This window comes from Diadema antillarum, unplaced genomic scaffold (genome assembly GCF_040938485.1).
Source record: "Diadema antillarum isolate AM-2024a unplaced genomic scaffold, OU_Dant_1.0 seq00000081_RagTag, whole genome shotgun sequence".
NCBI lineage: Eukaryota > Metazoa > Echinodermata > Echinoidea > Diadematoida > Diadematidae > Diadema > Diadema antillarum.
The window spans coordinates 205-72,293 of record NW_027271174.1 but is presented as its reverse complement, the minus strand read 5'-3'; the positions used below and the strand labels follow the sequence as shown (position 1 = coordinate 72,293).

Below are 72,089 nucleotides of genomic sequence, written 5' to 3'. Positions count from 1 at the left end.
GTCGGACCAGGTTTTGGAGCAGAATTGTCATTCTCTGAGAATGAAAGAGGAAATCACTGATTATCTCTCACTGTGGTAAATTGAAACGGTGTAACACTACATAACTGTGTGCTTAACTATGTGAAATCAAGTCCTCGTCATAATAAGAAAAAAATGTGATCCATATTTCTGTAAAATCGCAAACATTCCATTATCAACATAGAATTTAATTTAAATCACAAAGCCAAAATGAAAGTTGTGTGCATTAACATTAACAATGAATAGTTTCTCTCGTAGGACTCGGTCGGTCTGTATCTTAATGTGCTATGTCATAAATGTGTTTGTGTGTGTGTGTGTGTGTGTGTGTGTGTGCGTGTATGCGACTTTACTTCTGAAAAAAGGGCGTGTCCAATGAGTCTCGTTGATACATTCAATTCATTTTCTCACTTTAGAACTACTGCTTTTTAGAATGAATGTAAAAAGAAGATGTAGCAATCACATATAACTGTTTTGGAGTAGTAAGGAGTAGTCCGTTGTGGTTGAATATGTTGCTTTTATCGTTGGGTGAAAGTCACTCAGTTAGATTAACTGGTCCATCCATATACACTTTTAAAGACTTTCAAAATGACGGGAGGTTGCATTTCTCCATAATAACAGCAACTATCGTCTTCAATATGTACCAGTGCTGTGCAGTGCTGTGGTTACAATAAGAGTCAATGGTACTATTCGGGAGCATATATAGGCGATGATAAAAGCAAATGATAGTCCTATTCTCAAATTCTACCAGCTAAGAATATTATATACTTCCCAATTCCGCGTACTTGTGACAGTAAGATGTAATTGTAGAGGTGTTACTTCCAATTACAAGCATATACGAAGAGAATTTCACAAAATTCAAAATTTGACTTCTTATTGACAAAAGAAAACAGTCTTCATGTCTTACGTTCCCCCGATAATGGCAACCATCTGCGATACATGTATCGCTGCCTCTGCATGGATCGACGTCGCACCAAAGCCCCTGTCACAATTTGCTGGTCAGGCCCACCGTACAAGAAACGAACAATTTTGCTCATCCGTTGATCAAATTGTCAATTCGATTGACATAGTCAAAAGTTGCCGTTTCAGAGGAGCGCACATGCACGGTTTGGGGCCGAACAAAACGAAAAAACAACGCACCTGGGGCGATTTGCTACAAGACAGTGGAACGTGCGCAAACGCATGAGAAACGAATAGCAACCGCATGCACACGGGACAAAAATGCACGAGGAACAAATGGGTGACACATGAGACGTACATCGAACGTCACAGAACACTTACCGTGACGAGTCAAATGTGAAGGCCGGAACATAATAATTCAATTCAATTCAATTCAATTCAATTCAATTCAATTCAAATGATTTTATTTCTATATATGTAATACAAAGCAATATACATAACGCTTAAATAAATACATGATATTGCAAGGAACTTTGAATCACACAAGTTTCATCAAAACATGGATACTATATTATAATAATATCAAATTTGGTTTTTAGATAAACAAGTAAGCAATACAATCCCATTATGTAACTCTGTACGGAAAAGAGAAATTAACAACAAAAGCAGGGCTTGTAAATTTTTGTGTATTACTCTCTTTATAGGAGATGAGGGCATCTCAAGATCTGTCAAGGACTTGATCATCAGCTTCATGTCCTGGTCATATACTGTGGATGCGCTGTGAATAGATATCGTGTAAATACTGTATGCTGTAATCATCACTTATGGCCGTCGTATCAGTTGTCATCAGTAACTTCATGCGTTTCGCCCGGTAGTCATCATATGTGGCTATGCCGTGCGTATGCTTTTGATGTGCTGTACAGATATCGTTCCATCCGTTCCATCCCTTGCAGCAATGGCGGACTCTACAGGAGGCCCGACGGATGGAAAAGCGTTGGAAACATCAAAGTAAAATTCAGATACAAGAAAACACGTCTAATTCTCGGACAAGGATCAAATCGGCCTATACATTTTTGGCGAGAAAAAAAAAATGTGCGTGTACAAAGTTTTTCGGCTCCTCTGACGGAAATAACCAGGACACAAAGATTCATCCTAAGGGTAAAAATGAAATGAAACGCGTTATTCAAACTGACATCAACGGATGCCAAAAAGCGACATTCGTTTTTCATGCGTTTGCTTATCCGGCAGAGTAGACAGAGGCATTTTAAGCTGCGCTATTATACCTCATCAAAAAGCGCATGGTGTAAGAGGATCATAGAAGGTATTGTTTACTATTGTTCGAGTGTTCGAGTAATCACATTTAATACATAATATGCGTAAGTCAGTATCTTGTATCTCAAAACATCCTACCATATAACAATTTTGCAATAAAGCCTAAAATGTTAGAAAATGTCACGATTTTTCTTATCAAAACATACCTGTAGACGGCATATTCTATAAGCAATTTTATCATTACTATTGTTCACATTTAGTGTACACTCTTAAAATATTGGGTAAATTTAGTTGGGTAATTGTTGGTTGGTAAACAAAAAAAAAAAATCATCATTCTGGGCAATTATCGCGCAATTGAGCTGTTAGGTGATTTAACCAACATCGGGCAATTATTCTTTCTTAAATATTGGGCGAATATCTAATTAACCAACAGAATTGGTAATGGAGAGTTGGGTACTTTTTGCCCTGCTGTTGTGTAAGTGACACATTCCCTTTGTGTGTTGGGTAATTTTTGTTTGGCAACTGATACTTGGGTAGAAATTCGCCTTATATAATTTACCAACATCATTTTGCGCATTAAACCTGGGTATTTCTCATCAGTACTTGGGTGATTTTGTCACGTTCCTTTCTAAGTTGGTAAATTTTCATGGACAAGTAAAAAAGTCTGTGCGTGTATGCGTGTATGTATGTATGTATGTGACGGTGTGTGTGTGTGTGTGTGTGTGTGTGTGTGTGTGTGTGTGTGTGGTATAGGCCTACACGACGTATGGAAGGATGGCCGAACCTTACGATTTTGTATAGGGGGTACCAAGAATTACTATAGGGTGTTCTCCGTTTTAGGAATGGGAGGGGTGGGGGGGGGGGACAACACACACACACACACGGAGACGGTATTGTCTATATATATATATATATATATATATACAGTATATATCATATATAAGCACGAGCTACATTGTGGACGTACTTTGACATAATTTTCTTACGTTTCCCTTTATTCCATCAACACCGGACGAGTTAAAAAAAAAATCAACATTGTGGGAGTATCTGTCTGTGGGAGCAAACTAAAGGATACTCCTACAATATTGCTAGTTTGTGTTTTGTGTGTGTGTGTGTGTGTACGTGCATGTGTGTGTCGCGTTGTGTGCAAATAGATGACACAATTTGAAACCCATATACCTGACTGGACTTGCTTACCACTTCATTCCAGATTAAAACCCAGTAACTAAAACATTGAAATTTTGATACCAGTTGATACCAGTTGGTTTCTATTGGTTTCTACTGTTTGTTTGTTGTTGTTTTTTCTCATGAATATTCATAAGCTACTTAAATTCTCTTCGTGAAAAAGATAAAATATTGTTAGATTTAATGTTTTATATGATTTCAATAAACTCTTAAATGTCTAAAATGTAATAGAAATCTATTTGATATTATTGCCGTGATATTCACAATTTCAACTTGCACCTGTGATGAGATATTTTCATGTTTTTATGATGAAAGTGTAATCTATATGGTAACCATGTCTTAAAACATTACAACTAAATGGCCTTATTAAATGAATGAAATATCCCTGGTACTAAGTAGGTCTAGGATGTAAGCTAAGCCTAGATGTACTTGTAGGTATAGGCTTTTACGACTAGCTGTAGGATTTTGATAGGTTAGATATGAACAATGTCTTGACATACACATATGTTCTGGTAAACACTCATATATCATATAATTCAACACAAAATTTGTGATTCAAAATCCAAAATTCAACTTACTTAACAGTTGGACAAATGGAAGTTGGGCAATATCTAATTGGGTAAAATTGGTTGGGCAAATGATTACCCAACTTAAAATATGATCAACGGTTGGAAAATTGCAAAGTTGGGTAAAGTCTGATTGGTCAACAGCTGATGGGCAATTTAATTTGCCCAACCACATAGCAAACTCATTACCCAACATCAGTTGGGCAGATTTTAACCAATAGTTGTGTGGACAGTATGTTGCTCAGTGTTGGTTAAAACTTGGGCATTTATTTGCGCAACTATTTTAAGAGTGAATTCTTAACGTAGGTTATACTGATCAACATTTTCACGTATAGGCTCTTTCTGTCCCAACTCACATTTTATAACTACTTTTAACTAAAGCTGGGTTATTGTATTGTCTGCAAAATTGTAACTAATTCCTTTAAGGATAAGGAGACATTACCGAATTCGAGAAATACGTCACAGAAATCAGTGAATAAAACATGATTTTATCAAGATCTCTCATCTACCTGTATACGAACCGTATTATATGTACCGCGGAAGATATTATCAAGGAATAAGATATAATGACGGCAAAAATTAATCTTTTCCCTGAGGACAAAGGAACGACACATCAATAAATTGCACTCTCTTGAAACAATTAAAAAATGCAGAACAAAGAGTTAAATTAGTCAAGAATCAGCGATTGGTAATGAACTTGTCCTCAAAGGAATTGACATACTTAGCAGATGCGGGTTCTATAGGAAAAGGTATTCATCTTTGCTGTTTCGTCACCATGTAAATCCCCTTTGATGACGTAATCGCCAATACTACACAGATATCTCATAAAGCATTATCTAGTGAAGCCAAAGCTCTCCGTTTTGATGTTGTCAGAATTGTTAAGTGTGCCAAGCCTCCGAGACCTAACTTATCCAAGTAAGATAGCCTAGCCAATGACGGCCTAGACAAGGACAAAGAACACATCGGTCTTCCAGCTGAAGTCCAGCAGAAAATCCACTGTTATTTTTAATAAAAAGTGATTTTTAAAGAGAAGGTGGAACAGTAATGTTTATTGTCAGATTCCAAGACTTTTACAGAGCTTCGGAGGTACCCCGCAAACAAACTAAAGGCCACATTGTTTAGATCACTGAAAAAAAAATCAATGAAGGACGACAAACACATATCAAAAAAAGAAAAAGACTTACTCGAGTCTCACCTTCCGTCTTTTGTCATTACACAATTAACCGCAAGATTCAGAAAGGGAAAGTCCCTTTGCTAGTTACTCATACATTTCGTCCATTAACTCAGTATCATATATTATGACCTTGCCAAGTATCTTGCCGAATGAATTTAACCTATTGTTGTGGACACAGACAGACATATTGTAAACACCTGTGATTTCGTGGATGGCGAGAGAAAAAACCCCATGTAAGTTCTAGTTAATGTAAAAAATAATAATACATACAATTTCTATAGCGCCATTCTCAACTCTGATTAAATGCTCAAGGCGCTTTACATCAAAGTAAAAATACTGAAAATACAAGTACGTAAACCGTAATAGAAGAAGATGAAAAAGAAGACATGAAAGTCTGTTCTCAAACTGCACTACTAAACAAATATGATTTTAAATTACACCTGTACTCCTAAAAGATGTTATGGAGCTTGAGTCTTTCAGCTCACGAGGAAGTGAATTCCACAGTGTTGGTCCAGCTCGTTCCCCTCAAGATTTCCTAGAAAACGGAATATGTAAGAGACCAAAAGTGGAGGATCGAAGAGTTCGTGTAAGTTGGTATTGACGAAACAAACAAACATTGTAATCAGGAGCTGAAATTGTGAGTTGTGATGTTAGTTCTCTGTTCGCTAGTTTTCTTGTAAAACAGGTTGCTAGTACAATGGTCGTCATATTAGGAGGACCCAACAATAATATGACATAACTGGTTTACGCCCTGAAAAAATGGTCACCTTCTGAGACTGTGTCTTGAAAACACATATTTCGCCTATGGTTGCTCTCTCTACTCAAAATTCGTCGAACACCAATGGGCTCACCTACCTCCCCAGTGGTATGCAATATAATGTTGTATATCTTATATGCAGATTTTAACATGATTTGATTTTACTAACAGGTTACCATCGGAAGATCCGGAAAATCCGTCACTGTGCAGGAAACCTACACACACTGAATCTAACTTGAACTTTGAATAAGATCACCATCTCAAACACAATGTGGGAGCCTAAGTGCCACCTCATAGTATTAGGTGTTTCAAAAAAACATTTCCCACTTTTGATCATAAATATTTCAAAAACTATTCATTCGATAAAACTGTCATTGATATGAGTAATAGCTGGATAGTGTACAATTTGGTTGGAGGTAATTTGCACGTGAAAGCATAAATCAGTTTCATTAAATCTAAGATTGATTTTGAAGTAAGGTTTCAGATTTTGGTCAAATTTTAACCCTCTGTACAAAAATTGAACTTCGCACAGGAACCAATGATGTGTATGTGAGTGTGTGCTGACAATGGCTCTGAACAATGGACATGTCTGAACCACCTGTTGACTAGGCGTCAGTCTGGCGCTCCCTGTCACATGAATGCTTAATCAATAATTCATGTGGATTGCCCTGGGCACTGCTAGTCTGAATTCATGCACGGTAAAGTGCCTGCAAACACCACATTTCATTCCAGCTGGCAATCATTTTCAAATTTTGCTTCACATATCACTAGATTTGAGATATAGCATATCGATCTAAAGTTCCTCATTTTAATACAACTGTCTACTAATTAAACAGTCTGACAAATTTTTCGCTTTTTCGATAAAAAGAGATCATTTTTGGAAAAGAGTTCAGCAGCATTTATCATTGGGGCGATTTGTCTCAGAGTAGATTTATTTAAGGCTCCATATACACAAGTGTATATATACTCTAATTGATTTTCTTTACTTCCTGTCACCACGTTTACGATAGAACAGAAGGCATTCATTGTAATTTTGTTTTTCAGACGTAGGGAGAGCACTGACGCGACTCAACGACAGTATCGATAGGCGTTTAATAGACTTTACACAGATACTGCCAGGCGTTTAATAGACTTTACACAGATACTGCCAGAGGCTGAATAAAGACTAGCTGTGATAGTGGAATTTCTCATGAATGAATAATGAAGCATTCAAACCCTGGCCATTGTTCAGGACCATTGTCAGGGTGTTAACCACACACTCCCATACACACCCATTGACCCCTGTGCAAAGTGAAATTTTGTACAGAGGGTTGAAAATAGAGCAAAGTCTGGAACCTAACTGTGAAATTAATCATGGATTTCATGAAACTTATTTATGCTTTCATATTTAAACCACCTTCAACCAAATTGTACACTATTCAGCTATCACTCATATCAATGACAGTGTTATCTGATATGTAGTTTTTGAATTATCAAGAATAAAAAGTGGAAAATGTTTTTTGAAACACCTAGTATTTGAGAGTTCAGAATGTTACTACAGAGTGAATTTCTACAAATTGATCAGGCCGTTACGTCAGGTGGATACCCACCATAGATAGGACAAAGACCAAAGCACAGAATAATGACCATGATCCCTCAAGAGGTCAAGCAAGAACCAAACATCCGAGTCGTTCTTCCTCTCGTCTGCATACATACATACATACATACATACATACATATAGGGCCTATAGTAGCCTGTCGTTTGAAACGAGCATTCCAAGATAAAAAGCGATTAGTTTTACCTTCAAGCAGTCCCAACACACTAAAGAGCATTCTGGCCCTCCCTGAAAAAAATACAACAAAGAGAACAAAGAGTATGAGGTAGTATCTAAGAAAAGTGACTTGCGAAGATTGTTCGAATTGTTATGTTGGGGAAACGAGCAGAGCCATCCATGACTGACTGAATGAACACAAACCATCACATCCCATTCAGCTTTAGCTGAACATGCCCTCAACGTAGTACATAATATTGGATAGAACGATGCCGCAATACCAACCTTTGAAAGGAATTTCTGGCCAGGAAATCGTCCATCTCGATTAACAGAATCAAACCAACACTCAATAGGGATTTGGCGTATTTAGGGGTATACTTTATCACCGATCTTCCGGTCCAGTGATCAGGAAGCAAGTAGACAGTGCAAGAGAAACGGTGTAACCATAATAGTCTGAGCAGGGAGGTGGAAGCTCTTCCACCTCCCTGGTCTGAGGAAGTCCCCAGGAGGGAACGAAAGGTCGCTAACAAAAATTACTAAAGGTTGGCATACCTCAGAATTATTTTAAAATATTTTTTTCAGTTGGTCGAAGCATGTGGATTATACTTGCACTTAGATAGTCCGTGTAATTGTAAACAATTGAAGAATTGACTATTATCAATTGTCAACGTAAAGGATAAACAATTTGTTCTTTTCAGTGATATTACCGCACATGTTGCCTATCAGTATTCAACGATATGGGGTACCGTTCCTCTTCGGGATCACACATTACGGAATTGCAAATGAACCAAAATAATCCTATTTCTATATACAAGTGTATATATATTTTTTACATGTAAAACAGCGTGACTGCGTATCACAGTATATTAAAAAGATGACATTCAAGAAATATCAAAAGATGAACAATTTTTACTATTCAGTGATATTACCGCACAAAGACTACTGTTCGACGAACTGGGGTTCCTATTCCAGATTACACATCAAGGAATGGCAAAGGATTCAAAATAAACCTTTTTTTTTCTATATTTTTTTACATAAAACAGTATGACCACGTATCACAGTAGGCCTATATCAAAAAGAACAATTTGTACTTTTCAGTGATATCACTGCACATGTTCGACGAGCTGGGGTTCCTATTTCAGATTACATATTGAGGAATTGCAAATGATTCTCAAAATAATCCTACTTCTATATCTTCTAATATAAAACATTATGACCGCGTATCACAGTATACAATGGGTGTGTGTTGTGTGGAAAGCTTGAATATGGTCTGCACAATGCTGTGTGTGTATGTGACACATTCTGTATGTACATTATGACTGCGAGTGTGTGAAGACGGGGAATTCCCTAAGTAGGAGGCCAATCACAGCATCAGATTGCCTCACACCTGCTAAACGCCATGATGATGTCATGGCCGTCCCACCACATTTTCTGCATGTATCAGTATGCGTGCACACACACACTTCACACGTACAACATGCAGTGCTAGCTGGAGTGCACTGAAGAAAATGATTATGTGTATACAAGACAGTTTTTGGCGCATCAAGCTTTACAGTCTCGGAAGATGATAGCACAGGCGAAGTAAAGCTTTACCGAAGGCATTTTCCTTTACCTCGCTATAGCAGGTTTGATTTACTATGTTTTTCTTTGTTTGGAAGTCACAAAATTTATCTCGTTATAGCAGTTATTTCGTTATAGCCGATCTCGCTATAACAGTAGCATTTTACATAGACTTGTGTATTACAATATTTAGGCCTAACTAGTAAAATGGAGGACACGATGAAATGTCTGTACTTTGTTGCAGTCTTCACAATTTAGCATGGATTTAAATCTATCAATCTGAATCATCTGATCGACACAGTACAGTTCCATCACGTAACAACCTGCGCTATCAACAGTACCCATTGTGTAATGGCACACCGAATTCCAACAGATCCAAAAGGAAGGAAAAAAGTAGGAAATCGGAGTGCGACGAGAAAGCAGATCCAAAAGGAAGGAAAAAGTGGGAAATGAGAGTGCGGCCAGTAAACTGGTCATCGAGTAGCAACTCGTTTCTGTTCCAGGCGAGATTCATTTTACAGGTCAAAGGATCAATGTTAGGAAAATGCTGAAATTCTACTATCTACAGGTGTGGTCTATTGTTGAAATATTATTACACAGTTCCTCCATACCTTGGGGATTACCCAATGCATAAAAAAACAGTATTTGCTTGACACCATCACTCCACAATGACACGTACGGAAAGATTTTGGCTATGATGGTCATTGGTCAAAGGTCAAGTGAAATACTAACATGACAGGATTTTCCCCATATTTTTAAAGTGACCGCTCAAAGTATTTGAAATGTCATAAAAATAGATCAGTCAAAGTGAAAATGCGCAAATTCCTTAATACTTGCTCAGTCTGCGAGTCTTTAACAATAAAAGTCCATCCATTCACACCTAATCTAAGGAAAGTAGACACTCGACGCATTAAATTTTGTGACAAACGCGCCATTTTTTTTTCTACCAAGTATGTGAAACTGTCGTGTAACATTGGAAAGACGTACTCTAGATCTGTTAAGAGAACAATATGGCGGAGGTCTACCAGTCGCCATTATCTTGTATAGGACATTTTTATTTTTTTTTACTTACTTCACATCTATTCAATGATCATGGCAATATAGTTCTAATTTGGTGCGGATGCCACCGAGGATATCCCTCATAACGTAATCCAGGTACTGTCTTGTGCTTAGTTCAATTTCAGATCTTTCTCTTTAAATTATTTTTAAACAATTTGAGATAATATTTACATACCTTCCCAGATAACAATTCTCCGTTGGGCCAACGTCAACAATGGTCGTCATGGTCGCGGCCGGTGAGATGACGTTGGCTCAACGTTGGGCCAATGTCTTTATGGTCGCCATGGTCGCGGTCGGTGAGATGACGTTGGCTCAACGTTGGGCCAATGTCTTTATGGTCGCCACTTGCGCTCGGTGGGTATAGTTGGGTATCCAACGTTGGGCCAACGATGGCGATGGTCGGTGTATACGGTTGCAGTTTGTAAACTAACGTTGGCGCAACGTTGGGCCACCGTCTCACCTTGTCGGTGATGCAAGATGGATATTGGTTGGTAATCCTACGTTGGGACAACGTTGGCAATGGTTGGCACGGTCGCAGTCGGTAAGCTAATGTTGGTACAAAGTTGGGCCATTGATTTCCTTTCGTTCCCGAGGGAAGGTGGAAATTATTTGGCAAACCTACGTTGAGCCAACGTTGGCATTTTTTGTTTTCGCACAGCCGGTAAGATAACGTCGGCACAAAGTTGGACCACCCGTCTCACTTTTGTCATTGATGCAAAATAGATATTGGTTGGCTATCCTACGTTGGGCCAACATTGGCGATTTGTGGGCATGATCGCAGTCAGTATGCTTACGTCGGAACAACATTGGCCCATTTTCTTACTTTTGTAAGTAATCTAAGGTAGATATTGGTTTGCCAGCCTACATTGGGCCAACGTAGGCGATTATCGCCACGATCGCAATCTTTTAGCTACATTTGGAACATTGGCACAACATTGGGTAACCAACTTACTTTTATCACTGATGAAGGGTGGATCTTGATCGGTTACCCACATTGGGCTAATATTGGGAATGATTGGCACGGCTGCAGTGAAAGCTACAGTTGGCAGGCACAGCCTTGGGATAGGCCAATATTCGCCCAAGAGGCAAAGCCTGACGGTTGACTAACTTTGGAACAGTGACAGACCATTGTTATATCAACCATGTTTCAAACTTGAATGAACCGTTGGGCCAATATCGGCTCAACAGTGAAAGTCTGACGTTGTACTGACCGGGTACAATGTCAAACCAACATCATATCAACCATATTTCCACTTTGAATCCTATGGTTTTCTAATGTTAATCCAACTTGCAAGTGTATATGTTGGCACAACATTAAGACATTTGACGTCGCGCTGACGTCATTTTGGCCACCGGGCCAACATTGACCCAACAATGAAAGCCTGACGTTGGACCGACGTTGGTTCAATGTCACACCGACATTATACCAACCATGTTACCAACTTGAATGCTGTGTTTGCCCGATGTTGGTCACAAGTCATGCGTGTATGTTGTCACAACATCAAAATATGACGTTGGCTCAACGTCATTTTGGTCGTCGGGCTACCACTGGCCCAACAGTTAAAGTCTGACGTTGGAATGACGTTGGCCCAATGTCAAATCAACACCATAGCAACCATATTTCCACTTTGAATACTGCATTTGTTCAATGTTAATCCAATTTGAAAGTGTGTATGTTGGCACAACGTTAGAAATATGACGTCGCTCTGACGTCATTTTGGCCATCGGGACAACATTGGCCCGACAGTGAAAGCCTGACATTGGACTCACGTTGGTTCAATGTCAGACCGACATTATACCAACCATGTAACCAATTTGAATGCTGCATTGGCCCGATGTTGGTCAAATGTCATGCGAGTATGTTGTCACAACATCATAAAATTACGTTGGCTCAACGTCATTTTGGTCGTCAGGCTACCACTGGCCCAACAGTGAAAGTCTGACGTTGAAATGACGTTAGCTCAATGTCAAATTAACATCATATCAACCATATTTCCACTTTGAATACTGCATTTGTCCAGTGCTAATCCAATTTGTAAATGTGTATGTTGGCACAACGTTAGAAATATGACGTCACTCCGACGTCATTTTGGCCATCGGGCCAACATTTGCTAAACAGTAAAAGCCTGACACTGGACTCACGTTGGTTCAATGTCAGACCGACATTATGCCAACCATGTAACCAATTTGAATGCTGCATTGGCCCGATGTTGGTCAAACGTCATGCGTGTATTTTGTCACATCATAGAATGACGTTGGCTCAACGTCATTTTGGTCGTCGGGCTACCACTGGTCCAACAGTTAAAGTCTGACGTTGGAATGAAGTTGGCACAATGTCAATTCAACATCATATCAACCATATATTTACTTTGAATACTGCGTTTATCCAATGTTAATTCAACTTAAATGTATGTATGTTGGCACAACGTTAGAAATATGACGTCGCTCCAACGTCAATTGGGCCATAGGGCCAACATTGGCCAAACAGTTAAGGCCTGACGTTGGACCGACGCTGGTTGAATGTCCGATCGATATCATACCAAACATGTTACCACTTTGAATGTTGCGTTTGCCCAATCTTGGTCAAACGTCATGCGTTTATGTTGACCCAACATTGTAATATGACGTTGGCTCAACGTCATTTAATTCGTCGGGCCACCACTGGTCCAACAGTGAAAGTCAGACGTTGGATTGACGTTGGTACAATGTCAAATCAACATCATATGAACCATATTTCACTTATTTGAGTACTGCATTTGTCTAATGTTAATCCAACTTAAAAGTGTGTATGTTGGCATAACGTGCAAAATATTACGTCGTTCCGACGTCATTTTAGCCATTGGGCCAACATTGGCCAAACAGTGAAAGCCTGACGTTGGTCCAATGCTGGTACAATGTCAGACCAACGTTGTATCAACCATTTTCTACTTTGAATGCTTCGTTGGCCCAAAGTTGGTAAAACGTCATACGTGTATGTTGGTACAACGTGAGAATAAGACCTTGGTTCAACGTCATGTTGGTCGCCGGGACACAACTGGTACAACAGTGAAAGTCTGACGGCGGACCGACATTGGATCAATGTCAGACCGACATTATACCAACCATGTTACCACTTTGAATGCTGCGTTGGCCAAATGTTGGTTAAACGTCATGCGTGTATGTTGGCACAAGGTCAGAATATGACGTTGGTTCAACATCATTTTGGGCCAACACTGGTCCAATAGTGAAAATCTGACGTTGATCTGACGTTGGCACAATGTCAAATACATCATATCAACCAAATTTCCACTTTGAACACTAGTAGAGCAGATAAGCCGAAAAATTGTGCAAAATTTGACTGAAGCATGAAACTCTCACCAGTGTTAGTACATGTTATAAGATTCATTTTAAGATCGGGACGTAAGTCTGAATTGAACTCTGATGACCTCCGAAGGTCAATGACCTCAAAATTTGATAAGAATTGATATTTTGCATCATTGATTAATGTTAAGTGTGGTAATGATGTACTAAAAACTCATTTTTGTTACAGTGGAATTGTCTTCATGCTCCATAGAACCCTGACAGGTTTCTACCTTTGAACTCTGATGACCTTCAGAGGTCAATGACCTAAAGATTTGATAAAGATAGATATTTTGCATTATTGATTAATGTTAAATATGGTAATGATGTATTAAAACTCATTTTTGTTACAGTGGAATTGTCTTCATGTTCCATAGATCCTTGACAGGTTTCTACCTTTGACCTCTAATGACCTCCAGAGGTCAATGACCTCAAATTATCAGAATTTTGATATTTGGTGCATTTTGTTGATGACAAACATAACGATGTCCTAAAAATGCATTTGTGTTACAACTGAATCGTTTTCCTATTCCTCAGATCAAGGGATATTATTTACACGTCTCTGCCTTTGACCTCTGAGGACTGTGACAGGTCAATGACCTGAAAATATCAAAATATTGATATTTGATGTATATTCAATGGTTAACTGTATACCAGGGCCCCATTTCATTAAAGATGTTAGGATGGCAACTCTTGCTGGAATGGCAACTTCCAATAGCAGCAGCCAATCAGGAAGCTGGATTCCTGTCGTTACTATGACAATTGCCATTCAAGCAAGAGTTGCTATCATATCAACTTTTCATGAAATGGGGCCCTGGTGTGCAATCATGCAATATGCTATTAGCATTTATACTACAAGAAGTGTCTTCTCATTCCACAGAACATTGGTCATTACCCTGTGTATATCCAACTTTGACCTCTAAGGACAACGTGAGGTCAGACCTTTAGAATATCAAAATTTGTGTAGGATTGCAAATATTGATATTTGGCTTCATTGGTTTAATCCTAAATGTTTAATCATGTACAAATCACGCCTTGACGTTATAATCAAAGTATGTATGCACATTCCACAAAGCATTGGTTCATAGTAACAGGTCTCAGGAATGTGAGCGGTCAATTACTTCAGAAATGAAGCTCACGTGTCTTCACTGATGGCAGTGACCTCAGATATAATATCTATATTTGGGTTAGTTATGCAGACTAGCTTGCGTGAAATTATGTGCAACATTATCCAATTTGCACTGGACAAAATTTGTATGCTTAAAAATGGAAGGTGGGGTGAGGAGTACCATATTTTGGGTTGATGCTTAATAGTTTGTGAACAGGCATATGGCAAAGTTCCTTGAACTGGATGAAAGGGTGACAGATGCCAACCAGAAAACAACAGGCCTATCATCAGATGTACGTCACGAGTCAAAACAACCCAAGTCGTACAGCCCACGAGTCATACATCCCGTGACCTAATTCACTAGATGAACAAGGTCAATGAGCTCGACATCAAATATAATAGGCCCACAAGCTGTGCGGTCCTCGAGCTCGACACTCGAGGAAAACAAGGCCCATGAGATTAATATATGTATTACATCAGAAAGCTTAATCTATTCAGTGTAGGTCTTGTGGACCTCCCCCTCCCCCCATGTGTCGGACTCTTTTGGGCCTGGTTTGCCTAAGTGTCAGGCTCATAGGCAATGCTACCTAGTTTCGAGCTGGCGGGCCTGTGTTGGTCAGTGTCAAGCTCGTGGGCTGTATGGTTCCGATGAATGACTCATGGTCCTGGGGCATGCAGTGACGTCATGGACCATCTGGAAAGCGACATACTGTGAGGCAAAACATGCATTCCACATGAAGCAACCCTGTGTCTTGCAACTTGCTATTGTCATCCAATTAAGTTTGGGTCATTACGTCATTCAATTTGGGGCATTTTTTCAATGACTTGTTTAGGTACCTCAATTCCAAATTGGAGTGGAACTACTATTTACTCTAATTGTCTTCTTTATGCTCGATACTCCTTAACACTTGGGCCTGATGGCCAAGAGTTGTGCCCCCATGCCCAAATATTGGTTGTTTCCAATATGGCCGCCATCCGGTTTGCATCCAATGTGTGAATCAGGGTACGCTGGCAGCGGGTAATATCATCTGCATGATCCGGTTAAGACTCTCTGCCAGCAAGTGATGATTCAGTGTGACCTGCTGAAATTCGTGTAGATCTATACCCCCGATCTCTTTCAAGACAGGGCAGCATCTGCGTCTTCAGTGAAGCACGTGAGCCTACGTACATTGCACGGATCGGCACACAGATCTCCTCCACGACTAAACTGGATAGACATCCTGAGGTCAGACCAGCGTTCTTATAGGTGCACAGCCACTGTATGCGATCATCAGAGTCTTCCACTGGCAATATCTAAACAGTTAGGGTGAAGGCAAGCTTATCTCTATGATGAGTGTATTGCACATAGAGTACAGGATGCACGAGATGATAAGAAAGCTTCTTTTTGACTTTAATACGGGATGGGCTACAATCCTTTCTCAGGCAAAGGTTCTGAATTATCGGGTCGTGCTCAGTCAGCACACAGTGAGCTGAACACCATATCAAGTATACGTGTGTAATGATTGTGTGTAATAATATGGGAAAAATGCATGGAAAAATCAAAATACATGTTTATGTATTTTACGTGGAATATCAGTTCCTGTCTGTTGTCTTTGCAGAAATGCATCAATCTTGCAATGTTGTTGTTTATTATTTTCCCTCTCCATCACGAGTATATATGGAACGTGTTGATAAAGTTTTTGTAATGTCGGAAAATGCGAGGCATTATTGCAGGTGGCCTATTGCAGGTGGCCTTCAATTTGTTTTTCACAGTATATTGGCATGTTTAACAGACTGTAACTCACCAAGATGCCTCTTGAAATGTTTTGTAAAACTTCTGCTTGATTTCACATGAGCGGATGATTATCAGTTGTCTTTCTGCTATCATCTTGTGTGAAACAAAGTATTGTTTCTCTTCAAAAGATCTGCACTTACTGCTGGTGCTCTATCGGCCCTATAAAACATCCAAACCCACCTTCAGCCTAGACATCCGTAGGCGTTGTGGTGTCGAGCAGGATCTGAACATGTCTCATGAAGCGAGACTTCTCTTTTCTTTTCTTTTCCCCACTAACAATGTGAAACAAAGATATCCGTAGGCGTTGTGGTATGTAGACGTGGTAGAGCCAGACTTCTCTTCTCTTTTCTTTTCTTTTCTTTTCGTCACTAACAAACAAGTTTAGCAGGAAACATAGAAGCATTCGCACATAATGTTTACATTTCCCATCACATGCTTTTAACATCGGAATTTTCATGTACAAATTTTGCCTTGAAAAGAATTACCAAGAACTTCTCAACACAATACATGTCCAAAAGAAGCCATTTGGTTCATATATAATTTACTCGATAGAGTGATTTATAGGGCCCTACTTATCACTGTCCACGTACTCGAACAGTTTTCGCTAAAGATACAAATATGTTCACAAGACTGCAAACAGTAGAATGATTTTCCCCTTAACATATCAGACTACTACATCTCTTGAAATGTCTTCAAACGTAAATTAAAGTCATTCCTCTTAAATGATTACTCTCGGTCGACGAATGTGGTCCTCGTCTGCACGATGATCTCGTCAGTGTGACTGGGCCGTCCGTTGAGCCAAGGAGGTAGTACCTCCTTGGTTGAGCGGTCTGCCGTCACGCTGTCAGTATTCTCTTCGTCACCATCACTCTCCACGTTGTATCAGTCTGACAGGGCGCTTCAACATCTCTGATGACGCCAGTTGACTATTTGGAGTTTGTAATTGCACTCCAAAGTGGCGTAAACCAAAGTTTTGTCTTATCGTGACTCATAGTTTTTCCTAATGTCCTGCTGCTCGCCGGTTCAGTCATGACAGTCAGATCCTCATCACATTCACAGCGTAGGTCGATGGTGCATTCAACGTCGATAAAGATTACTTTGTTGACTTGGAGGGGGGGGGGGCATGATGTACCAAGAAAGGGGAACTCCTGACTTTATCTCTGTGGCCTCCAACTATTCTCAAAGTTCCTCAAAATTCCAAAATACTCTGTAGTCTTTGCTTCATTACATAGTGTGAAGCCGCTCCCACTGTGCTTGCCACTCTAACTGATTTTTCGGCTGAGACATGTTTTTTTTATATATATATATAACTAATTTACTTACAAAATTCCTTTCCCTAAAGCATTTCCTTGGCTCAATCTTATATTTGGGTGTGGTGTTCCCTAGAAATTAATTCCTTACTGGTCAAATGTTTAATTTGCTCCTCCTATTCGTTTCTGTGAAAACTCAATTTTCTATGATTCATCTCAATTTCTGATTAACTCGCCCAATGTCTTTTAGTTTCTTCATTCACTTGTTCTCTGTAACCACTGGTAATGTAGAAAGGGCTGATTGGTCTAGTGTTTACGATAGTGATGACGTTAATATATCATTTGACAATTTTTCAGGGATAATTAGTAATTATTTAGATGAGTATATACCTAAATCAAAAGATAAGTTAGTTAATTATAAAACATCCCCCAGATTTCCGTGGATATCAAAATTTCTTCTTCGTTCAATCAATAGGAAAAATAGGCTATATTATAAATTCAAAATGGAAAAAACTGAGAAGTCAAAAGAAAAATATACTTCCTATAGAAATACTTTAACTAAGATTATACGGTTAGAAAAGAGGAAATATTATATATTTCAGTTAGAAAAATATAAACATGATATGAAGAATACATGGAAGGTTTTGAACCAGGCCATGAATATATCAAAAAAGAAATCAAATATTACAACAATAAGATATGGCAACAAAATATATGAAGATCCAAGTGACATAGCTAATATTTTTAACTCTTATTTTTCAATGATTGGGGAGAATTTGGCTAGAAGGGTACCACAGTCAAATACGCATTTTTCAACATTTTTAGGTCAACCAAACCCAAGTTCTATCTTTTTTGTTCCAACTACGAAATATGAAGTTATTGATATTGTTACTGCAATGAATGACAAGCGAAGTGCTGGTTACGATGACATAAGTAATTTTATTTTAAAGGGAATTATATTTTCAATCGCTGACCCACTTTCACATATTTTTAATAGATCTATATCATGTGGTGTTTTTCCTGATTTTATGAAAATAGCTAAGGTTTTCCCTTTATTCAAAAAAGGCGATAGTTCTGATATGAGTAATTACAGGCCCATTTCTTTGCTTTCATCTTTATCTAAAGTTTTGGAAAAATTGATATTTAAAAGAACAATTAATTTTTTAACTTTTCATAACGTTTTTACAAATTCTCAATTTGGGTTTCGACAAAAGCACAGTACCATTCATGCCCTTTTGAAGTTTATCGACCACGCAGCGCATACTATTGATAATCATTCCCATCTTATTGGTATATTCCTGGACTTCTCCAAGGCCTTTGACACAATAAATCATGAAATCTTATTTTACAAGTTGTCTCATTATGGGATAAGGGGGAAGGCCTTGGAGTGGTTCAGGAGCTACCTGCAAAACCGCAAACAATACGTATCTCTGAACGAGAACGTTTCGAGTCTCGAATTCATTAAGTGTGGCGTCCCACAAGGTAGCTTATTAGGTCCTTTACTTTTTATCATTTATATCAATGATTTTTGCAGATCATCCGACGTGTTGTCATTTATACTTTTTGCTGATGATTCAAATGTTTTCTTTTCACATCAAAATCCAGATGAACTCGTGCACATTGTTAATTCCGAATTAAAAAAGTGACCCAATGGATAAGAGCTAACAAATTATCTCTTAATCTTTTGAAAACTAAGTATATGTTATTTAGTAACTCTACAGAAGTTTTACGTAAAGAGATTATTTTTGATGACATTCAAATAGAACGCGTATCTCATATAAAATTCCTGGGGATTACAGTAGACGATAAATTTTCATGGAGGCCGCATATTATTAACATAAGTACAATAATATCACGTAATATTGGAATCATTAATAGACTTAAGTTTCATATTCCATTGTCTTCTTTGCTGACGTTATATTTCTCTTTAATTTTACCTTATCTTAACTACGGTCTTTTAGCATGGGGTAACGCTCATCAAACTTTACTAGATAGATTACTGGTATTACAAAAAAAGGCACTTCGTGTTATTTGTGGCGTCCCGCCACGTTCCCATACAGATCCATTATTCACTAAATATAAGATTTTAAAAATTAAAGATTTGTATTTTTTCAGCTTGGACAGTTTATGTTTAATTTCAACACAAATGCACTTCCCAGTATATATCCAATTCAATGTTTGCAAGGAATCAATTTTTCCATAATTATCCCACCAGACAATCTTCTGAGTTTCATCTACCTCTTCTGAGAACATTATTGGCTCAGAATACATTTATATACACAGGCCCTAGATTCTGGAATTCATTAAGTAGCGAAATAAAAAATTCTCCTTCTTTGTATTCCTTTAAGCGTAAGTTGAAATCCTTTCTGTTAAACCCTCTCTGACATGTCTGATGTTCGTTTTTGTTAATCAAGTTCCAACAACCACAGAGTTTATCATCCAACCATCAATCAATTGATTTCTGAATTCATTAATTTATGAAATAGCCATTATAATTTCTACACAGCTGTATGCAACCACCGGCTGTTTAAAGAATTTCTTCAATTCCCTCTTCAATTCTCTCTTTCGTTTCTTTGATCAGCGTGTAGGCATTCTCCTTCTTTCTTCCTTCCTTCATTTCATTTTCCACCTTTCTGTCTAGTCGTGTCATGTTATTGTGTGTCTCCCGTTTGTTTCCGTCTTGTGTAAATCATACTTGTGTCCAGCATATACAAATAAGTATTTAGTTAGAGTTTCTTGAGTGGTTCACAATCTACAAGCTTGCTTTTTAGTGGACCTCTCAGTTCTCCTTTTTTTCAACTGAAACAAAGACTTATATTATTTTGCGTATACATAAAATGTTACTTTATTATTGTATCATTTGATATCATTTGTAAGTTGTGTGTATACGATTGTGATAATAACCTAATTCATACTGTGTTGTGTTTTGTTGGAAAAAGGAGAATGAAATAAAATGAAATGAAATGAAATGAAATGAAATTGTTTTTGTCATTACTATTTTTATTATTATAGGTTTTCCCGGTCAATTTCATACTTTTGTCACTCAAATTCATTAATGTGCATTCAAATTCACGCAGCGCACGCACGCGAAAATATTGGGGCGTTCAAATTCAGAACCCGAGCGATCAATTTCATTTATGAGCGTTCTATTTCGTTTTCGTGAAATCAAATTCACGATTGGGCATTCAATTTCAAAATGCGAGCACCGACTTTCCTACTCGTGCATTCAAATTCATACGATAGTCACGTGATAGTCCCAATGAGCTTGTTTAGAGCGTTCAAATTCATTTTTAGGCGATCAAGTTCCTACTTCGTGCAATCAATTTAACGAGGAAAATGGAGGAGACTTTTAAGAAAGGAAAAAGGGCCAACACAACCAATGAATGCTTGCATATAGTGTAATTAGGATTGTTTACATGTTCTACATTGTTCTCTGTTCATGTATTCTTTGTTTTTCATCTCAATAAATTTCAAATTGCAATGTCCAATCAGCAGTGCATCCAAACAACACAACGACTAGTAATCATATTTCTTGATGATACTGCATGGTGACAACGCCCCAACACCAACCAAATTATGACAATTCCTCAATTTAAGACAAACTGACACACAATGATCTCACATAGTCCTGCAAAATTAAATCAATAACAGGGGCCGCGGAAGCGGGGGGGCTGGGGGGGCTGTAGCCCCCCCCCCCCCCACACTTTTTGATCGTGAAAAAAAAACAAAGAAAAAAAGGAAGAAGGGGAAAAATCGGGGGAAAATCACATTACCCGAATTTCTCACAAAAAGTGTGCTTCAGATCGCTTTATCTTGATTTCAAAAACGCAAAAGCTCCGTCGATTGGGAGGGGGCATCCCCCTCCCACACCCTCCCCCTCTACCTCATTAGACTTTGTACATACACACAGATGAGGCACACGCGGAATAAGAGCTAAATGCCGTGATTTTGCTATTTAGTATTAACACTTTCCTGAAAAAATCTAAATTATTTCCATAGATATATATTCTTTTGGGGGGGGGGCTGGGGGAGCTAGAAAAAAATCCAAGTATTGCACCAAAAGTTTGCACCAGATCGCTGAATTTCAGGTCTGAAAATGTAAAATCACCTTCGTGTAGGAGGAGAAATATCCCTTTTGTATATACACCCTCGTGAGCCTGCCTTTTCTGTTTGATTGCTTAACTGACAATATTCATGAAATCAATTGTAACAATAAATTTATACAAGAAGTTTAATTCATATGCTACCACTTTATAGGCAAATTATTCAATAATAATCCACTCCAAAATATCCTGCTATACCTTAAACAAGTGGGGCCGTTTCAAGTCGATAAAAGACGGAAAACATGCATCAAATTGCACCATTTACAACATAAAAATGCAAAAAGTTCTCACGTGGGAGGGGGAACACCCCCCTCCCACACCCTCCCCCCCCCCCCCCTTTCCCTAAGCTCCCTCGGACTCGGTCGCTTCGCTCCCTGGCATAGTAACCACCGCCCCTCCCAATATCACAAGGTCATTATCCAGGCTACGCCGGTACGTGTAAGCGGGGTTCAAGACTTCATAGGCAAATTGTTCAATAATAATCCACATCAAAATATCCTGTTACCTTAAACATAAAAATACAAAAAGTTCTCACCGTGGCAGGGGGAACACCCCCCCCCCCCCCCCCCCACATGCGCCCCCACGGTCGCTTGGCTCTCTCGGATAATAGGCCTAACCGCCGCCCTCCCAAGATCAGAAGATCATTATCCAGGCTACGCCGGTGCGTCTAAGCGGGCGGGGGGGGGGGGGGGGGGTTGACCTTGATACCCACCCCCCCCCCCCGGGCTGCGCAGCCCCCCCCCCCCCCCCCCCCCCCCCAAAACTGAAAAACGTTCCGCGGCCCCTGAATAAGACAGCAATACACAACAGACAACACGTATAAAATGCTCATGTATCAGTTTCAATATAGTCGAAATTGTGTTTTTTTTTCCTCGAAAGTGTCACGCAACACTCCGTATTATGCTCGTCTGTAGGCCTATACAGTGCCTAATTTTTGTTTGTTTTTTTAATTTTCTATCAAAGAAGATGGCTGGATAACCCATATTCAGCTGCAAAAGCTGGTCTTCAAGTTCAAGTTCAAGTTGATTTTATTTCACTTCCAACAAACAAATAAGAAATACAAAGAAACACTCATATACACAGACGTCATGAAATCAGTACCACAATGCGATGAACAGAATAACATTGTAAGAAAAATATAGGTAAATTATCAACAGAGATACAAATATCTGTTACGTCACTGTGGTAAATGCATAAACGATATTGCTGGAAATGGAGGGGACTGCTTAAAAGCAGAGCTTGTAGAATGCAGTCCCCTCATCAAGAAAAAAAATGCAAAAAATGCAAAAAATGCAAAAAACAACAAATTTCCCTAAGCGGTAGCAAAAAAAACAAAACAAAAACAAAAAACAGACAAGAGTAATACACAGATACAAGCACATTTACGGACGCACATTAACAAACACATGGCGGCTCTCTTGTAAGGAAAAAATTGAGGAGGATAGAAAGATATAGCAGTGAAGAAGGTAGTAAGTCCGAGGTGGACAAGGTGGGGGGGGGGGGGAGGAGGGGAGAGGAGAGGAAAATGGTGGGTCATATCCAGGGCACTGGAGGCACAGAAGCACGGGCTCGCTGATGAAGAAAGTGTAGTGAGAATAACGAAGCAACAACAACTTTGAAAATCAAAAGTAAAAAAAGAAAAATGAATTATGCTGCGTACGAAGTTTTTAGATAATTCTTTAACTTTAAAGAAAATGTATGAAAACTTAAAGCTTCTTTTATGTTATTATCCAGAGAATTCCAGAATTTTGGTCCAGAAAAGGAGAATAAAGATTTTGCAAAAACCGTTCTAGTCAAAGGCAAATGATATTCATGGGATTGACGGGTTGGATATGCATGAACAGTTTCATTCTTTAAAAACATGGAATCAAACACAAGGGGGAGAGAATGGTTGGTGAGTTTATACATGAATTGTCCTAATTGCAAACGATAAAGATCATGAATTTTCAAAATATTATTTTCGTGGAATAAATTATTAGTATGACTTCTCCACGATTCGTGGAGAAATGATACGAAGAGCTTTTTTCTGTAATAATAATATTCATTCTGTATAAGTAGAAAAAGTGTTTCCCCATGCGAGTATCCCATAATTTAAGTAAGGTAGTATCAAAGTAGAATATAACATAAAAAGTACATTTTTGGGAAGATAAAATTTAACTTTGTTTATAACACCTATATTCCTTGAAATAACACGTCATACAGTATCAATATGCGAACCCCAAGTAAGTTTATTGTCCAGGATCAAACCTAAGAATTTGATGGAGGAAACTTCTTCTATGACCGTGTCTTCCAGGAAAATATTTCTCGGTAAATTTTCCAGCGAATTACTGAACAACATGCATTTAGTTTTTTGCAAATTTATTGATAATTTGTTCACTCTTATCCACTGGAGTAACTTCATTAATTCACTATTCAAATCATCAGTTAATCGATCAGAATCAGAATCAGATAAAAACACATTGGTATCATCCGCAAGTAATAAGAAAGAGAGGATGTTTGAAGAACTTGACATATCATTCACATAGAGAATAAATAAAAGGGGACCTAGTAAGCTACCTTGAGGAACACCACAGTTAACATTTTGTGTAGTCGATGCATGTCCGTTGATAAATACAAACTGCTTTCGATTAGTAAGGTAACTCCTGAACCACTCCAAGGCCTTTCCTCTAATACCATAATGTGATAATTTGTGAAGTAGTATGCTGTGGTCTATGGTGTCAAAGGCCTTGGAGAGGTCCAGGAAGACTCCAATAGTATGATGAAATGTGTCTATCGCTTTTGAAACCCTATCAAGGAAGGTAAGGATTGCATGAGATGTGCAATGCTTTTGCCGAAATCCGAATTGATAATCAGAAATAATTTCGTGGGTGTCTAAGAACTTCAAAAGCCTGGTGTAAACAACCTTTTCTAATATTTTCGAAACAGATGTTAGCAGAGATATTGGTCTATAATTGGAGACATCTTCCCTTTCCCCTTTTTTATGGACGGGAATTACTTTGGAGACTTTCATAGCCTCAGGGACAACGCCATTACTTATAGACAGATTAAATACATATACAAGTGGATCAACAATATAATCAATGATACTTTTCAAAATGACATTATCAATGCCGTCATATCCAGAGCTTTTTTTATTTTTCAGATTCTGAACTATATCTAATAATTCATTTCTATGCAAAGGCACGAAAAACAATGAGCTTGGATTGGGGACTTCTAAATAATCTTGAAAATTCAGATGACTATGTGGAATATTTTGGGCAAGATTACTTCCTATTTGTGAAAAATACTGGTTGAAAATATCAACTATTGAGGAAGCATCATCAACAAATACATCACCATGTTTGATTGATGTAATACGGGGTTTATCCTTATTTTTGTTGATAGCCATATTGATAACTTTCCAAGTATTTTGAACATCTTGTTTAAACAAACTTATCTGAGTAGTGAAATATTTCCGTTTCTCATAACGTAATATTTGAGTGAGGACGTTTTTATATGAAGTGTATTTATCATGAGATTGCTGGGTACGTTTAATTTTGTCAGCATAATACAAATTATTCTTTCGATTGATTGATCGCAGTAAGGACTTGGATACCCATGGAAGTCTAGGGGATCTTTTATAATTTCTGGATTTCTTTTTAACAACAGGAACATGCTTATCCATAACCGAAATTAAAGTACTCATAAACAAGTCATAAGCCTCATTTGTATTTTCGGTATTATATACAAAAGACCAATCCACATTACCGAGATCATTTTGCAACCTCTCTATATTTCCAGGTGTCACCTTCCGGAAAGTTGACACCGGGTCGTTTATGGTGATTTTTTTCTGAAGGGGAATGTGAGTGAAAATATGGGGTCCAGTTAGATGTTTTGCTCTTTGCGATGAATAAATGAAGCGGGATCTTTTACGTGCATGAGTTGTGACTCTTTAACACGTGGGACCTCCATTTTATGTCCAATCCCAGGGAAATGTGCCTGTATATTCCTATTTGCTAAGCGCGAGTTCAAAATTGTCAATTAACAGGTGGACCTCTACTGCAAAATAAATAATCATCATAACTCCCAATATATTCAAAGCCAAGTCAGAAACACATGCATACACGGCCCCAAAGTAACTAAATTCAGGACTTCTTTTAAATTGAATGCAGTTATTTGGAACATGGTTGCCTATTCACGAATTTGAATGACCGACGAGATTCCGTCGCCAGCTTGACATGAATTTGAATGCTCTTTGATGAAATGCGTGCTCCTCTCTTAAATTTGAATGTTCCGATAGTGAATTTGAATGTTCCGATAGTGAATTTGAATGCTCCGTTAGTGAATTTGAACGCTCCGAGAGTGAATTTGAATGCTCGAATAGTGAATTCGAATGACTGGATTTTGAATTTGATTGCTGATTCAGTGCTGCGAGCGTGGAATGCGTGAAATCGAATGCTCGGAATAGGAACTTGAATGACAAAAGTATGAAATTGACCGGGAAAACCTATATTATTATCATCATTATCAGTATTATTTTTTAAAGTTCTTCACAATTGCAATAGAGCAGCCACAAATGTACCAAAAATGCAATCGAATTTGTCATAAAGCAACCAGAACTGCAAAAGCGTCACTCATATCCGCAGGAGATGCATTCAAGTTTAGAACGGGAAGACATGTTACTAGAGTTAGAGCATTCAATTTCGCCAAAAGGTATTCATGTTCAAACCTAGTTTATTCAAAGTTAGCACTGTATTTACATGTACAGAATTATACAGTATCATATTACTGATTAAAAGATTAACGTCTTTGTTAATGTTGCCGCAGATTCTTTAAATTCATATTATACCTTTCTGGTTCGTTCACTATTTCTAGCTTTTAAACGTCTTCGTCTGACATAATTTTTTTTAGAACACTGTTGACGTTTTCCTGAAGAGAATTTAAAAGATGTTATTCAAACATAAAGGAAACAAAAATGGCAAAGCTTGGAAATCCGGGTTTGATCGATGATTTCTCTCATATTTCAGATATAATGGACGCATGTTTGGTATCAACAAAATTATACCCGACTTGTTCTGATTAAGGTACAGTGCTTTGAAATGTGGGTTAGGTCAAACTGAAAAGTCGCAAAATTAACCAAGTTTGGTAAATCATTGGATTCTTTTATTGATGAGTGACTTTACCCAATGTCTCTTCGATTGTTATGCATTCTAACATCAACATTATAAAACATGGAATCATACAAACGTGTCAACTGACAAACAACTAAACAAACAAAGAAACGTGAACGAACATCTAAAAACAGGACTCAAGCTATTCAATTTCACAAAACCACTGACATTAACAAAACAAGGTCATAAACAATGAAGTGGTAGGCGGGTTTGATTTGCACGAATATTCATCTTTATTGTCACATAGATTTTTCACTTTATCAATGTTCATTTGATTTCAATGACAATATTCCAGGGGAGATATAATTCGCAGCAAGAACGTAGGCGGGCCAGCTTCTGTTGGGCAGTCACTGCTGCAGTCTACCGTGCCCGGAGATGGGCAACATGCATGTGGTTTATCACAGTCTAATCACATACCCCTACATTGTACTTTCTCACATTATCATAGATTGCATTCATGCAATCCCCAATGTGAGAGAAACAAATAGGGCCTACATTTGTAATTTTCTGAAAAATCATGACATAAACAAGGCAAAACAAAACAAAAATAGATCAACACACAAAAAAAGAGGTGTGTGGGGGCTACTTAAGCTTCTCAAGCGACCACTATACGAACAGTCACGTATGAGCGGTTGATGGCTGTACTGATGGGGGAAGAAGTGAGCAAATTTCATGGACTTTATGAGCTTGTATTGGCAAAATGCACGAATTTTTCATCCCGGATGGAGCCGATGCTGATATGGACGTCCCGATGTCTTCACGGATTGTCCCGGAATGAGAATGGAGGCAACACGGAGTAGCCGGTGCCTACAAGGAAGGAATACGGAGGCAACACGGAGTATACGGTTCCAACAAGGATGAGTTCGTATTGATTTTCATCCGTGATCTCCGGGATGAAAAATTAAGCAAGCTTAATTTTTTCCGCGGACATGCCGGATGACTTCACGGATTCAACACGGTCATGCCGGAAACAGTACGGATGATCCCAGCTCGACGATCCGTGGTTGGTGGTCATCCGTGATGCGATCCATGAAAGTGTAAAAGGGGCTTATAGTACTATACGAACGAAAAAAAAAAACCTCAATCGTACAATCGTACACTTAACAAAAGAAAGAGAAGCACGAAAAGAAGGTGAATCATAACCAATAGAGGATTTCATTTGATGTACATCTTGTGTAGAATATGATTATAAATTTGGTTATCAATTAACAGCAGAACCGCTATTCAAATGGCGTTTGAATAATGCAATTGATACAGGTGCGGACTCTATGTTCATTACATAATTTCGCTCCTCGCCATCACGTGAAGGCTCATTTTATAATACCGTAATTCGTCTTTGGTTCTGCAAGATATAATTTTCTTGGACCAGATCGTGTACAGTACTCGGGTTCTCGAAAACAAAATATATCATTCAGGTAAGACGGACAAAGCTTATGAAATGTTCGATACATACGCGCAACAAGTTTAGACCAACGAAGCTGAAACCTGTCCAATCTTGAAGTATTTAATTGCATTCATCACAATACGAAGCGACTTGTTTTGCAATATCTGTGCTCTATGAAGATAGGATATAGAACCGTTTGACTAGACCGAGCTGCAATAGTCAAAGTAATATCGTATATAAAACTCATACATAAAATAGTCAGGCAGTACGCTGGTTGAGTTGACGTAATCTCTTCAATGAATGTGCACTTTTTATAACTTTCTTCTTGACTTGTTTCATATAATCATTCTAGGAGAGATGTTGGTCGATAACCACTCCTAGATTTTTGCAGGAATTGACTTTTTTATGTCATTGCCATTAATAGAAATGCCACAATTTGAAATCTTATCACATTCAATTTCTAAACGTTGGCCTGTTCAAAAAAAAAAAAAATTGCTTCACATTTATTTGAATTCTCCATACGTCTATTTTCCTTAAACTACTTTGATAATTTCAGTAATTTTAATTCAAATTTTTTTTTACCTCTGCAGGTCTGAAGGAAATTGAAATAGACTCCTCCCTGAAGTTCAATCACCATGTTTCTTTTCTAAGCAGTTCGCTTTATTTTCATCTCTCAAATATTGCACGTATCAGCTCCTTCCCTGATCAGAAATCATGTGAACATGCTGTAAGAGCTCTCATTACCCCAAGAATAGACTACGCAAACTCCATGCTATCTGGTACTCCTTCAAGTAATTTTCAGTGCCTTCAACGTGCTCAAAACCGGGCTGCAAAGCTAGTTTTTCTAGCCAAGAAGCGTACATGACCATGCCTCTCCTCTCCTTCAGCAAGCACACTGGTTCCCTGTGCAAAAGCGAATCATGGTACAAAAGCTTGTCAATCACCTTTAGTCAAGGCGCTAATTCCTGTAAGGGGCTTAATTAAGGAGTTCGTTCAACCCACCCCGCAGAAAAGGTTTGACCATACAAGGTGGTAGATGGGACCTCCATGAACAACCCCAGGTAGTATGTGATTCCAAATTGTGGTATCAATAAAATTTTACAAGCCACTTTTCATCATTATTTGTTGGAACAAACGTAAAAAAGTCTGCATACGTCAAGACTACTACACGCACCACGGGCACTTGCAGGAAGCTCTATGGGACGCACAGTGCCAGTTGCGCGTGTAGTAGTCTTGACGCAGGCTTTTTTTCGACCCCCCAAAAAAGTTTGTGCCTGCAAACTAACGGAGCTGTCACACCTTTCCGGGTAAGCTACACCGGCTTGTAACGAGTAGGGATTTTCCAGCAAGCAGGAGAATTTTCTGCGGGCGGACAAGGGTGTTGGCGAGTTCCGTACTTGCGTCTTACCTGCTATCTAGACTCGTGCTACTTACCTGTTACCATTTAAGTGTATTCCGTGTGACCTGCGTAAAATTGCTTCGAAACCGACCCTTTCTCAGTAACGAGCAACATAGGGGGACTGCAAAGTACCTGCGTGGGAGTCGCCTGCGAGGTCTTGTGTTCTGCGTGTACCTCTGCGGGCAAACCCCCGCGACTCACCCGCAACAAGTTTTGAGCATGCTCATGGCCTGGTCAAATCGTGCCTGGGGAAGCCTTGCGTGTTGACTTGCGGGGGAAAAAAATAGCTAGGAGCTCCCCGCAGTTGGCCCGCACCTGACAGTACTTATCTGGTGTCTCGCCCGTAGTTGCCCGGAGGTGCGGACGCTAATCCGATACATTTACCCGCAGCCAAATTTTGAGCATGACCAAAACATTTTCCGAGTGAGTCGCGGAGATTGCCTGCAGAGGTCGACGCAGAACACCAGTAGGAGGCCCGTAGCAGTTGATCCGCTTGAAGTACGTACGTTGCCCGTGAATCTATGCAAATCGAAATCCTTTAGAAGGATTCCTTCACCAAGTAACTGTTGTCAGCCCTCATTCGCCACCCATGCGCCTGACACGCAGGTCACATGGAATGCACTTAAGACGAATGTAAGTAGCACGGGTCCAGCATGTAGGACGCACGTGAAACTGGCCCAAAGCCTTGTCCGCCCGCAAAAATTATCCTGCGTGCAGGAAAATCCCCACACGTAACAAGCCCGCGTAGCTTGCCCGGAAAGGTGACAGGGCCTGACAACTTGGTCATGAACTACTTTTACTATTATCTTGGCAAGAATAGGTAAAACCATGGAGCTAAACAGAAATGGGCGATGATTTACCACGCAGGTTTTATTACCCCTTTATGAATGGGGGTAAGTCGTGCACATTTACAATCTTTTGGTACACTGCCAGTTCAAAAGATTGGTTTTTAGAATATGCGTGATTGGTACTTGGTACTTGGTACTTGGTTGAGGTCCTCCTGAATACTCCTACTGGAGTTTTGACTGGAGGTGCCGGAGAGTGGACATTTAAACAATTATTCCATTTAATAACATCTCCTTAAATTTAGCAGAATCCGTTTGTGTGATTACGGAAGAAGGAAGTTCATTCCATGCTTTAATTGTGCGGGGAAAAAAATGAGTTTCTGTGGACTTCCAGTCTGGAGGATGGTACTTCAAACTGATGAGAATGTCCGCGTCTACTTCGGATAAGCTTGGGTTTAGTGTGTGATAAATAATCAATATCCAATCTATTATTCAACATTTTGTGAAAACAAGTCAGGCGATGTGCTTCTCGTCTTGTTTGGAGTGACTTCCATCCAAGGGAGTTCAGGAGTTGAGTGACGCTAGATTCCTTGCTGTAGGTGTTGGTGACAAAACGTGCAGCTTGTCTCTGGATTCTCTCGATGGATGAAATATTTTTGTCAGTGTAAGGATCCCATGCGGCAACAGCGTATTCCAAGTGTGGTCTTACTAAGGTAGAATATAATTTTTGCTTGACAGTGGATGAACAATGATGAAAATTACGCCGGAGGAAGAATACACTCGCAGCTTTAGAGGTTGAGTAGTGAGTATGGCAATTCCAGCGTAGGTCGTTTTGGATTTTGATGCCTAAGTACTTGATCTCCTTAGTTCCTTGGAGGGTAACACCACTGATGTTGTAGGATGCTTTACCTGGAGACCTCTGTCTAGTGACTCGCATAAATTCACATTTGGTAGGATTAAACTGCATGCCCCATCTGTGAGACCATTTGACCATTACGTCGAGGTCCTTTTGGAGATCACTCATATCATTCGGTGATTTAATTGGGCGATATAATAAACAATCATCGGCGAAGAGCCTAGTGGTACTGGAGACTTCTTTCTGGATGTCATTAATATACAGTAAAAACAGATGAGGGCCAAGCACTGTACCTTGTGGCGTACCACTCAAGACTGGATACCATTCAGAGCTCTTCCCATTTACACATACACGTTGAACACGCTTGGTAAGGAAATTTGTAATCCATCGCAAAATGTTAGAGCGAACTCCATAAAAATTCAACTTCTGGATTAGTTTTTTTGTGTGGGATGACATCAAAAGCTTTTGAGAGATCCAGTGCAAGAACATCTGTTGGGATGTTACTATCCAAGTTCTTTGCGAGGTCATTCACAGAGAGTACAAGCTGTGACTCGCAGGATCTGTGCTTCCGAAACGCATGTTGGTTGTCGGAGAGAATGCTTTGTTCACTTAAATGATTCATTAATTGACTGTCGATTATATGTTCTAACAGTTTGCAGCATGTGCAGGTGAGAGAAATTGGACGATAATTTGCAGGGTCAGTGGTAGAGCCCTTTTTGAAAAGGGGGGCAACATTAGCACTTTTCCAGTCAAGCGGGAGTTCCCCTGAGTCAAGGGACTGTTGAAAGATGAACTGTAAAACAGGAGCCAATTCATCAGCAGCTATCTTAAGGGCTTGGTTCTGAATTTGATCAGGACCGATGGCTTTTGATGTATTAATATTAAGCAGCAGTTTACGTACACCATCAATACTGATCTTAATAGGTGGCATTTCGGGAAAAGGACTAGTTTGTAACTCAGGCAAGGGAGAACATTCATCTTCAGCTTCAGTAGAGAAGACGCTCTGGGGAGGCAATGAAAGAAGTTACCGGCTTGAAAAGCTTTGTGGTGAATCATCGGCGCCAATTTCTTTGTTCAGCGGGATGCTCTTTGTAATTCCTTCATTGTCACTCGCAGAAGCATCCTTGAAGGCAAAGAAAGAACTGTGGTCTAAAACGTTTTCTCTGCGTAGTACAATGTGGTCGTTAGAGTATGATGACTGTTATGATTTGCCTCTTGTTGGAAAGTACTCATTGAAGCGTTCGACATCTCCTGGCAACGAACGTTACTGCCATTCATCTTGTTAGAGGCGGCTTCACCACCACCTTTTCTATTTGGTGCTAAATACCGTTAAGTTTTCGCCACCCCACCTTTTTCACATCCAGTGCAGATGATTGTATGTGTTCAGAGACATGTTTCCTGATACAAAAGGTCAGATACGGCAATCTTGAAGGGTTCTGTGGTCGAGACAAAACTGAGGCAACGTTCAAGGCATAGTCATTTCGACACAAAGTTCCCTGAATAGTACTACGGATTCACCTACAAAATGTCCTGCCTGACTTATACCCGATGTCAGCTTGCTCTTCTCGTCGCTGTGATGTTCTCTAGATCGGCTTTTCAGATGGGTGTTATCAAGAGTGTCGGAGTCTTCCTCTCCAACATTCAGGCGAGTTTGGGCGAGTCTGACACAGGCATCGGGGTGGCCCTGGGAGTGTTTGCTGCCTCTATTTCATGTCCAGGTACACTATAACGTTTAAAAAAAATAAAACATTAGGTATAGTTTTTATGAAGGCGTACTAAAGACAAATAAGCTTCGTTAGAGCAAGAAGCATAATAAAAATGCTACAAAGACAACTTGACTTTTTTTTCTTTAAGCATAGAAATTCTTCACAAGGCTTTTCAAAGTTTATTCTTTACAGTGCACTTCATGTTGTGCAGAAAAAGAAAAAAAAAGAAACAGGTTAAAAAAATGGTTCTTTTGTCCGGAAATGATATAATCAGTGGCGAAGCCGAAAGGGAGGGGCTGGGAATCATCGTTTCTGTCGAGTTCTTAATAGAAGAGATATAATATAAGAGAGTCTAATCTTTCATGACCAGAGGCGTTACCGTGATTGTTTCAAATGAGGGGGGGGGGGATAATTAGTATACACATCTGTGATTTTTTTCTGCCTTTGAATGGCTTCCTATAATTATTATTTCTACGCATAATTATTATTTCATGCATGGCTCATCCATCCTATTGATGATGACCACGATAATGATGATAATGATGTTAGAATTATGGAGGAGGAGCATATGGAGGAATGAGTTCAAATGCCTTTTCTTTCATCATTAACAAAGTTACAGATTATGTTTGTATTCCAGTTCGCCAATAGGTGCGTATATTGTGTGTGTCAATGTTTGTTGTTTGTACATGTCTGTCTGTGTGTTCGCATGTTTATGTATGTAAGGGGTGAAAAAAGGCTTCAAGCGAACTTACCTCCCCTGAAATGTTTTAATACAATGTATATTTAAGTTAGATTTAAAATATGAGGTGAGGGGGCCATTTTATCATAACTATTATAATTATCAGCGACACTGTTATTATAGTTATAAGTTAGTTTGTTATATGTTAGTAAAATAATCCCCTCCCTCAAAAAAGAAACACACGCATTTTTTGTGTTTGTGGGTTGTGTTTACGGAGAGAAGTTCGCTTAGATAAGTGGGGGCCAAACCATGAATAGCTTTGTATGTTATGGGAAGGGGCTTAAGCTTAATTCTCTGACGTACTTGGAGTGAGTGCAGTTCATGAAGTAATGGACATACATGTGAAAATTTTGAGGAGTTGCAAATAAGTCTGGCACGTGCATTTTGTACACGTTGTAACTAACTTATATGAGATGCAGCTAACCCATACAATAGACCATTACACAGTGATCAGTTTACTTGTGATGAAGGCTTGGACCAATGTTTCAATACAATGTCCTCCTTAGATATTTGGGAATATGACATTGATTACATAAATAATAAAAAGCTGCTTTGCAGGTCTGATGGATATGTGTGTATCCATGCTCAGCTAAAAGTCAAACCAGACACCCAGGTTTTTTGCAAACGTAGACCTCGTGGCTTCAGTGTTTCCAATTGTAATTGAACTGAGATTCAGTTTTGATACTTGCGTTGATCATGTTGATGTTGAATTCCAGTAAGAAGAAGTTCAGTTTTGACCTCATTGATTCATTAACATATCTGTCTACGAAGATCCCTAATACATTGCTCAAGTTCCAAAACACAGGACTACTCTTGTATCCTCACGAGGCTGAATGACATAATAAATTGAGTTTCGTCTGTGTAACAATGAAAAGATATGTTGTGAGAGTATGAATCAATTATATAAAAGAGTCGGCTGGCGTAGATAAAGATAAAGAAGGGGCAAAGCCTCAAACATTGTGGAATATCCCATTTAACATCAATCTGCTTTGATGTGGTGTCACTAATTGATATTTGTTGTTCCCTGTACGACTGTAACCAAGACAGAACAGAGTCTGTGAGCCCAAAATCAGATTGCAGCTTCTCAGCAAGTATACTACGGTCGATAATGTCGACGGGGCCGCTGAGATCTAAGACTACTATATAAAATGTAATCTTTCGTGCATTCATTGCCACTAACAAATCATTCTGAACTCTTAGAAAGCAGTTTCTGTACTGTGATATTTCCTACATGCCGACTGTGGTACAGGGAGGAGAGTTACGGAGGAGGTGTTCCTGAATTTTAAAGGTGGCTGCCCCTTCAACCAGTTTGGACACATAGGATCCTACTGATGGTTACTTACTGCACTGTAAAAACATCGGTGTTAGATTTAACACCATGGGTGTTAATCTAACACCGATCAAACTTCAATAGAGGACCACATCCACAGGTGTTGAAAATGTATCGTGACGGTGTTAAAAAGTGTTCGCCTGCATGGCACTTCGTGGTGTTAATTTGACACTGTAGCTGGTGATATTTTTGACACTGCGCTAGAGTTAATTCAATATGACACCGCATGGTGTTGATTTGATATTGGTGGTGTTAATTTCAATGGTATAACACCCGTCCAGCTTCAATAAGGGACCACGCCAGCTGGTGTTACTGTGGTGTAAATGTGATTTTTTCGAAAATCAAGTACTTTATCGGAAAATTCTTTATCGTCTTGTTGAAGTTCAAAATTAACAAGAAGTGCAGTAACTAACAAACTACTAGCAATGGGAACACGATGATTCTCAGAGTAAGGTGGTCTGTTGAGGATAAAGAGTCGAAGCTAAAAATATCCGACGGTTATACGATATTCAGCGAAGTCAATTGACATTGTTTCCCCATCTGTGTAATAATGTATTCCTTAATTGCTTCTTAATATCATTCAACGTAGATATTTCTTTTAAACTTATTTCCAATGAATTCCAAAATTTAGATCCTGTTACACACACACACACAAAAAATGTTACCCTATCGTTACTTTTTTAAACAAAATATCAAATATTTCACTAAAATGACGCTCTACATCTCTGAATTTCAAGCCTGAAAATGCAAAATTCTCCCTCAGGAGGGAGGTGGTATCCAAAATATAGAAATGAAAATCGAATACTTCACCAAAAGGATGCACCATAACTCTGAATTTCGATTCTTAAAATGCAAATATCTAACATCGTGTGAGAATATAATTTATATTGGTCTCACTCTTCTATATAGAAACAAAAGTTGAATATTTCACCAAGGTAATTGCAGTATGATTTCAAGTCAGAAAATTCAAAAACCTTCCTCATGTGTGGGGGTAGTCTGGCTTCCAAACCCTCTGCCCATACTATTTCGCTATTCATGATATTGACGCCCTCAACGTCGAAAACTAGTATAGTTTAAGTTGATTTTGTCGCCTTCAGCAAAGGAGGCGACTTCGTCGCCGCGGAGTCCAGTCGGCAAAGGGTCTGGAAACCAGACTAGTGTGGGGGATATCCCTTCTTCTTCTTCTGATTAAGTCTGCCTCCTTCAATAGACTGAAGATTCTTGCAGACTGGTGCTATTTACATATAAAACAATTTATTTACAGATATTTACAAGCACATAGAAATTTTGACGAAAATACTAGCCACTGTGATCAACCGTTAGACGGTTTCGAAATGATCCCACAGATGGCGCTGAAACAATTTCTGACGACAGGGAATTCCAGTTCCTTACAGTTCTTGGGAAGAACGAATGGCGATGCGATTCAGTTCTCGAATATGGTACCTGATAGGAGTGTGGTTGCGAGGCTCTCGTTAACTGAGTAGCCTGTTTGATGATATAGTCCTGTGCTGAAAGAGGAGTGAGATTATTGTGTATTTTGTACATCATAATTAGCCTGTCATTTTCTCTGCGCTGTTCCAGAGTGGTCCAATTAAGTTCTTGTAGCATTTTGGTGACACTCGAGGTGTTATGGTAGCGATTTAAAGTGAATCGCGCAGCTCTTCTCTGGACCATTTCCACTTGGTGGATTAGGTTCTTGGTAGATGGGTCCCAAACTGTGGAAGCATACTCAACAATTGGTCGAACCAACGTTTTGTAAGCTGTGGCTTTAACATCAGAAGATTTTATGCGAAGATTGCGTTTTAGAAATGCAAGCACGTTATTGGCTTTATTGACAGTATTGTTGATGTGTTGGGTCCACTTCAAATCAGAAGTTATGGTTACACCCAAGTACTTCACGGATTCAACAGATTCAAGAGGGGCGTTATTTAGATGATACACGTGTTGCACCTTACTTCTTTTCCTGGATATTGTCAAAACCTTACACTTATCTGTGTTCAAATCCATCATCCATTTTTTCGCCCAGTCACCAATTTTGTTTAGGTCCTCTTGAAGATTGTGCGTATGATGTTGATTGTCGATGGTCATGTAAGAAATTGCATCATCGGCAAAAAGGCGAACCTTTGACACGAGGCCATCAGGCAAGTCATTGATGTAAAGTAGAAAGAGGCAAGGCCCAAGAACCGACCCCTGAGGCACTCCAGATCCTACCGCTACTGAAGAAGATTTAATACCATTCAAAACGACCCTCTGACTTCTTCCATTGAGAAAACTTTGAATCCATTTCAGATTTTTCCCCCTGATACCGTAGTAGTCCAGTTTACGTAAAAGCCGCTCATGCCCAACCTTGTCAAAAGCTTTTGAAAAATCCATGACTATAACATCCGTTTGACGTCCTGCATCCAAGTTCCTATGTAAATCGCTTGTGAAACCAAGTAATTGTTGTTCACATGACATGTTCTTACGGAAGCCATATTGCAGGGGGAAAATGATGTTATTATCCCTTTCCCACGCCCTCTCCGACACATTTCAATGTATGCTTGTTTCACTTTTATAATAGGAAAAAATCGAATATCTTACCAAAGGGGTACAGAAGATCTCTGGATTTTACCCTTAGGATGAAAATGCAAACATCTCCCTCATGTGGGAAGGGGTACCCCCTCCCACGCCATCCTCCAGCAAACTACCAAGCAGATAATCTTTTTTGTTGTTACGTTTTTAGCAAGAAACAAAAACTTGAATATTTCACACAAAGGTTGTACTAGATCTCATGAATTTCAATCCGTAAAATGCAAATTCTCCCTCGTGTGGGAGGGGTAAGTCTCCCCTTTCTCCTGGACATTTGCCTAAATATATATATATATATATATATATATATATATATATATATATTTCTTACTCTTTTTATAGAAACAAATATCAACGATTTCACTCAGAGGGTACAACAGATCTCTAAATTTTAAGCCTTATAATGCAAAATTCTCCCTCGTATGGGGGGGGGGGGTAATCCCCTCCTACCCCCCCCCCCCGGCAAATTTGCATGACTATCATTATGATTATCATTTGATATATTTTCTTACTTTTTGGATAGAAACGGAAGTGGAATATTTCACCAATGGGTGCATCATATATCTGAATTTCAAGTCTGAAGATTTAAACGCCTTCCTTGTGTGTATCCTCCTCCCATGCCCTCCCCCACACATTTCCTTGAAAATGATATACTTGTCTTATTTCATACTAGAAACAAAATTGTATTATTTCATCCAAGGGCCCCATGCACAAGATCTCTGAATTTCAAGTCTGAAAATGGAAAAATCTCTTTCGTGTTGGAGGGGGCACAGTCCACTCCCCCCCCCCCCCCCACACACACACACACACCCTGCCCGAACACTTCCCTGTATATAGCCTATTTTACTGGATAAGAGCGAACAAATTGTCAATTAATCTTCAAAAAACTAAATGTATGCTTTTCAGTAATTCTTCAGAAGAGTTACCCTTGGTGGATTTCCTGGATGATATAGCTGTAGAATAAGTTTCTTCAATAAGATTGTTAAGGTTTTTTTTTTCCGGATGAGAAGCTCACCTGGAAGTTAGCTATTGAGTCAATTTGCCGTACAGTCTGTAGAAATAAAGTCTGAATTCAATAGAGTTATTTGTTTTCCAAAATTCTTTTCATTAATGTAATACGCATCTCTGATTTTACCCTATTTGATTTATGGCATTCACGCCTGGGGTAACACTTATTCCTTGTATCTTTAAAGAACATGTTATTGCAGAAAAAACACGTATTACCTTTATAAGGAATCGTGGAGATGTGATACTAATGACTTCATTCATCAAAATAAATATTATGAAAATTAAGGAGCCGCTAATTTATTTCTTTGCTATAACGTTATTAACTTTTGTTTAATTTATTTCCTAATTGTTATACCGCACTATTCATATAGTCATATCTCGGTAAGACTATAGTCTCATGTGCTGTGGCATCGACTCTTGAGTTCTTTCTCCTTTGCTTCTTTCCCTGTCCTCCTCTTCCTGCCCCTTTTCTGACCTTTGACCTCCTGTCTAGTCTTTCCTGACGTATGTAAAAGGGCTGCTTTGTTTCTGTCCGTGTCTGCGTTTGTGTGCATATTTTTGTTTCTGTTCTGTTTTACAAACAATATGTCTTATCGTTTTGTTTGATTACTACTACAATTTACTACTCACGCGGGGACTGCATTCTACAAGCTATACTCATAAGCAGCCCCCCCCCCCCCTTTCAGACTTTTTTTTTCTTTGTTATGATTCAGTTACAGTTTGCCATGCATTTCTCTATCTAAACGTATGTTTGTTTGTTTTCTAATCATTGCAAACAAATTACGAGGATTCAGATCTCATTGGAATATGCAAAAGTCACATTGCACTTTACTTTGTTTATATGCAATTGCCATATTGAATACTTTCGTCGGAAATGAAATTATATATATTTATATATATATATATATATATATATATATATATATATATATAATGTTTAAGAAGGAGAAGCAGTCTCGAGTACGTTATTCGTAGTTCCAACAAAGCTTTTACTCAAACAATTTTAGGCCCGCCTGGGGTCTCCGTCAATGATGTATGCACTGACGAAGGCCCGACAAACAAGAGTTTGTCCCTCGATTGACCAGTTTCATAGTCATATCTTTTTGTGACCGAAATAAGAATACAAGGCGTGTATGAAGTTTAAATGTTATGTTATATCTGTGTTTATTACTTTCGTCGCAGGTCTTGTGAGAAACGCTTATATGTCCTACACGATACAAAGCTTTTTCCATGAACGATGCTGATAAATTGTTTTCCTATACAATATAAATTTTATCTTAAATTAGTCATTGCACAATACCCATGCCGTAACTAAAATATGTTAAGTCTGTGGTTTTTTTTTTCTGAACTATCATTAATTTCATATATGAATGTGAATTTCACGAGTATAGGCTTACTCTTCCTAGAGATTTTGTTTTTTTTTTCCCCTTGTTCAATTTACAATATTTAATCATAATACTGCAGATCAATAATTTCAAGCATTTCAATTGAACGAATAATATGAAACTCTAATGAAAGTCTTATCAAAAGGTTGATGAAAATACTTATTGCTGATTGAGAACATATGCTGCACGTCATGCCACTTTTTTCTATTAGGTATTTAATTCCCATGAATAACGCATCGGAGGTGTCCTTCACACAAACGTGTTATGGCTTCTCGCGTTTGAATTCCTTTTTGTTGTATCGTGAATGCTACAACCGTATTTACATCAGCTTATATTTATACCTTTTGTTCCCGAGCTACAAAACAGGTTGGGCCTACCGCTGAGACGAGGTGGGGGGGGGGGGGGGGGGGGGGGGGGGTCGCCTAAGGCCCGTGAATCTCATGCGTTGACAAGGGGCGAGCAGTTATTACGTAAGCACAAGCTCGCAAGATTTTTTTTTTTTTTTTGAGATTTGATGCATTTGCGTGGCAACTGAAATGGCCCGTTGTCAAGGATATTTTCCACCTGCCATCCCAGCCACCAAGTTTATTATGCCACAGACAGCACTATTTTGTGAATGCGCTCAAACAATATCGGAGACATTTGACAGTGGAGCAAATATTATACACACTAGACCCCGTTTACAGCCCAGCCCCCGCTTCAGTGTAAACTCGCAAAAGGCCAAATGCGAGGCCAAAATTGGCCTCGCATTTGGCCTCGCTCTGGAGGTGGTCTCGGCCTCTTCTTGGTGTAAACGCAAACTGGGCCAAATGCGCGGCCAATTTTAGTCTGGCTTCCAGACCCTCTGCCCGTACTATTTCGCTATTCACGATATTAACCCCCTCAACGTGGAAAACTAGTATAGTTTAAGGTGGTTTTGTCCTGCAAAGGATTTTTCCTTCGGCAAAGGCCTTTGCCCGAACGGCGAGTTCATCGCCACGGAATCCAGTTGGCAAAGGGTCTGAAAACCAGGCTATACCAAATTAAGTTTGTTTACAAGCAGAGCGCCACTACGAAAAAAATATTTAAAGGTATGAATTAAAAGCGCGGCCGAGCCCAGCAGTGTAAACGGACAAAATTGCGAGGCACGGCCGCGCAATTGAGGCCGGGCTCGGCCCCGCACTGTAAACGGGGTCAATGCTTCCGCAAGTAACCGGGAAACAGACCGTCTTCAGGTTTTCTCCCAACCTATACTAGTAGTCCATGGGCCAGGCCAGATATTGGTACCATCTGAGGTGGCGAAACCTTTTTGGTGCCATTTTGTTTGTCGAGCATAGATATGCTTATCAAGCTATGATAGCATTTCCAAATGAGTAGCTTAGTCGTGATAATAAATGAATTTTTAACCAATTTGTTCTCGTTGTTATATCCCTATACTTCTGAATCGAAACTAACCGCTATACAAAGAAGAGCACTGTCTTCTGTATGTTCCATGGAGCTGTAAAATGCAGCTCTATACGGTATATTCACAGGTGTTCCGTTGTAAGCGCGGTGCGCTTAGTCTTTATTCAAGGCAGCGAAGGGAATATCTAAAGGTTATTATGTCCAGAGCGCTTAGTCTTTATTCTAGACAGCGAAGGGAATATCCAAAGCGTATGATACAGTGTATATCCTTTTATCTATTAAAAAAAACAACAACAACAAAAACAACTCCTCGTGAATTTTACCGTATTTTTCAATTATTTATCATATTCTGGCGAAAATGCTACGGTGAAAACGCTAATACCACGCCAATGTCGCTTTATTTCCATCCAACAATATAAGATAATGCAAAAACAATGTACCGGTACACTACGATAATGAATAATATTGATGAACAGAGTGATTTTTGTTTAAAACTGATGTATTTGTTGATAGGGTAGTATAAAAACAGTACAGATAATCCCTTTTATGAGGAACTTTAGATATGATAACGGTACATTGGTCTAGATGAAGACTAAGCGCACCGCGTGACAGCTGTGGACATCATAACCCTTCGAATATTACCTTCGCTGCCTTGAATAAAGACTAAGCGCACCGCGTTTACAACAGAACACCTGTGGACATACGGAAGACAGTGCTCTTGTGTTGTTGTTGTTGTTGTTTTGTGTTTAGTGGCGTTTTCCATTCTCTTTAGAATATTTACGCCAAACACTTATCTATAAATTTCTTTTCCTTTTATCATTTTTTTTTTTCCAAAAAGAATATTGTAATGAGTATCCTTGGTCAGCTGTCGGTACGTCTATTTGCTCTTCTTTGTATAGCGGTTAGATTCGATTCAGAAGTATAGGGATGTAAAAACGAGACCAAATTGGTTAAGAAAATCATTTATTATGACTAAGCTACTCATTTGGAAATGCTATCATAGCTTGATAAGCATGTCTATGCCCGACAAACAAACTGACACCAAAAAGGTTGTGCCACCTCAGATGGTACCAACAACCCATTTTTCGGGTCTTGGCCCATGGACTATAGTAGTTGCAGGATTGTTCGTGATCCTTGAATATGCAGTCATGCAAGAAGTGTTTGTCACTTTTGGACTAGTTTCACGATGAAGTCAAGCTTTGTTGTGAGCAAACTACATGGCCTCTGGTACAAAGCATGCGAAGTTAGGATATCGTGAAACTCCATCATTGTGGTATTGGTTCCGTGGTCTTATCAAGCCTCTCCCTCGACTCACTTCTTTGCTCCTTTTTAGTCGGGTCTTACCTTTTATAAACAATTACTTATTTTTTCTACTTTTTTTGAGGGGGGGGGGGGTAATAATATAATCATATTCTGTGATGTTCTTCATGGAAAATCGCCTAGAATATGGCGCCGACTAGCTCACAGGCCAACATATGGAGGCTATCGCTGTTCGCGCAATGCAAAAATAGATGCTATCGCCGTTCATGCCATTCAAGAATACTTGGAAAGCGATGCATTCGTTGAAGCCATCGAAAATGCCCTCGAAAAAAGAGGAATCCACCGAAAAATTGGACATTGATAACTGACCGACTAGACATTTTACAGAAACGTAATCTGGAAATAATGAAGCAAAAGACTTGAGAAGAGAATGGGATTGAGCGCTTGAATAGCCAGCTCGCTTCACAGGCAGATAAAATTCACTCCAGTTATCCATCAGCGAAATTGAACAATACTCTAGACGAAGAATTCTATGGTTCTATGGTTCTATACAGGGAGCCGGGAGATGTGCAAACGCCGGGAAATGTGCAAACGTCTCGCCGGGGAATGTGCAAGTGGCCGGGAAATGTGCAAACGTCTTAAGGTGCAATCACACATCGCCGGTTTAGATGGCGGTTCATGGCGGTTCAGCAAATCGCCGTGCTCCGCCAAAGACCGTGTTTACACCGTACACAAACCGTGGTCATCCGTCACCCATCCGCCATGAACCCCGAGAACCGCGGGGAACCGCGGGGAACCGCCAGAAAAATTAAACATGTTTAATTTTTCGTGGCGGTCTTGGCGGTTTGAAATGGACCGTGTTCACATCGCCGTTCATCTTGTTAAGAACGGCATCCTCCGTGTTTGCACCGCAAGATCCACGATAATACCGTGTTAACACCGCCATAATTTTCAAGCGAAAAGAAACAATGAATTCAAAAGAGAATAATGGCTCCGGCAACACTTCGTGGCGGAGCAATAAAAAATGGACATAAAAGCAAAGATGATCCCATAATGCAAGATCGGGCAAATATGCTATACAGTTTCCTTACTTCTTTAACACATATGCAGTAACAAATAAAGTTTAATGTTTTAAAAGTTGTTAGGTATGTTGAATAGTACATCATTTACATTAAAAGGTAAATTCATAATTTTATCAAAGCTTAACAGCTTTTAAGATGGCCAGCAATGTGTTACACATAGAAGACTTATGTAAATATGTTGGGTTCTGCTTTCGTGATTATGTACCGGGTATGCCATTTTTGTAAGACTGCATGTTAGTAGAGGGAAAAGCAATGTTGAAACTTGAAAAACAGCATTATTATGTTACATGAACCTGTAAGTAAAGAGGAAACTATGCACATAATACTATATATGCTTCTTTGATAATGTATAATGTACATATTATGTCTTTTTTATTGACCGTTGTTAAAGATATTATCATTGTATTATCATCATTACCGTTCTTATATAGCGCATAATACCTATGGCAAGGTCTCTATGCGCTTTAGAGGGGGAACAAATCGAGATAAACAGGAAAAGGTAATTTCAGAAACAGTAACATGCTGCATAAATCATCATCTACAATCACTATGTTACTATTTTAACAGTTAAGTACATGTATTTAAAAACATTTTGGACTTATTGATGGAACTTGCATGTTCTATCACTTGGGATGCTGTTCCACAGTTCTGGGGCGGCATAAACTACGTTTGCCATAGTAGTTTGTCGTAATAGATCGAGGGTATCACATACAGATTCCCCTTACAACGAGAAACTAGGCTCATATTTCACAAGAAGCTGTGAAAGATAAGAAGGAACAATTTTGTGAAAACATGGATAAACAAGCAACAAGATCTTAAATTCAACACGCGAAATAAGTATGTGAAAACTTAATTAAGAAAGAATTAAAAAAGAGAGATGCTGAAACAAGCAAGTACTTGTACATCAAGTGATAAATAAACCTACAAATGAACAGGAAACTTTGGAAACTATTTTGGATTCTGCTTTGATATGTATGTCTTTTTAATGACAGTTAATACGGATATATTAAAAATTAAAAGAGAAAGAGAAAAGTTACGTTGAAACTTGAAGATAATCGCTTGTTGCATCACTTATATATTAATCTGTAAAACACAGGGGATTACAACGTTTCATAATATTCTTTAAAATTGTGTTTACCTAACAAAGCAAAACGCTCCTTGTTGAAACCCATTGAGGACAAGTGAAAGGGCTCTGATTGCATCCAACTACATGGGCTTGGTATGGACTCCTCCACCTTCCGGGACGATACGTGTTACTGCCGCGTCAATCCGCGTTTGCTCCGTGTTCAAAACGTGTTGAGAACGTAGTCAAAGTGCTTTCCGACATCATTGGGACACGGTTCACGGCGGTTTGAGAACCGCCATGAACCGCCATCTAAACCGGCAATGTGTGATCGCACCTTTACCGGAAAAGTGCAAATCTCTAAATTTCATCAACGGGAAATGTGCACAAGTGACGCAGGGAAATGTACAAATGTTCAATTTCGCCGGGAAGTGTGCAAACCATTCATTTCACCTATATTATGTATAGATGGAAGAGAAACTCTCAATCAAAGCTGCGCATGAACCATTACCATCAGACCATCGATCTTTACCACCTGGGTTTTTTTTTTTTTTTTTACATTTTCAGCATTTTCTTGTAAACCCCATTACGGATTTTCACCAGATTAGGCAGATAGCATTTTAATGGTGATTTGATCGTAATTTGCTAAAATGAGCCCCCCCCCCCCCCCCCCATTCACCGCTGAAGGGGGGAGGAGAGTTGAAGCCTCAGCTGAGAGTCCCAATAAACGCTCGATGTTTTCTTCTTCTTCTGTCGAACCGAAAGAGATAAAGCCAAGTAAGTGCTATGAAGACATTATTACATGACTGAAATTTCATGTTTGATTCGGTGGATCCAGGGGTGCCCTGATTTTTGGGGGGGGGGGGGGGGTGAGGGGGAGGAGGGAGATTTTTCACATTTTCAGCATCTTCTTTAAAATACATCCTCATATTTTGATATAATTATATTCAGTGATCTTCTTCATGGAAAATCACCTAAAGGCGTCGACTAGATCACAAGTCGACATAATAGAGGCTATCGCTGTTCATGCCGTGCAAAAATAGATGCTATCGCTGTTCAGGCCATGCAAGAATACTTGGAAAGCGATGCATTCGTTGAAGCCATCCAAAATGCCCTCGAAAAAAAAAGGGAATCAGCTGAACAATTTGACTTATTTGCTGACCGACTAGACATTTTAGAGAAACGTAATCTAGAAATGATGACGCAAAAGACTGGAGAACAGTGAAAGTGCCACAGTGGAGAACGAAGTCGCTATTCAGGCCAAGGCGAGTGAGATTGATCACCTGAATAGCCAGCTCGCTTTAATAACACAGGCAGAAAAAATTCACAACCTCCAGCTATCCATCAGCGAAATGGAACAATACTCTAGACGAAGAGTTCTATGGTTCTATCAGGGAGGCACCTCCCTGGTTCTGTGCAGGGAGGTGAAGGCCTGTGGAACCAGGAAATGTGCAAACGCCGGGAAATGTGCAAACGTCTCGCCGTGAAATGTGGAAACGTTTTGACGGGAAATGTGCAAAAGCCGCCGGAAAATGTACAAACCATTCATTTCACCTATATTATGTATAGATGGAAGAGAAACTCTAAATCAAAGCTGCGCATGAACCATTACCATCAGACCATCTTTACCATACCTCTCTTAGCGACCATCTGTCTCCTTTTTTTTAACATTTTCAGCATTTTCTTGTAAACCCCACGACGGATTTTCACCAGATTTGGCAGATAGCATCTTAATGGTGATATGATTGTAATTTGTTAAAATGAGCCCCCCCCCCCCCCATCACCGCTGAAGGGGGAGTGGAGTTGAAGCCTTAGAGTCCCTAAACGCTTGATGGTGTTTTTTTTTTTCAAGTTAGTGCTATGAAGCCATTAATGACTGAAATTTCATGTTTAATTATGGCGGATGCAGGGGTACCCTGATAGGGGGGGGGGGTGAGGGGGAGGAGGGGGATTTTCCACATTTTAAGCATCTTCTTTAAAATATATCATCATATTTTGATATGATTATATACAGTGATGTTCTTCTTGGAAAATCGCCTAGAACATGCGTCGACTAGATCACAAGCCAATATCGCTGTTCATGCCATGCAAAAATAGATGCTACAGAGCTACCAAGTCTCACGCATTCTGCGTGAGACTCAAGCATTTAGGGTCTGTCTCACGATCTCACGCATGGCACCCATTTTTCTCACGCATCTGGTGAAGTCTGCAATTTGGGCCAAAATTAAGGAGCATAGCTTAAAGGATTAGAGTGATAGTTGCAATTGAAGGTATATTTCCCTTTTGCCTTTCAAAATATAGTAAAAAATAGTCACTTAAGTATGCATCAGATCGCATCATTAAGAGCTAATAATTCAAAAAAGCTCCCTACCATGGGAGGGGGACATCCTCCTCGTTCGCGTGCGCATGTGCGCGAGCGCCGAGACGCCGAGTCATAAAAATCTCACTCATAAAAGTTTTTTGAACTTGGCATGTCTGGATGCTATCGCTGTTCATGCCATGCATTTTGCCATGCAAGAATACTTGGAAAGTGATGCATCCTTTGAAGCCATTGAAAATGCCCTCCACAAAAGGGGAATCAACTGAACAATTGGACTTATTTGCTGACCGACTAGACATTTTAGAGAAACGTAATCTGGAAATGATGACGCAAGAGACTGGAGAAGAGTGAAAGTGTCACAATGAAGGACGAAGTCGTTATTCAGGCCAGGCAAATGGGATTGATCGCTTGAATAACCAGCTCGCTTCACAGGCAGATAAAATTCACAACCTCCAGCTATCTATCAGCGAAATGTAACAATACTCTAGACGAAGATTTCTATGGCTCCATGGTTCTATGGAAAGCCCACATCTCTATGTTTTAAAATGTAAATCAGATCACTAGGTAGGTATTACCTTAGATGATAATACTGACTGGAGTATAGAAAATGTATGTAGAAAAGCTACGCAGTTTGTTGGTGATTTAAATCGCATGAAGTTTGAATTACCACCCTTTGTCTTTTTATTTTGTTCTTTATGGCTCTTTTATTTTACCTCATTTGTTGTACTGCGATGTTATATAGGGAAGCACTTTTCAATTCCAGACTAGATGAATTATTTTGATTGAAAAGAAAGCAATTCGTCTTGTTACGAAATCCTCATATTCAGGTCACACCTCTCAGTGATCTAAGCGATTGAAAACACTTAAATTATATGATTCAAATAAACTTCAAATAACTTCCATAATGCAACGTTTTTTTACACTGGCCACTGCTGATTTTTGTATGTTTTATCCTGTAGCATTGGCAGCTGTCTTTTGTTGCTTTCTATAATCTAAAATGGAAATAAAGAAATTGAATTGAATTAAATTGAATTGGGTTATTGGTTCACTGGAAATCATGAATGAAAGGGAAGAATAATAAAGAAAACGTTCCAGTATTGTATAATACTCTTTTTCTCTATACTACTTTTTACTCTTTCACTATTATCATAATATATATTATGATAATAGTGAAAAAGAGATAACAGAACCAAATGACATTTCCAAAGCATTTAACACTTATTTCACTAATAGACACAAAATTAGCATCAAATATTGTTGTCAAATCCAACATTATTACAGAGTTTCTTCCTCCGCACTTTCACAAGATATTTTTTTTAACTCTAAGAGATGAAAAAGTGATAAATTAGCTCAATAGAACCTTTGATTTTAGCGGGTTAACCAGCTGTGACGGACTTAGCGTGCATTTGCTGTAAAAAAAAATATATATATATAATGTAGTTAAACCTCTTACATATATGTGACCTTGCACAACCAAGCGGACAAAAAGTCGCTCAGACATGGATTTTTAGTTAAGTCAAGTTAAGAGCAGATCTAAGGGTTGGAAAGAAAGCACATCGTACTGAAGTAAAGGGTCTATTCAAGCACTATAATTTTATCGAGCCGTGCTCTGTGCAATAAATGGGCCCGCAAACAGGACGTAAAATAAACACCAATGAAAGTTTGAGCAGATTGAGCTGAAATTAACCATGGTCAATCAAAGCATTTTATCAATGACTAACTCCAACTTTCAAAGAAGAGCGCCATTCTTTCAACAACAAAAAAAAAAGAGTTGAAAGTGGAGAGAGTGCCTGGAGAAGGTTTGTGAAGAAATGAAAAGAAATATCTAAGACACACCTACACACGATTCCAGAAAAACCTGTTCTAGAAAAGCATGCTAAAAACATAGTTCCTGTGCGTTTTGTGATCCCAAACTTTCATATACTACAAAAGAAGAATTGCTCTCTAAGAAAATATGAAAAACTAAAGATTGACTGGGTTGACTTGTTTCACCTATTTTGAGTCCTGACACCAACATCAATATCAACTTTTTGTTTCTTTTGTGATGCACGGTCACATATTTTCAGTACTTTTATTTCCATTGATAAATGCCCCAAATCTTTTAAAATAGCTGAGTGGTTTCGATTTTTTTTTTAAAGACGATCCCTCATTTTGGACAAAAGTATCGGCCAATATCCATACTACCCTGTATGTCTAAATTTTTGGAAAAGGTTATTCATACCAAACGGTTGCATATTCTCCTAAATACCAATCACTTGCTTGTCCCTAACTAATTTAGGGAGAAAAAAAAACTTTGCTGATTATGCTTTTGTCCAGCTATTGAATAAGGTGACAAAATGTTTTGATGAGAATTAAGGGCATCTGGTTTGCGTCTTTATGGATCTATCAAAGGCATTTGATACCATCAATCGTTGTTGCTTGACATTTTGATCATGAACTAATGAGATAATATGGTGTCCAAAATATATAGCCTTATTATGGATTAGTGATCATTTATCCAACAGAAAACAATGATTACGTAGCATTTCACTGCCCCCGAATCCTCTAAATCCAATATCATATGTGGTGATTTCTTCCACAGTTTTTCTTACACGACTATATAGAGATAGGTAGGAATCAGTAAAGGTTAGGAATGATTTGTGACAGCATTACCCATTCTTTAGTAAAAAAAAAAAAATAATAAATAAAAAAATAAAGAGATTATACTCCTTCAAGGATGGCCTAAATTATTTCAGTACTTTTAGGTACAACATAAAGCTAGGCATTATTATTTCCAGCCCTTGGTATTGTTATCATCTTGAGCTACATATCCAGCAACTTTTTGTCATGATTCCGATTAATAGTTCTTTTCACGATCGCCGTTGATTTGGTGTATGTGGATTTTTTACCCCTCCATCTCTACCAGTTTGCTTCATTCAGTGATCAGATACGTGTTTAATTTCGTTAATGACAAATACTATTCCTCTGTCTTTCTTAAGTATAAACTTTGTCGCTTCAATGTGTTTATTTCCAAGCTCCCGTTGTGGGGTATTTCTACGGCCGTCTTCCGTCATTCTCACGCCGCATGATGCTCATTGGTGGACCGTTCCTATCATCACTCGGGGTCATCTTGGCCAGCTTAGCCATCAACTACGCCCAAATTACAGCTTGCCTGGCACTCTCTGGTAAGAGCCGGGAAAACCCCTCAAAATTCTTTCAAAATATGAAATATCTTTCTTTATTAAAGAGGAAATTCAGTCCAAATATAAATTAGTTTGATAAAAAAGAGTAAAATCTTTCGAGTTCAATGGTAAAAATTTGACTGAAATCTGATGAAAAATAAAGGACGTAATGACATTTAGAAGTTTTTGCTAATTTCTGCAAAATAGTTCTTGTACAGTGGAAATGAATATGCAAATGAGTGAGCTAACCATGTCATAACCTCACAATTTTCCATTGATCGTGTCTAAAAAAAGTGACGAAAATTCCAAGTTTCTGTCATTGAAGTTGAAAAAATGAAGTTATTCCTGGTTAAATGCCTTCAGAATAGTGATAAGTTAGATATACACATTGTACGAGGATTTGAGCCTCAGATATAATTACGTTTGAATGAAAAACTGGAAATTCCAAAATTTTATCCATAAACTATATGGTAAGTTGTGAGGGTATGACATGCTCACTTTGTCATTATTTTTGCATATTCATATTGACTGTTCAAGAACTGTTCCCCCCCCCCCAAAAAAAAGAAAATAGCGAAAATGTAAAATGTCAAAACTTCTGTCAACTTCGTCAATTTCTCATCCGATTTCTATCAAGTTTATATCGTTGAACTCGTAACATTTTACTCTTTCTTATCAGACTAAATGATATTTTGGCTGGATTTCCCCTTTAAGTTCATAGTGTTAATGTAAAGCTGACCTTCAACAACTTCGCTGTTTTAACGAACGCAACACGTATGGAAGATATAATTATCAAACGTTGAGGAAAATGATTTTGGCATGAGCTGTATATGATATACTTTATTGTGACGTGTTCAACTGCAAAAAAAAATGTAGATGCATTTGCACTTGTACTTTTCTTTTAGTATGTGGATGGCAATTTAGAAAATTACACTTATGTATTGAGTCTGTTAGTATATAGAGTTACCACATTATCCATTTTGAGTTTTTCGAGTTTATTTGCCTCTAATTCGATTGAATTCAACTCAATTCAACTCAATCTAACGAAAATTTGAGAGCAAATCTAGCCCGTCTCTTCCATTGTTTTAATGAGACCAACAACAATTATCAACACCTCGTCGCGACCAAAATAATTATTATGATAATGATAAAAAAAATACTACATAATAATGACACTTTGACGATTGCAATAAGAAATCACACCCAATGTAACTTTTTTTTAATAATGATTGTGGCCAAAAGCAATGCAACGCAATACCCTGTGCTAATAGTTCTTTAATGAAGTATTATTAACCTCACTCCCATGCTAGCATTTAAAACTATTTCTCGCTTTACGTGATGTGCACAGCACACACCAACTATATGCAAGCGGGTCTTGCAATACTTATAAGTAATATGTCTTGAGAAAAACAAAGATCTCTGTGTAACTGTGTTATCTCTTTTCTCGCCGTAACTTGTACTGTTGACTAAAAGTTAAGACCTTGTATCAAACCCATCCCAAGCAGAACCTTTTTTGGCACCCTTGTTGAAAATATAATAAATTCCCTCATCATTACCTGAATAGTCCATAATAAGTAATATAACATGGTATACATGACAAAATAACACACGAAACTCTGTGTTCTTCTTATTGCTGTTTTTTGTTTTGTTTTTTTATTTTATTACTAGGAGTGGGTTTTTCAGTCATGTTGATTTCCGTGATGTTGGAACTCAGCGAGCAGGCACCGACACACTTCGGTCCCTTGTACAGCATAGGATCAATGGGCTTCGCGGCAGGTATGTCCGTTCTTCCGCTGCTTGGAGAATTCCTGATGAACGTGTACGGCTGGAGAGGCGCCATGTTGATCTTGGGCGGGCTCATTGGGAATATCATGCCGATAACAGCGGCGATTCATCCTGAGGTGCCTGCATCCTCTCGGAACGGGGCAACAAAGGAGGAACTTAATAATATAACAGAAGAGATTTGTGGAGATGTTTCGGACCACCAGAACATGGAAATACTTGCAAATGGCAATGCTTCATATGCCTTAGACTGCAAGAAATCTGTGGCCCGTAAAAGAGCTCTTTCAATGCCAAATCCACAAGCAGCAGAAGAAATTCAAGTGCTTCTTGAACGCTCTGATGATATTACACATGAAATGAACGGAAAATTGTCACATCATCAAGATTCTTCGTTTGATGCTGCGAGCAAGCTTCAACCATGTAATGGCTATGCCCACCAAGCTGAGAATTCTAGAGCAGTTGCCGCAAACGCTTTAAGAAGTTCGGAAGTTTATCAGAACCCATCGTTAACTCTATACCTTGCGGCCATGGCACCATTTGGTATGTCCTATGGTGCATGGCATTCCTTCCTTATACCTCGTGCTATTGAAAGTGGTTTGACAATTTATTTTGCAATCCTGGTTACCGTCTGCGTAGCAGTAGCGAACGTCCTGAGTCGCGTTTTCACTGCACTAGTCACCGACAAAACTTCCAAACTTCATGAAGTCCACCTATCTCTCACCATGCTGAACGCCCTCACAGTACTTTGTGACGTCCTCATCTTCAGGTCGGCTGCTATTTACGTAACATCAGTTCTGTCTTCATTCACCATGGCCAGTCGCGGAATACTGATGGTCGTCATAACCCGTCAACTGGCATCACCTGATAATCGCTCAGTCGCTTTCGGTATCGTTGAGCTTCTATACGGGCTAGGGATGTTTTTCGGTCCCTACATTGCAGGTAACTTTCCTCTTTTTCAATGTTGTTGATTATATTCATATTGATTTTACAGTTAGTATCAAAACGTATTCTCCGTTGCCGTTGTTCACCAAGGAGGTTAAAGAGGTGGTGTTCCAACTGGCTGTAATCATTCAAAGAGCCGTCCGTTTCTATGGATGCACACAAGAATTTCAAAGGTGCATTCACTACCAGCACTAACCGTGGTACTTACGTGTTGAAAAAGCATACAGTTTTGCTGTAGGTTGGTACTGAAAAGGTTGTAAAAAAGTCGTAGTTTTGCCGTTGATTGATAGTAGACGATAATGAGCAAGACCTTTTGTTACTGTAATCCTTCCCTTTGTGCTTGCTCCATACAAATTCAAACAATAGGAACTATAGGCGATTTCCAGCAGAGGGGCAGACTCTGGTGTCCTAATTACCTTTTGTCTTGGTGCATCGACGTGTGCGTAAATTTCTAAAGATGATGGGAATAGGATTCACTATCGGTGTCACCAATTTTGTGGAGCCATGCTTCGCGGTCGCCGATCGGCGGGTTTGTTGAACAGCGCGAAAATCTCGTGTCTTTCGAATGCTGGTAGAACATAATTAATGTCTGTTAACGTCAAGAAAATAAAGTCGATAAGGCGTCGTATGTGATGACAGGCGGGCAGTTACAGCTTCCTTTCAAAACTTAGATATGTTTGCATCAGAAATAGGTTGAGGAATATCCCGATTTTGTAGTAAGATATATTTTCTTTGCGGGAAAATCGGCCACCAAAAAAAAGTCGGATGTTTGCCTTTACTTTTGGAAATGAACAGCGGTAACTATCGGCTCCGTAAGATGCTGAAATAAATGTCAGATGCTTGCTTTTAATTTTGGAAATGAACAACGGTAATATGCGACTCCGTATGATACTAAAATAGATGTCGGATGTTTGCTTATACCTTTGGAAATGAATAACGGTCAATATTCATGCAGCTCCGTACGGTGCTAAAATTAATGTCAGACTTGATTTTGCGTTCGGAAATGAATAAGGATAACATTCGGTTCCAGACGATGCTGAAATAAACGTCGAATGTTTGCTTTGACGTTCGGAAAAGAATAGTAGTAATATTCAACCCCTAACGATGATAAAATGAATGCCGGATGTTTGCTTTTACGTTCGAAAGTAGATAGCAGTAACATACAGCTCCGGAAGATGATAAGAAAAAAATGTCGAATGATCCCTTTGACGTTCGGAAATGAATAAAATAATATTCAACTCCGTACGATGATTTAATAAAACATATCGGATGCGCTTTTACTTTCGAAAGTAAATACCAATAACATTCGACTCCGGAAGATGCTAAAATAAATGTCAGATGATTGCTATACGTTCGGAAGTGAATAACAGTAATATTCTGCTCCATACGAGGCTGAAATAACTGTCGGACGTTTGCTTTTACATTTTGAAATGAATAACAGTAACATTTACCTGCGTTCGATGGTAAAATTAATGTTTGATGTTTGCTTTGACGTTCGGAAATGAATAACAATAGTATTCAACTCCGTACGATGATAAAATAAATGCCAGATGTTTGTTTTTACGTTCGAAAGTAAATAGCAATAACATTCTGCTTCGGAAGATGCAAAAATTAATGTCGAATAATTCCTATGACGTTCGGAAATGAATAACCATAATATTCAACTCCGTACGATGATTAGATAAATATCGGATATTTTCTTTTAATATCCTTTCGAAAGTAAATAGCAATAACATTCGGCTCCGGAAGATGCCAAAATAAACGTCAGATGATTGATTTTACGTTTGGAAGTGAATAGCAGTAACATTCTGCTCCATATTCATGATGCTAAAATGTCAGATATTTGCTCTTATAATATACAGTTCGAAATGTAACATTCAGTAACATTCAGCTGCGTTTTATGGCCAAGTTAATGTCTGATGTCTGCCCTTACGTAACATTCGGTTCTGCACACGATGCTAAAATAATTGTCAGATTATTCATTTCACTTTCGGAAGTGGACAGCAATAACATTCGGCTCCTTGAGATAATAAAATAAATGTCGGATATTTGCTTTTAAATTTGGAAATGAATAACGGTAATATTTTGCTCCGTACGATGCTAACATGAAAAACAGATTGTTGTTTTTACATTTGGACATTATTAATGGTATCAATCGGCTCAGTTAAATGCTGAAATAAATAGCGGATGTTTTCTTTCACGTTCGGAAATGAATAAGGATAGCATTTCGCTCCGTAAGATGCTAAAATGAATGTCGGTTAATACATTTGAAAATGAGGAACGGTAACATTCGGCTCCGTTAGGTGTTAAAATACAAATGTTGGATGGTTGCTTTTACAATCAGAAATGAATAACAGTAACTTCCGGCTCTTTACAATGCTAAATCAAATATCTGATGTTTAAAAACGTCTGCAAATGCTCCCACTTTCTCATTTCAAACGTAAGTTTTGACAACCTAAATATAGGCACAATTTTTATAATGATCAATAAGCCTATACTTGAAGAGTTTGTTTGCAAAAACCGATAAATCCATTTTTGAAGATTTTGAAGTACGGCCTCTGTCATAAAGTACAAAATAATACCTTTTAAATGATATATTGGTCAATACATATAAAGGTATAATTTTGAAGTTATGGTCAAAAGGAGCAAAAAATTTCTTTTTATTCTCTTTATTTTTCTTGACCTTTAATCTCAAATATCTCCATTTCGCAAATATGGACTTATCGGTTTTTGCTAACAAACTCTTCACTTGCTAAATCTTAGAACTCAGAATATCGGTAAGAATATAAGATGATTGAATGTTCTATTCATTTATTTTAGACATGGGTACCTGTATCACTTCAGTAATACTTAATATGCATTTGTCTGTGTTAAGTGGGACCGATTTCATTTTTCTTATGTTTTTCTTTATTTTTTTTTCGTTCCACAAGAATTTTCTTTCGGGCCACCGAAAGATAAAAATCAATGATTTTTGTGACGAAAGTCGGATAACGAAATTGTCACTGCATGCGTGTTTAGAATGAGATTAGAAAATGCCATCAATTACTAGACTTTGACCATAATCGTCTAAAATGGATATCAAAAGACATAAGATGCCCTACATTTTTCCCCCTCCGTTCGGCCTATTCAAAATATGAACATAACTGACAAAAAGATGTGATGTTTGAGTTTTCTGCAAAAACGTGTGACTGAAACTATTGAATCGTTTTACTAGATTGAAAACAGCAAAAACAACGTTTTTATGTCTCTTTCCACCACTCTTACATATGTTTTTGATTCAAAAGTGACCAAAAAAAAGGGTTCGCATGCCACCGATGTCCGTTTTTACCTTTACGATTTTACTTTACGATTTACAAGCTATCGCAGCCATCAGGCATTATGCCATATACATTGCGTCTTGCATGAACTTCAAATGGTTGGATATCTGTTCCTGATGCCCTTCCTCCTAGCTATAGGTATAAGTATACCACCATCAACTATTTTTGAACTTTCTAACAACGACTTCATTCACTCATTATTCGTGGCACTTTTCTGACAATGGCCACCCTGGTTCGAATTGAGTGTTGTTGCGTCGGACAGACTCTGGAAAGCGGCCCATTGTCGTACGTGTTGTCTCTCCGTATAAAGGTCATCTTTCTTTTAGCGGTCAAACCTTTCATCCCATCGAACGGTCCTGACCTGGACCCTAATCTTGCCGGTGCTTATACGCACATAGAGGAGAAAAAATTCCTTTGTCCTTAATTCGTGCCGATTTCTGTGGTGATGATGAGCCAAACACGAGCCAGGCCTGTAGGCCTAATAGGCCCTATTATAATAAAGACAGCAAGCAATTACGATGTCTGTAGCATACGTCCGCTCTTTCTTGCCATTCTTAAGTTTGAATTCTTTTGTTTAGTTCAATTGCCCAAGCTAGTGACTCATGCTAAGGAGATTTAAACTTTGATGGTTACTCATCTTCTCCTTTATCTGCATGTTTTCAAACTCTTGAAATTATAAGCATATCGTAATAAGGTGAAACATGGCTGTAGGCCTATACCATTCCTCTATATATCGTGACACTACACGTGGGGAAAGAAACTCAGCTTTTAATTTTTTTCACAGAAAGCATTTTATTTATTTATTTTTTGGTTTGTTTCAGAGACGTTTTATCCTACGTACTGAAATCTGTCTGGGGAAATATAGGGCCTAGCCGTTATCGGGCTGTTGCTGTGCGTGAAATGTTCGCAAACACGTGCTTCCACTTTTCACCGCGCCACGTGTTGGCTTCGTTGCCAACATTGCGACGGACGCTACTTCATTTTTCGTATGCGTTCGATAAGGAAGGAAATCAAGTCCTCTGCCGAAATCGTAAATAGCGATGGTCTACTTGAATAGTGTTGTGATTAATACTGCAAGGTTGCAAGTTCGAATTTCTTTCAGTTTTCAGAAGTAATATATATACATTTTGTTTTTGTTTTGTTGTTGTTTTTCTGAGCATTAGATTACAAGAGAGTTGCATTGCCACGATCATGCCGTGTAAAGTAGTTGGCAGAATTCACCTATCTGCCGCAGAGCCGCTGCCTACCACCCGAAACATTCAGCATGTTTCCACAGAGAATCCGATTTGGTTTGCTTGCGCGCCATGCCTTGTGTATTTAGCACAACAGCAGCGTCGCTAAGCTACATTTGCCTATAATAAGCATACGGCCACGTGTATTTTCGTTGGTCATGTGGAATGTAGTTACATGCTAGTCTTTTTGCAGGGGTAGATTGATATGATTATGTGTGATGAATTATTGGCTACCGGTATTCGCTGGTTTATGTTACAAACGTAAAAGAAAGGAGAATAGAATAATTTCGTATTGCAATGCCCGAGGCCTTTGACTCGAGACTAGCTGGGAAGACTGTTCATTCCTCCGCTGTTTCCCAGGCTGTTTTGTCAAAGAATGATAATTATGCGCGCGTGTTCTTCTGTTTGAACGCCCCCCCCCCCCCGTGTTCGTAAGATGTCCAGTACACCTGTATCTTTTTTTTTTCTCTCTCTCTCTGCTTGCCTATAAATGAATGTACAAAGTGTATTAATTGTGAGTACTTCACATCGAACCTCGGTGTTATTCTTGCGTTAGCCAGCGCGCTTCGTCCTCGTCTGTACCAGTATAAGGGCCTTTACAAAAAAAAAAAAAAAAAAAGGGGGGGGTGGTAGTTGTCGAACCTTCAAAACTACGATTAGCATTATCGACCTACAAATAGGGCATATAGAAATGAGTACAACTTTCTTGAAATTACTGCAGCAAAATGGAAAAAAAATTACGAATATGAACACAGAACACTCGTAATAACGATTTTACTTTGAAGTGGACAGGAAAAAGATTAAACGCAATAAAGAAAGAAATCAATGATGATGATGATGATGACGATGATGATGATCAACAGCATTTGTATGGCGCCATATATCTTTTATAGAAACATTCAAACGCGCAGACTCCTTAGCAATTAAATGCCTGGTTAAAAAAAAAAAAAAATCAGAGGCTTTGAGGTGATCCAGTTAGTCAATTTCACGTAGAAAAGATGGGAGGGAGTTCCATATCACACATAGGCGAGGAGCACTATCTTAAGGAAAATGCCCGGTCTCACCAAAAGACGTATATACTACGTTGTTTTTTTTTTTCATACAGTTTTCTCAATATTTTAGATCAATTTCGTTATGTATAAGCATTTTGTTTTTGGTTGTATTTAATTTGTTCTGATAAGTTATCGTATTTGATTATTTTATGGTTGTATTATACGATATACTGTTCATGCTGGTTATGTAACAGCGCCATGAGCATCATTCTTGATGGACTTCAGTGTATTGTAAGAGGCCACTATTATTATTTTTTTAATCATTAGTATCATTATCATTACTGTAAAAAAAAAAACACTGTAAAACAAAAGTCGAGTGATTTGATTTTCATTCATTTTTCAACAATAGGTCAGTTTGGCCGATTTCTGTTCGCGCATTCCCGTAGGCTTGTATTATGTAGGCCTACAGCTCATCTTTTTGAAGCAAGGGATGGCAAAAAGATGTTTCATCGTACGGAGTAGGCCTATATAGGCCTACTAGTATACAATGTACACTGTATCTCACTTGGCGGTGACTGTTTACAAACGTATAACTAATTTAAGGTTTAGTGAAGGTTCGTAAACAGTTGCAATTCGAAATTGTATATACGCAAACGATTTTCATCGTCTTAAACAGTGTTTTCTTTTCGTCTTGCTGCAAAGACGTTTGGTCATATACGAGTAGGTCTACAAAATTTCTTGGCGACATGCACGACAATGCAAGCCATAATTATATCTTAGAATTTGATTGCAACTGTTTTCGAATCCTGCAGACGAAAGTTTAAATTCACAATGTTCGCAAACGTTCGCAGCTCAGTGAGAGACTCTTGAGACCAGCCCAGCTTGGATAAGTGTATTCGATAATCCCCGTAAGGAAATGTGTGCAGCTTCAGTGGCGGATCCAGGCGGAGGCACACCGGGTGCCCCCTCCCCCTTATTTTGGTTTAAAAAAAAAGAAATAAAAAGAAAAATGGAGTTGGCGCGTTCGTCCCCCGACACATTCTAATTTTGTAAAGGCGTCCCTCTTTGCGGAATTCCTGGATCCGCCCCTGAGCTTTATCACTCATCTCTGCATGAGGTGAGTATTAACTCATTAACCAATTCTCCGTTTAATGAGTTCACAACAGCAGAATAACTATGTCGACGAAGGTATACCACCGTGCATACGCTTCGATGCACATGCCGACAGGTGTAATCTTTGTTCATCTCTACATCTTCCCTGAGAACAAAAGGAGAATAGTTTCCTTTCAAGGTAGAGCCGTGTGGCTTACACCGACCAGGGAAGGTGGCCCGAGAAGAAGAAACAACTCTCCTTTGAAGTCATGCTCGACACCATAGAACGTTACGCGTTCAACACTTCGTGTAGCCATGTGCTTTGACAAGAGAGAGTGCATCATGCGGTAAGCAGGTCTTGAATTGGAGTAGAGAATCAAAATGCAGTGTAAAACTGTCGATTTTGACGCCAAAGAGTTTTAAAAACACGCTAGAACATACTTCGGCGGAACACTTTCTTTGAAAAATCACAACATACAGATATGATAAACAATCAAAAATTACATGTAAGCAAAAAGTTTGCATCATGGATAAATATAAATGTCTAAAAAAATCTAGTTTTAATGGCATTTCGAAGAAACTAGAAATACATGTTTATGAATTCCAAATAGAGCATTTCATTTAAGATTTTCCGGTAAAATATAGCTTGTAATTCAAAGAAATTCGAAGCGCGTTTTTCGTCTCACAGAGTGGTGTCGGGCATGACTTCATTAACGTAGCCTATGAAAGTTGGACATCTTATATGGTATAAAAATGCATTGAATATGCATTGTGTTTGTCCGAATTACACGAAGAGTTGCCACTCCGTCTACACCCCCAGCTGCACAGACCAAAGAGGACACACAGCTCTAAAATTTTCTCACAGAGATGATTGTGTTTTCCTATGAAATTTGAAAAAAAAAATCCATAACGAACCCCTCCTTTATGATAATAATTTATGTAAGCTTTTCCGACTATGATCGATTCATCGACGACATTAATTGTTTATGAAAATATTTGATATTATACTTTGATGAATAATATTCTGAAAACTGACTTCATGACACAGGAGACAGCAAAATGTTCTCGAAATCCAGTTGGAACTAAACTTGAAGGGGATATAGAGATGAAATGACAATGTGTACAGGCAAACATGAATTAAAAACGCATTCATTCATTTTCCACTGGACCCTCAAAGATTTGTGCCCGACAAGATACACATTTTCGAACTGATGATTGAAATCGTAGACTGTTTGCCCCTCGCGCTATACGACTGGTAGAAATCATATTTGGAACGCGTGTCTCTCAAAATAGTCGACATATTCCAAACTCATCCATTATAGTCATGGAGCTGTTAAAAAAAAAGCTGAAGAAATGATGTATATTAAACAGTTTACTCGCGTAGTTGACATTCGTCACTGATAAGGGGATAACCGCATCAGGTATAGAAGTCGCATATAAGATCTCGAGAAAAAAAAAAGAAAAAAAGGGAGAAAGTAAGTGTCAGAGATGTCTGAGGGGAATCATTCTGCTAATCGTGGATTGTATAAGAAAACGTGGAAATAACCGCGGGACAATCGGTGGCTGCTTTTACATTTCGATTGAATCTATAATTAATGTAAAAAAATGAAAAAAAATGTATGGTGTGCATGAATTATACAATTCTCTGAAGAGCTCATGTTTAAGCGTATGACGTCCACTCCTGTTGCAATGGAGAGGGTTACGATATTTTGCGATAACGAAGTAATTCATAATTAAAGTTGCCAAATTTGTCGACATTAAAAACAATTGTGTGAAATTATTACGAACACTTTTGTAAGAACACGGTTACAGCAAATTTTTTGTTGAAACAAAGTCATTTCCGAGCGTCATTGGCAAAGAACAAAAGAAACATGCTCCGTTCCAATGAGATGCCACTCCTCGCTTTCCTACATTGTACAAGAAGAAATTCATGGAGACTGCATGAGCGAACGCTTGTTATTTTTATTCGTTCACTTTTCCCCGTGGATAACTTGCATTGTATTAATCGAAAGTGAATATTAGGGATCGTTATCACGAACATTATCTTATGGCGTTTGTCCAAAGGTTCGTCATTCGTATACTGTTCATCACTGCGAAAATGAAATCAGGTTTTTTAATCCGAAAATGATAAGAATCTTCGTTATTCCAAAGATTCGCCGATAGGAATATGAATTAAGATTCGTGAATCCAAACGTGAAAAAAAAAAGGAGTACACAGACACAATTTTGGAGTTACAAATCTAAATCATCGTCTTCGTTTCTATAGCAAAGTTACGCCTTTCAGAACCTTATTTCATTTTCGGATTAACCAAGCTTTTGAATTACGAATCCTGGGAATATCGAATCTTCGGAACGATCCTCCGAAATAAGTCGGGAATAATGAACGTTCGTAAACGTTCGTAATCGACGAACTTTGGAATAACGAATCAGGCCTATGAACACATTCCTAACCATCACTTCACTTTTTTATATTTTTTTTTTCAAACTAAGCATGAAAGTACAAACTATACTCTGTTTGAAATCTGTTTCAAATTGCCTTTTCATCCAGTGCAGCGTATTTGATATGACCAAATATTACTAAGCATTGAATTACGCATCATACGTATCGTTGCCGTCTTTTTTTTTCTTCATAACATACTCAGAACTGTATTCGTCGATAAGACGAAATGCCGTTATACTTTTTTTTTATGAAATTGCCGATCCCTAGGACTTCGATTATTTATAACTGGAATGCAGTGTATACAAAATAGGCACGGTCAGACTGGCAAAAGATCGAGAAGGTTAACATCGCGATCTTTATAAGATCTCGAAGTTTTGCCCGTCTGACGTTTCCCTGGGTGAGATTCGACCACCGCTGAATTCTCACGTGACTACTAGTACCCCCGTTTATGGATGCACAACGTGCGTTGTTGCCTTGACACACGAAGAGGAAAAATGGGCTGTCACACGTGCGCACCGTGTGTATACGACGGACCATATACGGTACATGTAATTTATCAGGTGCATCAGCGCTATGAATGTATGCAGTCTGTACTTCGATCGACTGCACAAACGGTTGCGGTATACTAATACAATTAACAGTTGTACCAGCTCGTTTAGCTGACCAGATGAGCTCGAACTGTAGGTATACGACCGCAAAAAGAAATCTATTCTTCTCCGTCAGATTTGCTCGAACTTGGCCCCATTTCGTACTCGTTAGAGGCGCGGCCACGATTAGTAAAAAGCTGAGAGCTATTCCCCTATACTAGCTAGCCGCAATAACGAAGCCACATTGTGTGCGCGAATGGATTTTACCTGCCGATGCATTGATGGCTAGAACAATACTAGTAGTCCAGAGAATCATTTAAGCCGATAATTAAGTCATGAAATAGTAGTTGGGTGTTCGTAGAAAAGTCGTAGTTTTGAGGGAACTGCCCTTGAGGAAAATAGAAGTGGTATCAAAAGACGGATTATCGCCGTGAATAGCTAGTGGTCTATTGTCCGATTTTCACACTGCATAACAAAAGACGGCGTTCTCGGTCGCGAGAGCGGAGATGCGGAAGTCGTCTTTTGTGATGTGGCAAAACTACGACTTTCGTACGACTAAATCCTCACTAATCCACCCCTGATCTACAACCACTTAACAATTTATCTACGCCTCTTTCACTTCTTAACAACGACGCATTCAACACTAAGGCACGAACACAAAGAACCACGGCAAAACTACGACTTTCTTACTACTTTTTCAGTAGCAATCTACAGCAAAACTGTGTGCCTTTTCAACACGTAAGTACCACGGTTAGTGCTGGTAGTGATTTGAGCCTCTTATGTTCGCTGTTTGAAGGTACTATCTCTTTGGGCAATCTGAAGATTCATTTTGAACTCTTGTATAATATGGGATATATTTTGTTTGTGTATATTCATTAAGTGAAATGAAATGTCCCCTGATGAAAAACATCTGAAACGAGAGTCAGTCCCGTCCACAATTATCTGCAAGCTTGTAAATCAGAACTGTATGTCGTGAAATTTATTTATTTATTTAAACTGTACCCTCCTGAAAAGCAGATTTTATCACTTTTTTGCTTAATTCCAACAAGCAAAACTGATATGTTATAATCGTCGCCTACAGGTCTTTATACATTTGTATGTCAGATTAGTGTCCGGACATGCAGAGTGTATAAATAGTCATTTTGAATTTTGGCGCAATTTTTGGCGCAATTTCGTTTTACGAATCCCCGTGTCTATACCGTTATGTATCGCTCAACCTCATGTAAGTCGGGATGGCAAAAAGTAATCATCATTATAAACACATTATCGCCCTCAGAGAGTTACTGGTCATTATGCAATGAGAGATGAATCAGTACACTGTAAAAAATTGCTGTAAAAATTACAGTAATTTTTAACGGTAAAATGCTGTAGGAGCGATTTTACAGCAATTTGCCGTATATTAAGGTGGTTCACGGTAATTTCCTGGAAGCATTAGTGCTGTTCTTTTCGTAGACAAATGTTACGGTAAATTACTGTAACAGAGCGTCCGAAGTGCATTCTGGGATACACAACGTCACACGCGCATGCGCACCATGTGCGAGCGCGGATCATAAATCTCTGCAAACGTTTGGGTGTCTGAAGGAGAACATAAGTTGCCAGTTATCTGTGGAAATCATCGAGAATCAAGTGCAAGTGTACATTTCCCTGGTAAGTGGTGATGATGTTTTTTCTAAGGATCTTTTAGATCTGGAAATTTTGTGTCTATATTTTTCCAATATTATGTAATATTTAATGGAAATTTGACATTCAATTCATCGTACTCACTTTTCGCGCTTTCTGTGTTGTCTACGCAAGATGTGTGTGTTAATGTGTATGCGGTGTTGTCTACCTAAGATGTGTACGTGTGCGGGGTGTTTTGTGTGTGTAGCTATTACTATGCCTATGCCATGCAGATTCGAACGAGACGACTGGACTGGACTGGACTGAGCGACTTTAATAACTTAGTTTTGAATGCTCAAATATTTCAACACAAGATCTATCTATAGAATGTTAGAACAAGTTGAAATGGTATCTTATAAGTGCTTCTTAACATCTTATTGGTATCACGTCGCAGGGTGCGGTTTTTTATTCGCAGTAGACTATTAAATGGCAATGGAATGCATATAGAATCTATAGCCTTTAGGTCTATAAAACAGTTAGTTTGCAAGAATCCACAGTCAATTGAAGGAGGCAGACTTAATCAGAAGAAGAGAAATCCTAATGCGTATCATGTACAATTTGTACAAGTACTGTGCACTACATACAGTACGTGTATGGTCTATAGAACTAGTTTACTGCATGCTATCCTAGCTGGCCACCGGCTGACAATGACAATGACAATGATTGGCTAACTGTATATTAGGCGTCTTTTGTTCACAGCGCGCTACGCTAGCGTACAGCCTGCCTGTGTGAGCTGAGATCTATCTTCATTTGCATTGATTAGCACCTTCCTGTCTCATCTGACAACTGTAACACTGAATACTTGACCCTCTCAGTCCCAATCAGGCATGCATAGTCAGGAGCGAACGATTTCAGCGGTTATCTTAGAAGTTATCAGAACATACATAAAAATGCACATATGGGACTAGATTCTAGTTAAACTGTAAACAAGTAATGAATGCACCTCTAACTGTTAGTACTGCCGCTGCTTATTTTGACACCTGGGCAGGCATTGAGGATATTAAATATATAGACGTGTCTATTGTTAATCTTCGATCTGATTTAGTTGATAAAATATAGAATCACATAGATAAAGAGTTATTTTATTTGATCTTTTACCGAGGGAGAGGGGTCCATTAAGTCACGTCAGTGCAGGGAGTGACTGTTTTTATTTGTATGGCGCAGCAACGCAGGTAGCCCGACAGACAACGCAACCTTTTTCTTTTTCTTTTTCTTTTTTCCTACCATGATATATGCACTGTACTGCGCATGTCTATGTGCGGACAGTTCCGACGTGACTGAATGGACCCCTCGCCCACGGTAAAAGATCATTTACCCCCGTGGTAATAAAATAACTCTTTATCTATGACATGATTCTATATTTTATCAGCTAAATCAGGTCGAAGATTAACAGCATGATAATATCAATGCCTTCCGAGGTGTCAAAATAAACAGCGGCAGTACTAACAGTTAGAGGTGCATTCATTGCTTGTTTACAGTTAGAATCTAGTCCCATATGTACATTTTTATGTATGTTCTGATAACTTCTAAGATAACCGCTGAAATCGTTCACTCCTGACTATGCATGCCTGAGTGGGACTGGGTCAAGTATTCACTGTTACAGTTGTCAGAAGAGACAGAAGGTGCTAATGCACTTTCGTATCCTGCCCGCATCCATGAAAGAATTTTCTTCAAATTTTCAGAGAGTAATCACCAACATGTATCGCATCTTTCACCTCAATTTGAATCAAGTGAGACAGAGGCCGAGGGAACTCTCCGTCAGTGTCATCGCTCAACATGATCTCTCTGCTGTATGCTGAAGTTAGTATCAAATCTCAGTGTTACGTGCATGGTGGATACACTTTCGCCTAAATTTGTATTGCTAAATGCTACAGTGTAGCTTCAGTTTAAACGTATCACACACAAAGTACACACTAACACAGCGGAGAGACCGTGCTGAGCGACAAAGCGACGACACCAAAATCAGAGCCGTAATGGAGGCTTCCCTCTGTCCAATGTGATTCAAATTGAGGTGAAAGATGCAATACTTGTTGGTGACTTTAATGACCATTACATATTATCTACAACGAAAGGTTCAATGGGCCACCACCACAGATGGTACACCGAATCAAGGACCAGTGGCCATATCTCATCCATATCTCCATATTCCTTCCTACCATGTTCAGTACGCATTTTGCAACCCTTACTGGTGTCAATATTACCTCCACCCTTCTGACCGCATATAGAGAGAAAGGACAAGCCATCCTTCAATTCCTAGTGAAGGAGAAATGGGACGATAAGAACGATGCCCGCCAAATTGTGGAAACGGTATATGACGAAGAGGATCCCAACTTGCACCAGGTCGCATGGGCCATCTCGACAGGTCTCCAGAGCTTCTTCAAAGTGAAGGATGATGCACTCTTCCTCCTCTGGGATGTAAGAATTAATAATTACATTTTATTCTTATCTGTACCCAAAAAATATTTTGCAATATTAGTTTGGAGAGCAAAAATTAGGCATTTGGTTATTGCTTTCATGCCAATCACTCTACGCTTTGTGAATATGCTTTCTTTATAAAATTCATCTTGCCAGCTAGTGCATTGGATTGAAGGATTGAACCGGTTAAATGTGTTTGAGCTATTACCGTAGTTCTCAAGAACCTTAAATTCTTTTCTCTGTGGAACTGTTCCTTAGACTTTTTTTTTTTGGTTGGGGGGTTGAGTGAGCCATTGGCACACCCAATCTCAAAAAAAAAATCTCCCCCCCCCCCCTGCAAGTATTATGCAAGTTCATTGATGAACAACTGAAAATTGATTTGAGATTGGATTGGAGCTTCAAATTTGGGGACTGCTATATTTAAATTAAAATCAATTAAATGACACCATAGTGTAGAGTTGAATCGAATGTGTAATTGTGGTATAAACACTTGATTTTCATATGATTCTTCTCCTTTATGCACCCTTAATCTTCAGGTAACTGCTACTGCTGAGGAATTCGAAAGAGCAAGCGAGGCAATTGAATGTGAAGCACTGAAGCTTGTCATCCAAGGTGCGTTATGATTTATGACTTCCAAAGATTTTGATTGAAAATCGTTGTAGAATGACATAATTGGACATTGTAAACATTTTCACTTTTGGGTGTAGATTAATGTCTGTATAGATTATGTGTCCATCTTCTAACTAGACTTGTAATTATCATACTTTCAGCCTTTTACAGTTTTTTATTCATTTCAAACTGTAACATCATTTGAATGTACAATGCAATCACTTACCAAGGAGACATGTGAATACTGTATGATCCTAACCAAATGGTAAAAACAAGAGAGGAAGAAAAGAGCAAAAAACAATCTATACTTTTCACTCTGTGCTCTTGTCTTGTGATATTTCCACAATGTGTATTGGATTCGAGGGGGGGGGGAAGGAAAAAACATATCTGGTCTATCAAAAATGAGAAGAAAATGTTATACATATAGTGCATGCTCTCGAGTTGAATATGTACCATAATATGTGCATCCATATACGGTATATTTGACGAAAATGAGCATGTACTATGCGTTATATACATGTAAGATGGGAAACTGCTTTTGGGATAGGAACTCACAAACTCTACATTGCAACATTCATTGATAAAGTGCAATGAACTCTGTATTATCGATTAATCTTTATCGTTATCGAGCGTTGTTTATGGCAGTTTGTGTGAAAAATGGCATATAATGAATTACGCAATGGCAAGACACGCGAATCTGACCAATCAGAAACCTTGTTTCATACAATATATATTACTCTTTAGTGAAAGGTGGCAGAGATGTTCCCATCAGCCAGTGTAGCAGAAGCAAAACCATAAATCAGTTAAGCCAAATGAAGGTCATAATGATTAGATTTTAACTTTATTTTTGTTTGATAGGGGATCCCATTGCCTCAGCAACATCCAGATGGACGGTTCTTGTGGAAACTGGTGTTATTGGTCAATCTCCACCAGCTGTAGCAGGCTTCATTTGTGGGTTATCCTTCCTGTTTGCCTCATACTACAATCTGAACGTGCAGTATCAGAGCACCGCATCCACAACACTCGAATTCATTCAGAGGTACAAATGGCATGCAAAATATCAGAAGCATAGAATATCTGAGCTCTTTTTATGCCTCCGCAACGAAGTGGCCGGAGGCATTATGTTTTCGGGTCGTCCGTCCGTCCGTCCGTCCGTCTGTCCGTCCGTACGTCCGTACGTCCGTCCGTCCCGTTTTGTTTTTGTCGATATCTCAAGAACCGTGCGGTGGTTTTACATCAAACTTGGTATGAGGGTATATCCTTGGGGGATAATACTTTGTGTGGATTTTAGGGTCACTGGGTCAAAGGTCAAAGGTCACAGGTTATTTTGTGAAAAAAATTGAAATTTCATGTTTTTCTCCATATCTCGCAAATGGTTCAAGGTATCTTCATGGAACTTAGTATATATGCTTGTACCAATGGGCAGTGATTATCTAGGGAAGTTGGGGGTCATGGGTCAAAGGTCAGGGGGGTCAAAGGTCAAGGTCAACTCCTCAAAATATCACTACTTTCCTTAAAATGCAATATGCCTGAAGGGTTTTTTTTTTTAACTTGATGTATGGCATGTATTACCCAATATATATTTTTGGGGAAGCCAAAAGGTCAAAGGTCAAAAGGTAAAAGATCAAGTGAAAGTGCTAAATTGCACTTTTTCCTCCATATCTCGAAAGTAACTCTAGGTATCATCATGAAACTTACATATTTATGCATGTTCAACCTAACAGTGATTCTCTTTGGAACTGTGAGGTCAAAGGTCAAAGGCCAGGTTTAGATAATGCTATTTTCCCATTTGATACTGAAATTATACTTTTTCTCAATACCTTGAAAATTACTCAATGCATAAACTTATAAAAGGGTCAAAAGTCAAGTAAAAATCATCAGTTCCCCAAATACCTGCACTCTGACATTTTAATCATTCATCCAATTGAACCTAGTTCTAGGAAAGTGAACATTCAGCACATTTGTGTCAAACCTGTCATTTTAATATTTTGCCACTTGTGTGAAACTGTCATCACACATTATCAAGACATTGTACTATAGACCTATTAGGAGAACCATGCATTATGGCGGAGGCATATCAGTAGCCGTAGCGATATATCTAGTTTATTTTGAATGTACTTTATCATGTGTCAATATGCTGCAGCCTGCTGGAGGTGGGTGCCGGAGGATTAATTTTTTGTTGTTGTTGTTGTCCGTTCATCTGTCCTGTTTTCATTCTCTCGATAGCTGAAGACCCTTTTGGTGGCTCCCCTTCAAACTTGGCTCATTTGGGGTCAAAAGTCATAGAGGTTATTGTATACATGAAAAATACCATCATTCTTGTGATAACTTAGGAAGCAACTGACAGAACAACTAAAAACTTTACTCATGTATGCATATGGCTATGATAATCAAAGTTTTGAAAATATTAAAAGTTCGGTGTATTCAGATATGGCAATGTTAGAGGCATTAATTTTGACTGACATTCAAGAATCCATCTGGTTACGATATTGTTTTCATTGAAAGGTAGTTATTCAGGGTGGCTTTAAGAAAATGCAACATTCTAGATCTTTTGATTGTGATCTGGAATTGTTTGAGGTATTTAATAGATCAGCACTTCCCGTTTTATATGACATCCACATCATTAATTCTCAGAACTTAAGGCATTTTGATTCTAGAGCATTTTTTCTTGAAAAAATAGACAATTCCAAAATATGTTTCATGTACTTTGCTACCAAAATCATGCTTGGTGGAGTGAGCAACATGCACTTGTGGGCTTGCCCTAGAAAACAAAAGCATTCATGACATAAGTTTTTGGTAAGGCAAATAAGATTTTCTTCACAACTGTCACATTTTGAAGGTAAACATTTTGGTAAGGCAAATAAGATTTTCTTCACAACTGTCACATTTTGAAGGTAAACATACCTTCGGGCAATGCTGTGTGAAACTCCAGAATATCAAGAACTATGAACTACTACCCGACAAACATCAGGCATACTAAGATGTTTTTTTAGTTTGTGTTTGTGTTTGCATTTGTTTATAATTTTTGTAAGTTAGTTTGTTGGTTTTTTGCCTCCTTTGTTTTAGAGAAGAGCTTGGCTCTTTACTAGCCAAAAAAATAAAAATATGTATAATTTATAATTAATGTTTAATGAATTTCAGTATAGGCTTGCTAATCATGAGTCCGTTATTAAGCCAAACAAAAAATTTAAAAATCATTTCAATTGTGAAATGAATCTATTTTGTGATTTCTAACCATCTTTTTTTCTTTCTCTCTGTCAGATGTCTCCTTGGAATAAGTCTGGACGGATCCAAGTGCGGCAGATGTAAGAGACAGTGCAACCCCAAAGTAGTGGCATTTGTATGCCGCTTCGCTGACTTCCAGTGGCTTTAATCTTCACCTCTAGAGATTGAAATCTACACTCCTGTAGCCAGAGGCAGCGCTGCAACCCAAAATAGTGTCATTCGTACGCCGATTTGCTGACTTTCAGTGCTTTTATGCTTCACCTATATATTATTACCTGCATGTAGCCAGTCCTAGGGTGTCGTTACCACCAAGTGCCTGCATGAATGCTGGCACACTTAATTGGAATTAGTCCTGATGGGTCCAAGTGCAGAGGATCTAAGAGGCAGCAGTACAACCCCAAAATAAGTGTCGTTCATACGCCGATATGCTGATTTTCACTGGGCTTATTATAATGCTTAAACCTGTATATTTTATGTGGATTTCGCCAGTTGGTAGGTCATCCTGAATTTCAAATGCCTGTATGAACAATCACACACATGCCTGTGTGTTGTCATAGAAGTGTAGATTACAGTCTGATTCTGAGTATTTTTTTTACTTCCAAAGTCCAAATTTTAGACCTTTTCTTTGTTCAATTTGAATGTGTAGAAATATACACATTGTAAAGGACCTATAATTATCATAGAAATTTATGTTGACTTGTTGCTCCATACTTTTGTATACATCACACATTTATTAAAGGGGGTACCGAATGCTGAAACAATGTTAGTTCATTTAAAAAAAAACCATATTTTTATTAGCAGAAAATCATCTTCCTAAAGTTTTTAAAAATTTGTGTTGCCAGAAAAACCCTAAATTACGGTAAGATTTCAGGATAGTTTGGCCCCTCAGCTGTGTCCCAATTTCAGCTAGTTAACCACAATGACGTCAAAGTGGTTACCTTGTCGCCCAATTGTAGCGAAATGTGCGCAAGGTATAAAGCATTTTGTACAGTCTAGGGCACAACACATCTGCAATACGCGAACCTTGGTAACCACTTTGACGTCGTTGTGGTTACCTAGCTGAAATTGGGACACAACTGAGGGGCCAAAATATCCTGAAATCTTGCCATATTTTGGTGATTTTCTGGCAACATGATTTAAAAAAACAAAACACTGAAGGCATGTGATATTCTGCTAATAAAATCATGATCTTTTAAATGAACTAAGATTGTGTCAGCATTGGGTACCCCCTTTAAAGGGGATTCTAGGACAACTACCTAATAGACAAGTATGCCCCGGAGAACTACCCTCCAGGAAACCCCCCCCCCCCCCCCCCCCCCCCCCCCCCGGAAGTAGTCTCGGGGGTAGTCGCCGGGGGCGAGCTAGAGCCCCCTCACCCCCCCCCCCCCCCCCCTACATATTTATGCCTC

General features: G+C 38.8%; 1 protein-coding gene across 1 annotated transcript; it reads left to right on the top strand.

Moving 5' to 3' along the window:
- The first annotated feature begins 32,912 nt into the window (after nucleotides 1-32,912).
- Nucleotides 32,913-68,394, top strand: LOC139726194 (uncharacterized). Its single transcript, XM_071637262.1, has 5 exons — nucleotides 32,913-33,105; nucleotides 50,246-50,395; nucleotides 52,058-53,110; nucleotides 66,659-66,846; nucleotides 68,314-68,394. The coding sequence occupies exons 1-5, from the start codon at nucleotides 32,913-32,915 to the stop codon at nucleotides 68,392-68,394; spliced, it is 1,665 nt and encodes a 554-aa protein (XP_071493363.1).
- The last annotated feature ends 3,695 nt before the right edge of the window (nucleotides 68,395-72,089 follow it).

Coding starts and splice junctions, on each gene's coding strand:
- LOC139726194 (XM_071637262.1), top strand. CDS start 32,913: ATGTCCTGCCTGACTTATACCCGATGTCAGCTTGCTCTTCTCGTCGCT. Junction 53,111..66,658: donor TTTCGGTCCCTACATTGCAG/GTAACTTTCCTC, acceptor CCGCATATAGAG/AGAAAGGACAAGCCATCCTT. Junction 66,847..68,313: donor CACTCTTCCTCCTCTGGGAT/GTAAGAATTAAT, acceptor TTTGTTTGATAG/GGGATCCCATTGCCTCAGCA.